This window comes from Vulpes lagopus, chromosome 12 (assembly GCF_018345385.1).
Source record: "Vulpes lagopus strain Blue_001 chromosome 12, ASM1834538v1, whole genome shotgun sequence".
NCBI lineage: Eukaryota > Metazoa > Chordata > Mammalia > Carnivora > Canidae > Vulpes > Vulpes lagopus.
Window position 1 is genome coordinate 35,559,945 of NC_054835.1, and position 71,018 is coordinate 35,630,962.

A 71,018-nucleotide genomic window follows, 5' to 3' on the forward strand; every position below is an offset into this window, starting at 1 on the left:
CCAATGAGTCCCCAGTGTCTGCTGGGTAACATTCACACTCCCCAGTCTGGCCTCATCTCTTCCTTCCCTGATTCCCCAGCAGCCTACTCAGGATCTCACTGAACTCAGCATTCTTCTCTGAGCTCCGTCAGCTCAGGTGTTCCAGACAGTGGTCAGGGAAAGCGGGACAGAGGTTCAATCCTGAGCCTCCCGCCGAGCCCCAGCCAGCCAAGTTACCCAACCAGTGGGTGCCGTCTCCGGGTGGCTGGCTCCAGAGTCCTCACCGACTCGAGAAACAAACTGTTCCGCAGACAGTGGGGTTTGGAGGCTCCACTCAGTAGACAAAGGACAGTGCATTATAATTATATTTTCAATTAGCTGTTCACTTTTCTCCCACACTCGCTAACCAAGATCCAGGAAGAAAAGACCGATTTACATCATGAGCTTCTCCTCTCCCACTAATGGGGTCAGACTCTGGGTATCTTTATACACATAAAGGGCTCTGGGAGAAGCAGACACTCAGAAGAGAGACTTCTCTCTGCCCAACCCCCTCCACAGTGAGGCAGGGGCAGGGGCTGAAGCCACATCCCCCAACAAGGGGGGTTTCCCATGCTTCCCTTGGTTCTCAGACCCAAAGTTTCTGAACCCTACCTTTAAGATCTGGCACACCAAACCTTGTCCAAGAGACCTGGCCACAAGGAACTCCCAGTGAGGCGGGAGAAGCCCAGTCCCCATCCTTATGAAATTCTCGATCTGATGGCCAAATATCAGGGAATGCCTTAAATGACTTTCCTTAATCCGGGCTTTCCCATAAAACATGGACAAGTGTTATTGCTTCATTACATTATATTATTAATGGCAATAATAACTGCCACCATTTATTAAAGGCTTACAATGAAAAAAAAAAATTAAAGGCTTACAATGTGCCAGGTGCTACATGAAGTTCTTTTATGCATTATCTCATTTAAACAGCTCAGCAGGGATCCCTGGGTGGCGCAGCGGTTTGGCGCCTGCCTTTGGCCCAGGGCACGATCCTGGAGACCCGGGATCGAATCCCACGTCGGGCTCCCGGTGCATGGAGCCTGCTTCTCCCTCTGGCTCTGTCTCTGCCTGTGTCTCTGGCTCTGTCTCTCCTTCTATCTCTCAAGAATAAATAAATAAAATCTTTTAAAAAAATTAAAAAAAAAATAAACAGCTCAGCAACCTTTTGAAGTGAATATATCATAATCCCCACCTTAGGGATAAGGTTAAGTGAAGTTCAGAAAGATTAAATAACGTGACGTCACACAGATGGTAAGTGATGGGTCAGAATTTGAACGCAGAGTCTCCTTCTTAACCACTTTGCTATGCTTTTGCTTCTACTATTGACTCAAATCCTTCTTGGGAACACATACCTCCCACGTATATTTTTCTTTCCTTACAGAGCCTAACTGCAAAAAAAAAAAAAAAAAAAAAAATGTGAGTAGGTGCCAGGGACCTAGGGAGGAAGGGGCCCCGTGGCCAGGATGCGCCTTCCATGGCAGGGAGGTGCCTGACCATAACGGTGAGGTCAGGGATTGCTCTGAATCATTCTCGGGACTCTGAGAATTTTTTTCTGAAACTGAGCGATAACTTTAGACCCTTCCCGAGATAGTCCAGGCATAACCGAGGTGCTAGATGTCAAAAACCAGGCAGGCTGGGGTGCAAATACCTGCCACGACCCCACCCAGAGATACCTGCCCGCGCAACTTCTGGACACAGAGGGTAACCGCTCTGTTTGCTTCATGTGCTCTCGGGATGTGGAGACCCACCTTTCCAAACCTAGTGTCCTGTCTAGGACAAGCGTCGGACATGAGCCTGGGCCGTAAGTGTCATTAGAGGGGGTCCAGGAATCTTGGTTTCTCCCCCAAATGCCCCTTCCATGGCACTTTCCACGCTGGGTTAAAATTGTTATAAATGGGGCAGCCCGGGTGGCTCAGCGGTTTAGCGCCGCCTTCAGCCCAGGGTGTGATCCTGGAGACCTGGGATCGAGTCCCGCGTCTGGCTCCCTGCATGGAGCCTGCTTCTCCCTCTGCCTGTCTCTGCCTCTCTCTCTGTTTCTCGAATAAATAAATAAAATCTTTAAAAATAAAATAAAATAATAAATTAAATAAAATTGTTATAAATGCTTGTCTGGTTCTTTCACCCCTGCTCTGGGGCAACTCTCATGTTGTCAGGTGCTCAGTAAGCCCAGAATCAATGAATGCAGGGGCGTAACCTCAAAGATGGGGGGGGGTGACCTTCTCAGAGCTTGCACCAATCACGCGCTCCCTGTCGTCCACTGCGCTCCCTTGGGAGGGCCAGGCTGCCGGCCCCCTCCTTTACCTCCTGTCCCCCTCTGCACAGGACAGACGGTGGGGACTTGGCCCAGCTCCTGCCTGGCTTGGATCCGCCAACTCCGAGACCTGGGAGGGGAGACCGGGCTCCACACGGGGGCGCTGAAAGGGCGCGGGAAAGTCTGAAGCAGGGTCTCTGCGGCGTCACCCGCGGTGCCGGAGCCGATCGTCCGCCCGGCTGCCGCCCCCTCCGCACAGGTGTCCCCACCGGGTGGCCGCCCCCCGCCCCGCCGCGGCCCGCCCCGCCGCCCCCGCCCGGCCGGCGTCCGCGTTCTCGGGCCAGGCGAGGGAGCGCGCGGCGCCAGGGCCCCAGGTTCGAATCCCGACGCCGCCACTCCCCCGCTGGGCGGCCTTACCGCGGCGCTCGGCCTCCCGGAGCGGCCGACTCGGTGCGCCCAGCCTCCTCCTGCTGGGGACCGAGTGGGCGCTCGGAAAACGTCAGCTTCCTGCCCGCTTCCCGCCCCCCTCTCGTGTTTCCCTCCTCGCTGTTCGCCCTCAGCTTTAAAAAAACCTCCCTCCCTCCCTCCCTCCCTCCCGCGCCCTTTCTCTTCTCGGCTCCGCGGTCTTCGCCAAACCGCAGCCTGTAGCAATGCTGCGCGCCCACCCGGCGCCCCGGGAGCCTCGCCGCGGCCGCGACTCGCCCCGCGGGCCACCCGGCCACCCGCGCCCGCCCCGGCCCCGCGCGCCCGACTCGCACCCGCCTCCACGCAGCCCTCCGGGGTCGCGCCCGGCTTGCGCCCCAGCCCTCCCGCCGCTGGAGCCGCGAGGACGCGGCGAGGCGGGGCGCGCGGGCCGGGGCCGTGGCGGGGTGGCCGAGGGCACCGGGCGGGGCGGCGGGCTCGGCCCCAGAGCAGCGAGCGCCAGCCCCGAGACCGCAGCCCGAAGGCAGCGCTGCAAATAGCCGCGGTTTCCAGCCGGTGCCCTGCCTTGCTCTCGGCCTTCCGGACCTTTGGGATTTTCTCTCCCCTGCTTCCCGCCGCCCTCTCCTCGGCCCGGTGGCCCCTGCCTCCTGCCCGCTGTGCACCCGCCACATCCTGTCCCACGCGGGGCGGCTTCTGCGCTGGCGGGGCCGGGAGTCCACGGAGGCCCAGGGTTCCAGAGGTCGAATGATCACGGAAAACAAGTGAGGATTCACTGAGGGCATACGATGCTCCAGGCACTGTGCTGAGCTCTTTAAAACTGGGGAAATCATCAAGTCTTTACCACCACCCAATGAGCAGCAACTCCGATTTGCAGATGGAGAAACTGAGGCTTGAGGATACTTCTTAAGTCCTAAAGTCACCCTGTTTCCACTTGCAAAATGGGAAGCCATCTCCCCCACCCAGCGACCCATGCTGTCACTCTGCCTCCAGCCCTGTATTGCTTGCTCTTAGAGGCTGAGGCCCTGGTGGGAGGTGAGAAGCAGCTGACCGGGGTCTGGGCTGCTAGTCTGCCACCAGTTCTTACTGTCACCTAGAGCAAGCCCAACCTGCCTCAGATACTACATCTGTAAATGAAGGAGATGAAAAGCGAAACTCTTCCCTGTAAGGAAGAGCTCATCAACAACAGTGGAAGACCCAAAGTGGAAGGCCACACCCTTGGGGAAGTTCAGTGGGAAGCTGAGTGACTGTCATCTGGAGTGTTGGGACAGACCAAGAGCCCAGGGCTGCTGGAGCCAGAATCAGGCTGAGCTGGGGGATCTGCATTTTAGCACATGCCTTAGTTCTCAAGCCATCAGTTTGGGATTCACCAAAGAGATTGCTGGAGGGGAGTGGAGGGGGTATGTTGGGGTGTCTGCCCCCAAACCTCCACTCCTGCCCTCATCCATCTCTGCTATCACTGGCCTGGACTCAGAGTGACAGCACATTTCTTAAGGACCCACTGTGGGCCAAGCACATTTATATCACAGCTGCACTCTCAGATAGCTCTTGGCGTAACACAGCCCACCAGCAGGGCTGCCCTCGCCCAGCCGTCCCCTCTGGGAGAAATGGAGCACAGACCTTCCTCCAGGGGAGCAAAGGCCTCACACCAGGCTGTGAGGCTCAGTGAACAAAGCAAGGGCTGGACTTCACATCCATTCTCCCTCTGGGTTGCCACTCCTGCACCACCCCTGCGCAGAGCCACAGGAGATGTAAGCGGGAGATACTGGGAAAGCCAAAGAAGAGGACCAATCAATTCTTGTTGGAGTCAGGAATAGACTCAGAAAAACTCTACTGTGGAGGTGACCATGAAGCAGGCCCTTTAAGAATGGGTGGGAATACACCAGGTGGAAAAGGAGGTGCAGGCGGAGGCAACAAGCCAAGGTCAAGGCGTGGGGCAGGGAGTCTCAGTCTCGTCTGGGAACAGATGGTGCAGTTTGTCTAGGACCAGGGAATGGCTTTGGGGCAGATGGGGAGGGGGCACGTCCTTCTCTAAGCCAGCACATACGAAGCTGAACATAGCTTTCCTGCCAACCATAGGTCTCTTCTGGACTATGAGATGTTGGAAGACAGGGTTGGCATCTTATTCATCCTCTGTAACCCCGTGCCTCACCCAGGCAGTAACAGTAACAGTAATGACAGTTAATGGTGTGAAATATTTTATTTACTTCCTTGCTCTGTGCTAAGGATGCATAACCTCATTTCTTCTTTTTAAAAAAAGATTTTATTTAAATATTTATTTGAGAGAGAGAAGACAGAGGGAGAGGGAGAAGTAGACTCCCCACTGAGCAGAGCCTGATGTGGGGCTCTGATCCCAAGACCCCGAGATCATGGCCTGAGCCAAAGGCAGATGCCTCAATGACTGAGCCACCCAGGCACCCCACATGGTCTCATTTCATTCTACAGCAACTTTGGAAATAAGTTATATTGGTAATCTCATTTTACAGATGAGGATTCTAAGGTTTAGAGGGGTTAAGTGATGAGTCAAGGTCACACAGCTATTTAGTGGTGCAGCTAGGGTTGGAATTCAGGTCTCTGACCACAGGGTCCTTGTTCCACACTGACAGATGGACAAAAAAATGGATGGATGGATGGGTGGATGGATGGATGGATGGTTGGAGGGATGGGTGGATGGAGGGATGGATGGTTGGATGAATGGATGGATGGATGGATGGATGGATGGATGGATGGATGGGAGACAGGGAGGAACTAAGTAGAGAAGGGCCTTGAAAGCCATGCTAGAAAGCCCGAACATTATGCCACGGGCCATGGGAGGACATTGGGAGGCTGTAAACAGGGAGACACATGTCAGGTTAGGGCTTTAGAAAGATCATTTTGACAGCAGTGGGAAGTAATTTAGAGCTGATGACACTTGAGCAGGAGGCCATTTTTCTAGCAAACCCCAGTTCTTCCTTATGAGGAGCTTTACTCCTTTAAGTGCTATGTTACTTCTCTTAGGGCAAGATGTCCATTTCTATACGCACATGGGAACCCCCGATGGAGGGGAACCTCAGGAAGGGGGTGCGCTGTGATGGGGAGACAAGTGGTAGAACATTGAGTTCTGGAGCCGAGGCCTCTCTTACAGGGGAGCAGAACACCAGGAAGGGAGGAGCCACACAGTCCTCCGCCCCATGCCCAGGATGACAAGGCCCCCTCGGGCTTCCAGCCAGGCCCCCACACAGTGCCCCATTGTGCACCTGCCACCAAGGGAATGCAGCCAAAGGTGAGGCCAGTGTTGCATCAGAGTGCTAAGCCCTGGGATCAAGTGCAGGGGTGGCAGTGAAAGAGGTCTGGTCCCTCCTCCTATCGTCGGCCTTTCCAGCCAGCCAGAGAAGGAGGGACGGGAGTCACAGGAAGTGGCCCCAGGGGCCAGATAAGCCCAAGGAAAAGCAGGATAGCTGGAAGGATAGAGAATAGGTGGTGCTTCCCCCCTCACACACGCCCCCAAACACACACTAAAGGAGCCAGAGAGAGGACGCAGGACTGTTGGCGGCAGCATCTTCAGGCCAAGAGGGGCTTCCAGAAGGTCCCAGGACAGAGCCGTACTCGCTATGCTGCTCTGCGTCCCCCTGCTTCTCCTGATGGGGCTGTCTGCATGCACTGGGACAGCTGCCGAGGACCTGGCAGTGGGAGCTGAAGCAGGGTCCTGGATAACCTTGACCCTGGAGGTACCTCGGGGCTGATCTGCTGTGGAGGGGGCGGGGTGGATCCCTTCCACGGCTGCGCATCGTTAGCCATGTTGCCTGGCCTGGCAGGGGCACATGTACATGGCAGCAGTGGTGTGTGAGGATGTATCTGAGTGTTTGTGTTTTATTTCACACATCCTATGTTCCTGGCACTGTTTTAAAGGCTTCCTAAGTATTAACCAGTTTAACCTCATATCAACCTTGTGGGGAAGGCACCGTTACTATCCTCATTTCACAGATAAGAAAACTGAGGCACAGAAAGGTCAAACAGTGTGTACAAGGTTATGCAGCTTCAAGAGCACGACTGCACGTTTGCCCAAGGTCAGATTCGGTGTGTCTGTCTATGCATCAGAGGACATTTTCCAGAATTTCCTTTCAAGGGGGTCAACTTGGGACAGGATCACTCTTTCATTTCACGTGTAGAAACTCTTATTTCCTGGTAAGTACTGTTTGATTGCCACTGTCTTCTACTAAACTGACCTGAATGCTGTCACTGGAGAGAAATCCCGAAATTCGGCACACGGCTTGTGTTGCACCCGTCTGAAGACAAAGATCCTGAACTTGGGCTGCTCACAAGCAGACAGAGGAGCGAGGCCAACAGACCAAATAGGATCAGTGCTCAGTGGGGGCTTTCAGGAGGGCAGATGGGGCGAACCTGAGCCTGGCTTTCCCAGTCCTGGGATGGTTAGGACCCTGGGGCCACTGCAAGAGCCATCGAAAGATTCAGGAAAGATTTTCCTGCCATTTGTGGTGAGTTTCCTTCCTGCTCTGTCTGAATGTGGAAATGTGTGTAGTAGAGAACACAGCAGGACCCACCTGGGTTCAAGTCCTAGCTTCTCTGCAGGCTCTGTGTGACCTTGGGAAGGTCGCTGATGCTCTCTGGCCATGAGTTTCCACACCTGTGAAATGGGAGGAGAGGGAAGTAGATCCCCAAGGGTCTTCTCAAGTTTTTTTTTTTTTTAAGATTTTATTTATTTATTCATGAGAGACACACAGAGAGAGACAGAGACATAGTCAGAAGGAGAAGTAGGCTCCTCGCAGGGAACCTGATGCAGGACTCGATCCCAGGACCCCAGGATCATGACCTGAGCCAAAGGCAGATGCTCAACCACTGAGCCACCCAGGTGCCCCATTCTCAAGCTTCGACATGCTTTGCAGAGTCTGAGTCAATCACCATAGGAGCTGGCCCAGGGAAGCTGAGTGGTGTGACAGGGAGCTCTCTACATCATCCACTTCACCTTGTGCTGCTGGGCTTTCCACCTGTGAGCACATCCCCCTGCAGCTGGGTCTCATGCCTCTTCTGTTTGCCAAGACATGAGAGTGGGAGTAGAGGAAACATTCACACAAGTGAGGCAATGGAAGGAAGGAACGAGACGGTGACAGGATGACCTGATCACCTTGCCAGCTCTAAGGGCTCCCTCACCTGCAGTTATCCCTGAGCTAGGGATTTGGGTTAAATGCATAAGGAAGCCTTCAGGTAGGGGAAGAATCTTTCCTGAAGGAAATGGAACCAGCATTCAGAAACCCAGGGAGGTGGGGAGAGAAGCTTAAGTCTTATTTAACTCATAAGTAGTTATCCTCTCCAGCTTGCATTTGAAGGCTGCCTTTTACCCAGGCAACGTGGTTTTCATGAGCTTTTCAGAAAGGAGTCCAAATCTCCAAAGAGACTTTCCCAGTTCCTGGCCAGGCTCGGCGACTCCTGCCCAAAACAAGCTGCCCCAGCCCTTGACATCCTGGGCTGCAGAGTGGAAGTGACTGAATCAGTCCAGGGCTCAGAGAACAGCCCACTCCTGGTCCTGAATGTCAGGACCAGGTCAGCCGTGAGAGGCAAAGGGGTTCCCACTACACCCCAGCCAGGTCCCTGTGGGTCTCAGGTGCTCTAGTGCCACCCCTGGGGAAGGTGGGGACTGAAGAATGCGCCCCTGAACCAAGCTCAGGTCCCATCCTCTTCGCAGGTGGTTTGGGATACTCTAGGGCTCTAGCTGTCTGTCTTCAGCCTTCCTGGAAAAGGAGACCCTGTCCTTCCCCCTCTTCTCAGACTGTCAGAGAGGGGGCCCCTCTTCAGCATTCTGTATCCTACACAGGCTGTGTTCTAGGCTTTGTGGCAGGTTCAGGGCACACAGAGATGTGAGGATGGTCTAATGACTGTCACCCACTGTCATCCTCTCCATTAGCATGCATTTCTCCCTTTCAGCATAGCTGAGCAAGCCCTTTGGGGGCTCAGCTTAAGACCAGAAATGGAGGTGACTTTTTGGCCAACATCACAAAGGCTGATGGAAAGAATGAGAACTTCAATTCAGAGCCCTTGGCCCAGAACTTTCACCCCATCAGCTCAAGGATGAAAATGTCTCTGCCCAGACGAGTGGCCTCCATCCCAGGCCCCATACCCTATTCCCTGTGGGAGGCCCAGGCTGTGGGCTAGGGTAAATCTGGGACAATGTGGAGAGTATGGGGGGAAGAGAAGATAGCAGCAGTGAGAGTGGGGGTACCAGGGACGCCACCCTGCCTACGGGGTACCCATCATGAGTTCATCAGCTGCCCCTACCTGTCTATGTTGGAGACATTTTCTAAGATGACGCAGAACCCATGCTCTGGAGTCAGACTCCTTGAGTTCAGACTCTGCCTCCACCACTTCCTGTGTGACCTTGGACACATCACTTACGTCTCAGTTTCCCCATCTGTAGAGTGGGGATAAATCATACTCACTATGTCATACAGTGGCTTCAAAGAGTAAGTGAGATTTTGACTGCACTGTTTGAGCCTTTGAGCCAGATGACTGGGACTCAAATCTGGCTCCGTCTCTCACATCCTAGCTGGTGAGCTCATCCAAACCAATGTCTCTGTGCCTCAGTGTTTTCATCTGTAAAATGGTGACCATACCAGTTCTTACTTGGCGTGGTTTCAGTGAGGATTAAATGAGTTAATACATGAAAGTGCTGAGACTGGTGCTAGGGATGTAGTAGGTGGAATGTTAACTATGAATTATTGTGCCTAGGTGCAGTATTGTGTCAAGAATGCACCAGAACCAGGTGCCAGCACAGAGCAAGTGGCATGACACTGCTGTCGCTCAGGTGGCCCTCCCTGTCCATCTCCAGCCCTAGCCTCCCCTTCCCCCGGCTCTAACGATGAACTCTCTGCTTCTCCAGGACGGTGGCATCCCGGGCATTCAGCTCCAGCTCCAGCTCCAGGAGGTGAAGAGGGGCAAAGCAAGCCAGTTCTTTGGGCTGATGGGGAAGCGGGTGGGAGGTGAGTGACAAAGGTGGGTGCTGCCCAGCAGGGAGTGATTCTGAGTGGATTCGGAGACACCAAGCAGAGGCCAGGCTTCAAGCCCAGGCCCCCAGGGGCCGGTAGGTGTCGCCCATGCAATAGTGTCCAAATGAATGATCAGCAAACCCTGCCGCTTTGGAGAGTTCATTATGGCAGGCTATAGTGATAAACCTGGGACAATCTCTGGCACGTCGGGGTGCAGTCACCTTAAGGGTGAGAGCAGTGCCTCCCACCCTGCTGCTGCCCTTGCATCCCTAGTCGACACTAGGGATGACTCTGGAGACAGGTGGTGAAGCTGGACATCAGTGTCTAGATGAGTGCACAGCCACCAGCCAAGCTCCAGTCAATTCTGTTTGACTCAGGGAAAAGTATTAAATTGAAACCATGTTCTCTAGGGCTCTCTCCATGTGGGAGTCATGTCCCAGGGGGACAAGGAGCAAATAGTCTGGACAGTTTTCTCTTTTTCATTGTCAATGTTTTATGTATATATATATACACACATATATACACAAACACACACACACACACACACATATATATATATATACACATAAAACATTGACAATGAAAAAGAGAAAACTGTATATATATATATATATACATAAAACATATGTGTATATATATATATATTATCTATATAATACATATACATGTCTGGTTGGGATTCCCTCTCCCTACCCTACACTCTCTCTCTCAAAAAATACATATTTTTAAAAAGATTTTTATTATTTGACAGAAAGTAAGAGAGAACACAAGCAGGGCGAGCAGCAGCAGAGGGAGAGGGAGAAGCAGGCTCCTGGCTGAGCAAGGAGCCCACCATGGGGCTCGATCTCAGGAATCTGAGATCATGGCCTGAGCTGAAGACAGACACCAAACCAACTGAGCCACCCAGGTGCCTCACAAATGAATCTTTAAAACAAACTATCAATAGGTGAATAGTCAAAATATATTAGGCACACCCATAGCTTTTGTGCCCATTAAAAAGGATGAGACAGATTTGTGGAAAGATGGAAAGATTGCCAAGATACCAGGTAAGCGGAAGAAGCAAGTTACATAATGATATGCATGCTAGGAGCCTACTTGTTTGTTCAATTGGTTTTCTTTACACTTCATATTTTGGGGTGCCTAGGTGGCTCAGTTGATTGAGCGTCCAACTCTTTGATTTCAGCTCAGGTCATGATCTCAGGGTCATGAGACTGAGCCCTGAGTCGGGCTCCATACTCAGTGATGAGTCTGCTTGAGATTCTCTCTCTGCCTCTCCCTCTGCCTCTTTCCTTGCTTGTACTCTCTCTCTAAAATAAATAAGTCTTTAAAACAATAAAAAAATAATATATTTACGCACACATACATGCAAATACATAGGCAAATTTCTAGGATAAATATCAAACCATCAACAGTGGCCACATCTAGGCTGGGAAGTGGAAGTAAGGGAGAGAGAGTGAAAGGGACCTTAATTTTTACTGTATTAACCTCTCATTACTTGATTGCTTTTACAGTGGGCATGTACTCAAAGACTGCTTTTGTAATTAAAAAATATGCACATAAAAACAGAGAAAACTGGCTGGTGACAAAATACTTCTGGCCTTAGTCTTCTCCTCCACACGATGTGTTCTGGCCTGGGCTGCTTCAGGATTCTCTTCCAAATCCAACACCCTGTGAGGAGCAGGGGATGGGGACAGAGGAGAGAGATATACTGAGCACCTAGTATGCTGACATGTGGTGACATCTCACAACAATGTCCCCGTTAGCACCAGTGGGAAAACTAAGATTTAGATAGGTTAAATACTCTTCCAAGGATGCCCAACAGCGGCCAGGCACCAGTGACTCCGAAGTCTCTGCACTTCCCGGTTCTCCCACTGTCTCCTGCCTGGAGCAGCCAAATGGCCCAGGCATACGAGGTCAGTGGGAAGTGACTGGAATTCCACTGACTACCCACCAAAGGCATCGAACCCCAAAGATCCAGGAGCCCTTCCTGCCTTACACCAAGCCCCCAGGGAAGCAGTGTGGCCCTCATTCCTTCTTTCTCTTTCCCCCAGGAATACCTCCTATCCAGCCAGAGAGAAGAACAGGTAAGTGTTGCCCAGACCTTTCTTCCCCCAGCACGTTCCCTAGGGAGGGCTGAGTTGGCCTGGCCACTAACAAGTCAGGGAGGTCAGGGAGATGCTCTGGCCAGGGGCACCCCAGGCTGGCATTGGAGGAGGTAAGGCCAGCATGGTTTGACCACTCGCTAGGCTTCCCAATTGTTTCCTTAGAAAGGGGGTCTGTGCATACAGGGGGAGGAGTTGCAGGGATAAGGAGGAGACAGGATGAATCTAGTTCTGCCAAAGGTTCAAAATCACTTTGGGTCTAAAGCCTAGAATTGGAAAAACGAACCAATCCCATTCCCCACACTGCACCTAGAAGGATCTGAAAAGTGCAAATCTGAGCAGCCAGTACGCCACTCAAAATCTTTGCTGTAAAGGGGGGAAAAAAAACAAAAGAAAACTAACCAACCCTTAGCCACCACACCCTCAGTGCTCTCTGAGGATCAAGTCCAATGCTCTGACGACTCACCACATCCTCCAAGCCCCACCTCTCCTTCCCCGACTGTGGGCTCTACCCGGATGGAGCTGGTCCCCACGGCCTGGGCACCATGCTGTCCTTGGCATGCTGTCCTGCACTACACTGCACGGTCATGTGGCTGGTGTCCCCAGAGCAGAACCCCTCCCACGGGCAGTAGCAGGACTGCCACTTCCTCTGTGCCTGTAACATAAGCAGTTGCTATTAGAGGTGCCCACTGGGTGTCTGTGCAAGGAAGGGCAAAGGGAGGGAGAATGAGGGAGAAAGAGGTGGGCTTCAATGAAGGAATCAGTCAACGAATGAACCAATCCACGGTTTTCCCGCCAACTCCCAGGATGCTTGAGGAAGGACTGCATTTATGAGGCCCCAACTCTGGTCCTGGCCCTGCCATGCCCTTCTTGGGTCCCAGGACGGCCTTACTCTGCTGCCCTCTTTCTTTTCTGTGTCTTCTAGCTCCACCACCAGGGCACCAGCAAAGGCGAACGGAGCAGGGCCTCCTGGGCAGGGTGGGGCCATCTCCGGAAGGTAGGTGAGAGCCTCTGGTGGATTGCAAGGGCCTCATGAGAAAGTGACCAGATGCCTTGCTGCCAGTTTCCATGGTGGGGGCCAGGCAGTCAGCCAGCCAGAGCAGGCTCCCCACAAGCCATTAGGCAGAGGTCCGGTAGAAGAGAGCAGTTGAGGCGCAGGGAGGTGGTCCCTTTGGTGATCCAGATTTGAGACTGCCAGAGTCCTGAAGCTGCACCCTCTCCACCCCCAACACACTCTGCTCCCCCTCTTGGACCAGCTGAAGCCACAGAGAATGATGTATGTTTTTTCAGACCCTGGAATATCCCCCTTATTCCCTCACTGATGAGTGATTGTAAGAAAGTCATGCCTTTAGTCTTAAGATATTTCCTGTCTTCAACAATTGTGTGGATCACTCTGGGAGGGGTCACACCCTAAGCAGTTATCAGCTAACACCTTCTGGCAGGGGCCACAATCCCAGTGGGTCCAAGGGTACATTCAATAAATGGATGAATAGGCCTGAAGGTAGGTAAGTGAACCAGGCGGGGGTGAAGCTCAAGGCAGCCGCCATGGGAGAGGCTCAGAGATAGTGAGCTCCAGTCTGCCCTCACTGATGCCTGACCCCTTCCCCTGGAATGCATCCTCTAGCGGGGTGCCTTTCTAGCTTCCCTGATAGAACACCTGCTCCTTCCAATATAGGCTCTTGAGAACAGAGATGGCAAGCCCTCTATTTCTCCCCCGAGATTCTCAATGTCTGTGCTGTTCTATTTTAAGGGCCAAGGAAGTCACCCCAGTACCAAAATAGAAATGAATGTCCCTCCATGCAGTTTGTGGGCAGGAATCCCCTTCTCAGGGAAGGAAAGTAGCTTGCCCGAAGTCACACAGTGAGCAGCTGGGCTTAAAGCTGGGTCTCCCATCACCTAGTCCACAGAGCCTTCCGCATCTCTAGGAGGGCCTTTGGACTTTCAAATACTGGATTACCACTTACCTCCTTTTAGAGAGAATAGCTGAAGGCTGGCTCATCTGTGCCCTGGAGCCGCTTGAGATTGAGAACTGGAAGATACGGCAGATGAATTTGTAATGGATTGCCTCAGATATCTACAGCCTGAGTTAGGGAGATGGAGGGAGGGCCCAGGGAGAAGTGACTAGGGAAGCCTTCCAAGGGTGGAGGACACAGACAAGGTTCCTGTAACCACTGTCATGTACGGAACTCTCCCCAGGCAGAGAGGATGAGGACCAGGGGCCAGAGTGAGAGCCCCCACCACACACTCTGCAGAGGACTAAACCCTGCTCCTGCCCTGGATGTTACAGCTGACAGCCAGCCACACCAACCTCTTCTCCATGTGTCTCCTGTGCCCGATAATGGTGTGTCCCACCCAGCCTCACTGAACTCACTGCGGTTCCTTCCCTGTCCTCAGTCCTAAGCAGCAGTGATGCACAAATGCACTGTTGCAGTTGCAAGCTGGAGTGACCCTGCCCTCCCTCAGTGCTCAGTCCCTATCTCACTGCTAAGCAGGGCCAAGTGTCACCCACTTCTATGTCTCCTGTCCTGCGACCTAGTAGGGGCTCAATAAATGGACAAACAGCGAGTAGTTTCTTCTCTGGTACAGAGCAGAGAGCAGGAATGGCCTGGACTCTACACTCTCCCAGTGATTTGGCAACGCAGGCCAGAGTCGGGCCTTTCCTGAACTGCAAAGGGCAATAGTCAACAGCCCTGGTTCCCACCTTTAGGTGGGAAAACAGGCTTGGGACACAGGTATGGAGGACAGTCTCCCGCCTGAAAGCAGACACCCTCTCCCTACTCATAGTCATCATCTCAATGCCCCAAATCCCTAGGTCTTCTGACCTGGAGAACTGGGTCCCAGATCCTTCATCAATTCTCGTGTATAACGTGGCTATTCAACTAAAGGCTTTCCTTTTGGAACATAGGCAGTTGGTCATGCTCTGAGCACTGGGAAGAGCTCCAGAGGAAGGAAACATTTCCTACCCTCAGGGAGTCCCCAGTCTGATGGGGAGACCACTGTCACTGCGCTATTCCTGTGGTTAATGGGGAGGACGCAGAGGACCCTAGGATGCTTAGAGAGAGACACATCAGCCAGAATGAAATTGTGGAGGGCAAGGCTGGTAATAAGCAGGGAGGGCTGTGTGAAGGAACAAGAGAGACGGTTTGTTGTGAGCCCTCAGGCCTCCCCAGTGTTCCTACTCCTACCTTACTCTCAGTGAGCTGTATAGGAGTGGGGCAGTGCACGCCCTTTCCAGACACCACAGCAGGATCCCCCAGGTAACACACTCTTTATCAGATCCACTCCCGAACTCCTTATTTTCAGTGCCTGGTGCACACCCACCAGCCCCCATCTCCCCACCCACCAGTGCTGGGAGCCCAAGAGGCAGTTCAGTCATAACCAAACTTGAAGGATCCTCAAAGATTAAAGATTTTATTTTTGAAGTTTGGGACGTTTAAAAGAAACTGGAGTCCCCAAACACGTTGTGAGTTTCCCTCTGTGCCAGCACTTTGCCAGGAACCCAGATGGGACCAGGAAGATGGAAGAAGTAGAAGACAAATCTGTCCTTGGAGACCTAACACCATCCAAGGGAGTTGAGATGTGCAAAGCCCATGCCTTGCTCTATTGGTCCTTTTCAAACCCACCTATGTTCCCTCAAGCTTCTGGTTTCTGCACATACCATTCTAGGGAGTTCTTACTCAGAGATCAATGTCTCTGTAAAGCCTTTCCAAGTTGGGAACCACCCATTCACCCCCTCCCCTGCGTTCCCAAAGTACCCTGCACATTCTTCCATGAGAACACTTAACGTATGATGTTCTAATTCTTGAGTACATGGACCACATCCGACTTATCTTTATCCCAGTGCCAGCACTAGCACTTGGCACACAGAGGTCCTTGGAAAGTTTTGTTGTTGTTGTTTTTTAAGATTTTATTTATTTATTGATGAGAGAGAGAGAGAGAGAGAGAGAAGCAGAGGGAGAAGCAGGCTCCATGCAGGGAGCCCAATGTGGGACTTGATCCTGGGACTCCAGGATCAGGCCCTGGGCTGAAGGCGGCACTAAACCGCTGAGCCATCCAGGCATCCCAGGAGAATATTTTGACAAAGGACTCACACTTCCTGTCCTCGCCAGGTCTGTCTCTAGAGAGCTATGAGGAAACCAAACTTAATGCAGGTACCTGAAATTAATAGCAGCTAAAACTTATTGCATATGCATCCTGTAGTTCTCAAACTAAGCATGTCCCAATGCTCAACTCTTCACCTACTGCCCCAACGCCAGTCCTCACTGTGGTGAGCATCTCCAGAAATGCTGCCTCTGTGTGCCCTGCTGCTCTATGAATGAGAAACCTGGGAGTTATCCTCCACTCCTCACTCCCAACATTTAAAATGTCCCCTAGCTCTTGGTTTCTCCAAAATCCATCTCAAATTCCTGCCCCCTCCACTACCATGGTTAATACAAACCAGTCTGTTCTTGCCTGGAGGGAAGCAGCCCTGAGAGACTTCCTTGCTTCCCATCTTACTGCCAGACCCACCTCCATCCACTTTCTACCTGGAGCATGGCCTTTTGAAATAAGAAATTGTGGGGGGGGAGGGTGGAACATCTGGGTGGTTCAGTCAATTAAGCACCTGCCTTTGGCTCAGGTCATGATCCTGTGCTGGGATAGGGCCCAGCATTGGGCTCTCTGCTCAGCTGAGAATCTGCTTCTCTTCTTTCTTCCTCTGCCTGCTGCTCCCCGTTTGTGTGTGGTCACAAATATTTTTAAAAATGAGAAATTGAAAAAAAAAAAATGAGAAATTGGGTCCTGCCATCCCCTGCTGACCACAGTTCAGCTCTTGGGATAAACCTGAGTTTATCTTGGGATAAACCTAAATCTCATTAAGGCCTCCAAGGCCCAGTGCTCACAGGTCATTCTTCACAAGCCTGGCTCTTCTCTCAGGCCCTTGAACACACCAAGGGCTTGCTTACAGTGGGATCTATACCTAAGTGCTCTCCACTGTCTGAACGCTGCCCCCATCCCTCCACTCTTCCTTGGACTATCTCCTCATTGTTCAGGTCCAGGATAAAGGCCCTTCCTCCAACAGGGTTTCCTCCATAACTGAGATCAACTACATCCCTCTAGTTCTACTCACACACCTTGTCCTTGTCCCTTCATGGCACTGATCACAATTAGAAATTCTATGTATTAATATGTCTCCTACAGACACTTCAAGGCCCATGTGTTTTGTACTAATCAGGCATGCTGCAAAAACAATTTCCATTCACAATTACTATCCTTACTCCGTAGATGAAAAGCCACGTGCTTTAAGTTACACAGAGAATGGCAGAGCCAGGATTTGAGCCAAGGTGCCTTCACTTCAAACACCCAACCCCTCCCTACCTTACTTGGTCTATGCCGTAATCATACAGACCATTCTCTGGCAGAATTAAGACTTCACAAGGAATTACTTTTTAGCGGGGCCATTTTGACTCTTAGGAAAGAAACTTCCAAATATCTGCCTCCAGCAAACCAGTCTCTAGGGAGGATCCTTCCAAAGCAGATCACTTTAGGGAATGTTACTGTGTCCTCTTCTAGGATAACCCCAAGGGAGGTTTTGAGAAGCTGTGATATTAAGAAACATACTGATACTTTTTAACTGTCTTCCAAGTATATGACTACAGTATCCTTTTTGCCCATACTACTGCATTCAATGGGCTTGGGAGGACTGTTGAAGTGGAAGATTTCCCAGTAAAAAGGGGGAAAGGGATAAAGACTAATCCAGTTGTACTTTGAGTTAGGTGTCAGAATGATGAAAGCTATGTAGGCTGTCAGCTTATGGAAAGCCTTGAAAGCGAGGCTCAGTGTGACCTTAATCCAATGAGGAAAGGGGAAGCCTGATGGATGAGCAGAGAAGTGACGAGCCACGTCTTGATAGGAGAACCTTCACTTTCCCAATCGTCTTCTGTAAGGAGGTAGCGAATATTCTCAGGCCAGGTAGGGAGGGGCCTCAGCCCCACCTTGACTGACAATACAAACAGGGATTGAACTGGCTCCCAGGGTGCCACTGGATGGAATAGGAATCACACCCCCTAGAGTTATACAGGGTGGTGTCCCTCTGCCCAACACATCTGATTCCCAATCACAGGCAACGGGTAGATGGGACCTCCAAGCCAAACTGAATTCTAGTCCTCTCATTTCCTGCACTTAACCCATTGCAGTGTATTGAACCATCCCAAAAACAATGGCTTATAAGCCTTTCTCACAATTCCCTTGGTTGGCAGGACTCAGCTGTGTTCCACTGGAGAGGTCTGGGATTCAGGTGCTACTGGCTACAGCTTCTTGGTCCTTGCATGCATGGTCTCTTACACAGTTCTGTTTACGTTAGCTCAGGCTTCTGGTGTGGAAACACTTCAGCTGGTTTTCGACAGCCAAGGTGGAAGCTGCCAGAGTATCATATCTGACACATCCAATTAGTCAAAACAAGTAAAAAGTCAGGTCCACTCAAGAAGTGAAAAAATTCTTATTGGAAGGAGCAGAACACATACCCAGAAATGGCAGAAATTGCTGGTGGCCAGCTCTAGAGATGACCTAGGTTTGTGTGTGTGTGTGTGTGTGTGTGTGTGTGTGTGTGTGTGACAAGAGTGTAGACTTCTAATACCATTGGAATACAGGCTGTTCCCAGAAACAAATACTCAGTTAAGAAAAGAGTAGCTTCTTGGAATGAATAGGACTTGTAACAGATAAAGGTGTTCTTAGAGAGCTGGGAGGAGGCATGGCCAATGTTGCCAAAGAAGCAGGTTATTTTCTCCACTCTTGGACACAAACACCCCAGCCCCCAAATGGTGACAGTATGACCTGCATGGACAACTACTGCACAAGACAGAAGAGACGAACCAGCACTAGAGATATTTGTCACCACTGGGCAGTCCTTTGTTTCCTTCTCAGTGACATTCACTGGCATTCTCTTAGAAGGTGCCACAAAGGGAGTGGGCAATTCTACTGACCCCAGGAAACAGTCTGGAAGAGGCAGCCATGCAAGTCTGTAGCAGAAAGTTCTAGGGCAAACTATGTGGATCTGGTACTTGAATTCAAGATCCTCACCAATAGTAAAGGGTAGTTTCCAGAATTCCTAGCACACACACGTATTTAGCAAGCAAAGGAGTTTTTGCTTTAATAACCAGAACCCTGGTCAGCATTTCGTACATACACGCACCTGCGAAGCATGGGAGGAAGTGGAGACACAAAGGGCTGGGCCTGATCCCTCGCTGGTCACTCTGCTTCACTCAGTGGTACCTGTCGGTTTGAGCCTGCACACTCACATCCCAGCTGAGGGTCTCAGAGTGAGTGAAGGCAAGGTTCACAACTGCTCACAGAAGCTTTCTTATACCAAAGTTTTCTTAACCCCAGTATGAGAATGGAATTCGAAAGCACCATTTCCTGAACTGTAGACAAATGTGCATTTTTGCATCACAGATCCAATGCTAGGATTTTTCTCAAAAGTTCTAAAGAGGAAAAAAAAAAAAAAGGTAAAGGAGCCCTGCTGAGATACACTGCTTGATCCTGGCACTACACACAAACTGCTGCTGGAGGGCCATTTGGTTTATCAATTGGCTCTTCAGGCGAAGGCAGGTTAAGAACTACCCTTGAAGTGACCTCTAAGATGCTTTCTGTTCTGTAATCCCAGAGTGTGTGCTGTAAGCAAGCTGTGGTCTTTTTCTAGCAGCCTTTGACATGAAGCCCCAACCCTGATCTAAACCAACTGTCCTCACATCAATTCCGCTGAGGTCATTCCTAACCCTAGGCAGGAAATCTGCCTAGAACTGCAGGGAAAAAACAAAATTAAGTCAAAAGCATCCTCTTGTTAAATAAAGGGTAAACCCAATGATTTGACTCACTATTCCCCCCTGTGAGAAATAGGGACAGGCAGAGGCATCAGAGGCCTCAAGATGGCATTAATGAATCTGGAATCTGAGAATCAGGGCTTGGTTCCCATAATCCAGCTGCAAGACCACTGAGCCTCCACCTTTGCCAAGAGAAGAACGTCCACCTTACAGAGGTGTGGTGAGGGACACCAGGGAAGAGCCAGTCCTTATTGAATAGTTTTCCTAAATCGGCAGCAGCGTCAGAATCTGGGGCTGGGGCTTCCTGGTTCAAGTCTTGGGCCCCCAATGGCTACTAATAGGATCAACTAAAATCCCTGCTTTCATCTGGAAATTTCCCATCACTTTTTCTTGCAATGGCACCCACCAGGAGCATGGAGGCCTATGGCTGAAGCAAGGAAATCTAAAAAGGCAAGGAGAATTCATTATTACTAATGAATGAATTCATGATTCATTCATTCTTCAATGAAGAATTATTACTAATGAACTAAAAAACAAAACAAAACAAAACAAAACAAAAAACAGAGAAAGCAAATGGTAGAGGGGAGGCCGAAGTTCTCAAGGTGGACAGGCCAAAATGAATTCTTTGTTGCTATCACCTTACGCTCCAGTGTCCTGCAAAACCAGAGTAAATTACTACTGCATGGGCTGACACTAGGGTGAGAGGAGATAGTAGGAAGGCTGCCAGCAGTGCCAAGCATATAGTAAGCAACTAGCACCTGCCAAGGCTCCCTTCTTCCACTGGATATAAGAGTAGGTGCTCTACTTAGAAGGTTTCAGGAGTCAGATCCAGGAGGTATTATGGACTTGCTGTGTGAAGGAGCCCAACAGTGGAGTTACTCTTATGCAGACAGTCAGAGGGGACAGTCTTACACAAAGTTACTAAGGAAGTGAACTGTTCCCATGCCTGCAAGAGATTTAAACCAGAGAAATCTTCCTTTAATTTTTTGGTAAGGAATGCTGGGTGGCAATCAGCACTCCTTGATGCAGGCTATCTATAGAGGGAGTGATTATTATGAACTTGTCTAGTTGGTAGGACAAATTCTGCCTCTCTTGGTTGTGACTAATAGATATGCATAACAATGACTAGTAAGTATTCCTTACCTTTTAAAACCTGTATGCCCAACATGGGGCTTAAAGTCACGACCCCAGGATCAAGAGTCACGTGCTCTTCCCACTGAGCTCAACCCCATGCCTCAGTGTTATTCATCCCTAACTTCATTTTCTTGTGATTTCAAGGGCAAAGATACCAGCAGAAAGGATCTGAAAGCCGTTGCATTAACCTATAACATTTACCCAGTGCAGGAAAAGGGAGGTTGACACTTTCCTGTATGGTGGAAATTGTATATGCACGGATGGTTTTGCTCACCATAAGCCAGTAGGATTGAAAACCTATCCCAATGGATAAACTAAAGGCTTTCCTTTGTAAGATTAGAGTCCCGTATGTCACTTTCTTGGGGTGGAGACTGGGTTGGAGAGAAGCTTGAGCCTAAAAAAAGACCCTTTCTACACTCTTAGAATGATGTATGCCTAAATCTCCCTGTCATATATGTATCTAAAGGAAATTCTGTTCCCTCACATTTCGAAAACCTGGGGGTGGATAATAGGAATCAGGAGACTGGAATGCTGAGAGATCAGGACACTTGAAGTCTGGTGTACAGTCAGTACCTTTGCCCTTGAAATCACAAGAAAACGAAGTTAGGGATGAATAACACTGAGGCATGGGGTTGAGCTCAGTGGGAAGAGCACGTGACTCTTGATCCTGGGGTCGTGACTTTAAGCCCCATGTTGGGCATACAGGTTTTAAAAGGTAAGGAATACTTACTAGTCATTGTTATGCATATCTATTAGTCACAACCAAGAGAGGCAGAATTTGTCCTACCAACTAGACAAGTTCATAATAATCACTCCCTCTATAGATAGCCTGCATCACAGAAAAAAAAAAACAAAAAACCTCCACAGCCACAAACCACATCCCTTAACAGCCAGCTCACTGCTGAGGAAAGTAAACCCCAGGTGTACTCACTATTAGTAGCAGGTCAGCTGCACCCTTTTCAGACACAAAGAAGAGCTCCTGAATGAAACAGGCTTGAGCAGAGAACATGCTTTATTGAGGAGTAGATATAGAACAGCACATTCTACCACATGTGGGAAGGGTTAGCTTCGGTAAAAGACCTTTACCCCTTAAGAAAACCCCCAGTGAAGTTGCTTTTGGATAAACTTTAACAGTGACACTGAAACTGGCAGGGAGCTGCCACTGAACATGCTTAAAATTAGCTCCCCCCAACCCACAGTGAGTATAAGTAGTGTAGAGAGATGACAAGAGAAAGGCACAAATGACCAGAGTCGGGATTGTGGGAAGGGCTCCACACGAAGACAGCAGTGTTGGAGGAGACCAAGTTGGGAAGGGTGGCATGTCATACATCAAAAGCTGCCCCAAGATAGCAGGTTATAAATGGGCTGGAGAGAAATTAGAGGGAGCATTTCTTCCTTTGCTTGAAACCAAAAATAGAGCAGAGAACAGGGGGAATGGTGGCAAATCCCAAAAAGGAAATGGAGGAGGAGTTCTTGGAAGGGCAGGAGCACTTCAGTTCAAGAGGGAGGGCGAGGCACTGTCAGAGAAGCAAACACTGGGAGGGGGTGGCACTCTGCCTTGCTGAGTCATGGGCTTAGAGGAGATCTGGAAGTCATGTGCACTCATTTCCTACTTCTTCAAGGAGGTTTAGGCAAAAAATCAATGCAAAATACAGGTGTGCCAGATGAGACCGGCAGGTACGGTGGGGGGCGGGGGGGTAGGTTTCTGCAGTCTGATGAACTGGTTAGCATGCAGCATGAAAGGGAGAACCAGACACTGCTTAGCCCCTGCCAATGTAAAAAGGAGCAAGGGCTTAAGAGAGGAAAACATTTAGGGCTGGGCACTTTCTGGTGAGGCAATGAGGACTGGTTTCCTTCCACTGACACACAATGCCCACAGGTGAACTCAAATCAAAGTACAGAATCACCACCTGTCAATTCTCTCCATTTCATTCTGATTAAGTTATGTGCAGTTACCAAGACGAATCCTTGGGAGAGTTTTAAAAAATATTGGTCTCTTGTCAGCTTGACACGGATCAAAAACCGGCCTTTCAATAAAAATGGCAGAAAAAATTTCAAGTGAGATAAAATCCAAAGGGAATGGACCCCTCCTAGTACACACACTCAGAAATGTTACCTCTTCCCTGCTCTTCCAAAAAAACCGCATGTAAGGAGCAATTGGAAAGGTCCTGGTGGTGGCAACCATGGTTTGAAGTCTGGTATCCGGGCAGCAAGAAGCACTAGTACAAAGTTTAGAAGACACAACACAACCTCATGGGGCTAGAGGACATGAGGAGAACCAGTGACTGGACAGGTACAGTACCAAACAGAACACCTTGGGTCAGTGCTACGAGGGATCTGCACTCAAGTCTAAACAGCGATCCCATCCAGGCAACCTCACTGAGGCCGAAACAACAGTTCCTCAGAACCAGCGTCTGCAGTGTACACGAGGGTCGGAGCCAGGACAGTCCTGAGGGGGATGGCCTTCCCAAAGGATACTGTACTTGCCAATCACAAGAGCAACAGAAATGACAGACAGATCCCTAGGGTACGGATTCCTACTGCTGGGGTTCGCTGGCTCAGAGTAACAGGTCACTTTAAGTGCCCTTGGGAGGGGTCCATTTTAAACAGCTTGGATCCATGGTTTTATTGGAGTTAGATCTTTTGGCCTCTTTGGCTATCCACTCATCAATCAGGTCCTGCGGGAGAACAACAGGATAAATGACTATACACATTCAATGAAAATACCTTTATATATGGATTCCAAAATGCTTGTTAGCGAAGAAGGAATCAAAGGTTTAATAATATACTACGGTGTGAAGCAGGTATTAAAACTTCTCTTTTGATTTAGAAAATGCTTTCCCCTACAATCCATTTCCTCTGTGTTCCTCAGAAAGTGAAAATCATTATTCACCTTCCCTTAAACATGAGTCCACTTAAACAAGTTGAAATTGGGCATTGGTTGAGATGGCATTTGTTAAAGGAATTTAAAACACCTCCACAAGGGGCACCTGGGCAGGTCTGTCGGTTGGGCACCTGACTCTTGGTTTCAGCTCAGGTGGTGACCTTAATATCTCATAAGACCAAGCCCTCAGTTAGGTTGAATGCTCAGTAAGGAGTCTGCAAGATTCTCTCACTACCTGCCCTGACCCCTGTTTGCCCTAAAGAAATATCTCTAAAAAAATAAATAAAATTTTTAAAATGTGCACTTCCACAAGCTCTGGAGTTAATGAGGACTCCTCTTTAACAGATGGGCAATTTGCTCCAATCTAAGAAAACCATAAATGACAGAAGTACTGTGTGACACAAAACTGCTTAACTGAGCTCCTTCACTTGTGCCATCCAAATTTGAGACAGCTTACTAAAAGCTTCTGATAAGATAGAAGATAAGCCTAACAGGCATTGATGCACAGCATACAAAAAAAAAAAAAAGAAAAAGAAAAAGGGAACGAGACCCAGTAAAAGGTACATGTAGGCAAACTCCCTTAAGGAGTAAAGGCTGTTGGGAAGCCCGGGTGGCTCAGCAGTTTAGCACTGCCTTCGGCCCAGGGTGTGATCCTGGAGACCCGGGATCAAGTTCCACATTGGGCTCCTTGCGTGGAGCCTGCTTCTCCCTCCGCTTGTTTTCTCTGCCCCTCCCCTCCGCCCCCTGTATGTCTCTCATAAATAAATAAAATCTTAAAAAAGGAGTGAAGGCTACACCTTTCAGGTGTTAAAGCCCCATTTACTCTGCTAAGCCTCAAAAGACATTCAGCACTGAGCCAGCAGCTGACCAAAACTTTACCTGTCTCTTTAGAACTAGATGTTTTCCTTTCCAGTACTTGAGCATCTGAAGGGCTTGCAGAGTACTGACAATGTCCACAGGATTCACAGCTGTCTCCTGGCTAATTTCTGAAATAGAAGCACTCCTAAGAACTGGGCCAAAGTGCAGACACCCACCCCCACCAGCCCCCTACCCTGCTTAAAGGAAACCCAGATGGTTGGGATTTCTGATACTCAACCCAACTTGTTCAGAAAGTTTACGAAGCATTTATTTGATCGGTCCTAATAACTATGAAAGAGAACTACTACAGGAAGAAATCACTCTGGCCCCTAGAAATCATGGTCAGAGACAGGACAGACCTGATTTCTTCTACCCTTCCATAAACATACAGATGTCTTACCAGCTCCTCTGTTAGCCAAGACTTAGAAAAAAAGGCAACATTTTTCTTTTATCTTGACTTTAATTCTTAACAAAAGTGTTAACTACCCCAGGTTTGTGAAACCAAAATCATATAGCCATTACCAAAGGGCCAAATGCTCTGGAATCCTTAGGCAACTTTCATGAGATCTCTGTAGTGGCCCACATCCAGGGGGCCTTCTCTTTGCAATGAAGAAACTGGAATGTTTCCTGGCATTAACTTCTTGGGTACCAATTATCCTAAAGAGCCAAAACCAACCTTTGATAGAAATCTCTTTGCCTTGGAAATTATGCAGGTAACGGAGAAGCACTTCTTTCCAGTAACTGCGATAGCTTATAAGCCCCAGGTCAGAGAGGGGACGCTCCGGGGAGCCAACTTTTTCTTCCACTTTGGAAAGCAAGTAACCTACAGGGGAACAAAATGCAGACGCTGTATTTCATTCTAATAACAAACACCACAGTGCCAACATGGAAGGCTTGAGAAGGACAGGCTGCTTCATGGTACCAATTATGCATCAGATATTCAATGAAATATGGGGTGGCTGCTGTATAGTGTGCTGCCTTGTGATAAACCACGGGGGAAGAATGGTGCGTTTGCATTTAGTTGTATTAGTCATTAAGAAAACTCTGCAAGGTTCCACAAGATAGAAACTTTAATAACAATGGTAATCTGTAGGTGCAAACTAGGAATAGAGATGGGAAGCCATTTCATTACATCGCTTTTTCTATTTGAGATTTTTCAGTTTTTATAGATTATTATCTCAATGCTGGATCTCACAAAGCCTCTAATATTTGAATGTTAAACATTATGGGGATGCAATCTGAAAAATCCACTCTGCAAAATGCTAGCAGAAAACTAACCTGCTTTCAATGAATAGGTTAGAATTACAAGAGTTGGAGTGAGAACTTTCAGATTATAAAAGTAATTTATAAGTCACAACTATCAATTCCAACGTGAATTCCATTTGGAATTAAGTAAGAATAATTGCATGTGGGGAGGCTTGGGTGGCTCAGCAGTTGAGTGTCTGCCTTTGGCTCAGGGCATGATCTCGGAGTCCCAGGATGGAGTCCCACATTAGGCTCCCTGCAGTCTGCTTCTCCCTCTGCCTATGTCTGCCTCCCTCTCTCTGTCCCTCATGAATAAATAAAATCTTAAAAATAATAATAATAATTGCATGTGTTTTCTTTAAAAGGAATAAAAATCACAAAATCAGAGAAATCTGAATACTGTAACTTAAAGTATTAAGGAATTTGGATTTTTTTTAAAGATTTTATTTATTTATTCATTAGAGACATACACAGAGAGAGAGAGAGAGAGAGAGAGAGAGAGAGAGGCAGAGACATAGGAAGAGGGAGAAGCAGGCTCCATGCAGCCTGACATGGGACTCAATCCTGGGTCTCTAGGATTCAGGCCCCTGGCTGAAGGCAGCACTAAACCACTGAGCCACCTGGGCTGCCCAATTTGGTTTTTTAAGACATGAAATAGAGCTTATCTTTTAGAGATGTCTAAGTAATTGAGCTTGAGAATAGAGGTGTAACAAGACTGGCCATGAGATGCTAATCACACTTACAGGGAGTTTTATTATCCAATTCTTCTTTAAGCTTCATTTTAGGGACATTTTCAAACATATGAGCCCAGGTGGCTCAGTGGTTTAGCGCCGCCTTCAGCCCAGGGCCTGATCCTGGAGACCCGGGATCGAGTCCCATGCCGGGCTCCCTTCTTGGAGCCTGCTTCTCACCCTGCCTGTGTCTCTGCTTCTCTGTGTGTCTCTCATGAATAAATAAAATCTTTTTAAAAATTAAAAAAAAACCTTCATTTTATGGACATTTTCAAACATTTATAAATGTTTGAACATTTATAACATTGAACATTGAACACTGTCCATGAAATGAAGTTTATAAAAAAAGTATTAACACCTATTCCAAAATACACAAGATATAGTTACCCATCCCCCCATGGATTATGCCATTTCCTGATTTCACCACTTCCCAGGGGGTATAAACATACAATTGGAAGGCTAACTCTAAGAATTGTAATTCTGACTAAAATGTTGTATGACAGTGAACAACGAATAAGATATAGTTTATTCTCATCATTTACAGTAGTTATGTTCTGCAAAGTCACTGCAAGCACTGAATTAGCAAACATGAACTACTGCTCCTAGTGGAAACAGGGTTAGGTTTCTCAAAGTCTCTGGTCATATTTACAACCCATCATTATGGCCATCTCATTTTATGTGTTTCTGTTTACTAATATGTTTAAAAAAATACATTGTTGACTCATTAGCATCAAACTCCAGCCCAATACCAATGCTTGAATGAACCCTATCTAATACCAGTGTTTTCTCTGTAAGGCACTCAACAACAGCCTTTGTAGATGGCTTTTCTCAGCCCTACACCTCGGGGCAATCTAAAATCTGCAACCAGGGGGTGCCTGGGCAGCTGAATGGTTGAGCATCTACCTTCAGCTCAGGGCGTGATCCGGGGATTGTGATCCGGGATTGATCAAGTTTCACATCAGGCTCCCTCCCTGCAGGAAGTCTGTTTCTTCCTCTGCCTATGGCCCCGCCCGTTTCCCAAGAATAAAATCTTGGGGGAAAAAAAAAAGTCAGCAACAAGGATGCTTCCGTGGCTCAGTCAGGCTAGGCATCTACCTTCAGCTCAGATCATGACCCCAAGGTCCTGGGATTGAGTCCCAGGGTCAGGCTTCCTACTCAGGAGCCTGCTTCTCCCTTTCCCTTTGCTCCCCTCCCCCTTGGACTCACACTCTTTGTATCTCTCTCAAATAAATAAAATCTTTTTATAAAAAATAAAATCAGCAATGATATGCACAAAAATATGAAAAGTATGGCAATAATAGACTGATTGACTGCAAAAGTGCCAAAGAATATTGATTTGGGGATTAAAAATAAATTTGAGGGGATCTCTGGGTGGCTCAGCAGTTTAGCGCCTGCCCTCAGCCCAGGGCATGATCCTGGAGTCCCGGGATCAAGTCCCACATCAGGCTCCCTGTGTGGAGCCTGCTTCTTCCTCTGTCTCCCCCCGCCCCCCTCAGTAAAAATTTTTTTAAAAAATAAAAATAAATTTGACTGAGTAGGCAAATTCCCAAACACAGAATACACTTAATGAGGCCAAAGCCTCTATCAGGTATACAGACTGCTACTAGGCAAGTCCTTATAAAACTGCAATCCTTAATCAAGAAACAGATTTGAAGTCTTATGCCTGTATGTGCTGTTCCCAAGTCTCAAATAGGGATAATCCTCAAGGGCTTCCTTTCCTACCCTTTATTTCCCCTACTGTCAGGTATCGACTGAGTCCCGAATTTACTTAAGGGTCAAGATATACCAGGGCTGACCCTATGATGGTCAGATTCTCTCCACATACTCATTCACTTACTGCATGCCTCGAACTACAGCACTCATGGGACAAATCCCAAACAGTTCAGGTAGTCCCTATACCTCTTGGAGCCCAGGTCTTAGCAGATCCACTTACTGAAATCGATGAGCATCTTGCCATAGCCCTGTCTCATGTACTGAGGCATGGTGAGGATACATGACACATTGTAGTTGAGGAATGAATTCTTTTCCTAAAATCAAGAGCAAAACAGATGAAAGCAGGTCACAAGTCTGGAAACCAAGGTGTCAGCAGTCCCACAAACCCAAAATAAGGCTGCTTGCAAAATATCTGGTTAACTGGTCCTGGGGAGTGGCTGTCAGGCTCACAGCTGTTTCATCCACACCCTTTACTGTGGCCAAAGCCATAAATGCCAGGCTTTCCCTTGCTCTGAGACTAGTCTCCACTGAGAGGAGCTGATGGAGTTCTTTCTAGTCACATAGCCAGGGCAAGTAGGTATCAACTGCTCAAGTCGCTCAGGGCAACCCATCTGTAAATGTTAATTTTTCAAAAGGGAGTTGCCTACTGGAAAAGAGAGGGATCCCCAACAGTAAACCCCCATTTTGAAAGGGAGTCAACAATCAAATCACAGCCTGTATGGTTTCTTTTAGGTAAAAAAATTCACGACAGGTAACTTACAGAGACAGAGGGCTGGCAGGGGTTGAGTGGAAACAGGGAGTGTTGCTTAGGGGTTGTTTTCCGGGGTAACCAAAACGGAGCGTAGGGCCTGTGTGACTACTGCACTACTCTGATGATACAAAAAACACTGACTGGACTGTGTGCTATGAGAATTAGATTTCAATAGTTTAAAAAATCATAAGCAAAATCTGACATTCAGCCTTCAAAAGCACAGTGGCAGTATCACAGAAGCCCAGCTAGAAAACCAGGCGAAAGGAACAGATTCCTGGTTTTAGGCTAATAACAGAGGGCCAAGCCAGGAGTGCTGGCTTGACTACAAAATGTGGGCTTCAGGGTTAGTAGGCAGGGCCTTGGCCAATAATTAAAAGGAAACTCCAACCCACAAGTCCAGAAATGAATAAACCAGAAGCTTTTAATAAAAAATCCTGTATTTTCATTAAATAATCTTTTATACATGGATTTCCGCAACCCTCCTCCCCAACCCTTAAGGGAAGGGATGTCACATCATTGCCCAGGATACTGCCTCTTCCTGTCAGTGATCTGGGTCCCCAAATGCCAACATCAATCACCCTGCTTGGGCCTGTAGCTTCTTAATCTCCAGATCCTGCTGACCTTGGAAAAATATCCAATCAAGTGACAGCCGGTATTGTCCGCTTCAGTCATAACGTAAAACAGGAAGGGTTCCACATCATAATATAATGTCTTGTGGTCCAGAAAAAGCTTGGCCAACAGGCACAGGTTTTGGCAGTAGATCTGGAAGCAGAAACAGAATTTATGTGTGGGCCAGGGATTTCGAAACTTATCAGATAAAGGCCTAAAATTAAGGATCGTAGCATCATTGTGGATAAAGCAGAAAGTGTGCTTGGTCAACAGCAGAGTCCTATCTTCTTTACAATGGGAGACAGAGATGGAACAAAGTGCTTCTGAAATCTGTGAATATACACGCGCCACCACACCTCCTTACCTTGTTTTTCTTGCCATCCACTTCAAACACGGAGATGGAGCCTTTGCGATAGATCTCATCACCAGGTGGGTGTTTCCACACACATTTAGCCTGCAAGAGAATGGAATTCATTATCAGGGAAACAAACCTTTCCCAATGAGACTGCTGCTCAAATGGAAAAATGAATCATAGGTCAATTTAGTTAGCAGAGATGACAGGCAGCTGGACACACTCGAGAACGTACAGCAAGAACTGTTTTTTTTTCTTTCCTTTTTATTTTTTTAGTAAAACAATTAAAGGCTTCTAAAATCCTAGTAATGTGTTTATAGTATTTTTATAGCAGTTTAGAACAAGATTTCTAGATCATATTCCGGCCCTGTTTCAATCCAGGAGATTAAAATCATCTACTATGTAAAAGCCAGATAAACAAAAAATACCCTCGATTATAAAATGCCCTGCACCAACAGGAAATTCTTAAGCAGCTTATTTCTAGCAGCTTAGAGTTGCTAAGTGAAGGCAGGAATACCTGACGTTCACTTTTACTGGTAAAGGTTGTTACTACCTAACCATTAGTCTTTCCTTTGGATTAGAAAAGAGGCCCCCTAACAATCAAGACTAACCTCCACCAAAGTGTTTCTTTTGTTATATAAGGAATAGCCTTAGCATGTCTTTCTGTAGCTTAAAAGAAAAAAAAAAAAGAAAAAGAAAAAGAAAAGGGCAAGGTAGCCTGGTTTAGCATCAAGAAACTCCGAGGGTGGGTGGGCATCTGGCAACAAGGTGGTACAAGGTGCCCCTTTCCTCACCCTCAGTTGCTAAGATTTAATGCAGCCAGTCAGCCACTGCTGTAAATAGGTGAATTCTTAACAGGTTTTATGTAAACACATTAAAAAGTATCATTCAGGAAACGTATGTATGTGGAACATTTTCTACTAAGTTTTATTGTGACTTGGTCAACTCAAGAATCATGCCCAATTTGTCACATATGAATCCAAATACTAACTGGAATTGCCTCAAGAAAGCTCTATCCCTAGCCTGTTCCTATATCCACCCATTTATTCAGTGGTTCTTTCCAACAATAACCCAACTAATTCAACAACTGTTTAGAAACAAAAGCCAAACCATTAGTAAAATGACCAAAGAAGGCTCATTTCAGCAATGGGAATCGGAAGAAGTATAGAAGAAAAAAAACACAGGTTTTCATTTCCTGAAATTTGATTTTTGTACCTCACGTAATCCAAATCCTCAACTATTCAAAATGTTTACATGACCCTCAATTTTTCCAAACCCTTTTTTACCTTCTGGTACTAGAGGTCTTGCCCTTTGGGGCTGTTTCATTGGTTAACGCCACTGAATAACCAGAAACAAAAAGGAATTAAAACCTACATGGTAAGCAGTTTACAACAGTAAGACTTACTTTCACATAGCAAAACCATGTTTTATTTTATCGTCATGGTCTACAACTGCAGCAGAGACCAGTCCTCTGGTACCATTATTCCCCACCAGTCCTAGCCCTGGCCCATCCCTCAGGCAGTCCTCCTCCACTCCACTCTGGTGTGCACACGTCTGCAGAGTTTAATTCATAGGGGCAGTTCTAGGCTGCAACACTCCAGACCATGTGTTCCAGAGATGGGAAAACAAAAAGTTATCCCCCAGCCCAACTGGAGAGAAGCGTGGGAGAGAAACTGTGGGAAAGCCTGGGCTGTAGATGCTCAACATGCAGAAATCCCAGAAATAAAGGTGGAAGGCGAGGGAAAGAGGGAAACCCTAAAAGATCTTAGAGCCAAATTACTCTGGGACTACAGAAACAGGAAAAGGAAAGTGCCCCGCCCAAGAAGGCTCCTTCCCCTTTTCCCATCCCAGTTCCCAGAAATTCCTTTAAGACAAGATTTTTTTACTCCACAACTAAGGAAAGGAAAATGGCTTAAGGCTACAAAATACCTAGTGAGCATTTTTATGAATAAAATGAGTATCATGTCTTTCTTCCTATTTTGACAATGTTAAGAACTGGACAGAACCAAAGGATCTGAAGATACCAAAGGATCCATTTTTTTCACTTCATAATTTGTCTCCTTTAAATAAGCATTCATTCAACACACATTTACTGGGCACTTACTGCCCACACTGGTTGCTATGGATACAAAGTGAGTCCCCTTGTCCTGTTCCTGTCTAATGAAGTCCATCTAATGAAATCTACTTGTTTTTACCTAGTTTGGGACACATAAAAACTGTGGGCAGAGGGAATTTATATCCCAAGGAGAAATGGTGAAGAGCAGGCAGCAAGAAAAAAGACAAGGAAATGTGTGTGACAGGATGTGATTAAGGGACATCAGCTGCTTGGAGTACCACTCAGCACCAGCCATGCCATACAGGGTGAACCCTCCCTATCCTGAAATGCGGCTTTCAATTTCCTACGCCTTTGACCCATTACTGTGGACCACTGAGAGATGCGGCGAGACAGAGGTTCACCCAGATAGATATCAGCACCTAGAACTCCTACAGGTCATGGCTATCACCATCACAGAATCCCAGAAAGCTTACCATGTGTCGGCGAAGTATCGTTTGGCTCTTCATGTATTTTAAACAGAATTCGCACATGTAGAGCCGTCCCAGTCGTGCATATTCTTCGGGATAAGGAGAATGGTACCAAGTGTCGAGCTCATAACGACCAAAAGCAATTGTTTTAATCATGTTGCTCCCCTCAGTGATTTGGCCTTGCAGCCTTAACTTCTCCTATTATAGATTTCAAAAAGCAGAAGGATTACAGGGTGCCTGTGTGGCTCAGTCAGTTAAGCATCTTCCTTTAGCTCAGGTCATGATCCTGGGGTTTCCTAGAATGAAGTCCCCCATGGGGCTCCCTCCTCAGTGGGGAGCCTGCTTCTTCCCCTTTCTCTCTGCCATTCCTCCTGCTTGTGTGTATGTGCCCACGCACGTTCTTGCTCACTCTCTCCCCCAAATAAATAAAATCTTAAAAAAAAAAGGTCGGAAGATTACAATTGATTATCTTTGTTTTTAAAAAGCTGGCAATACACTTGTTTGCATGTCACCATGCTAGGCTATGTGAAAAAATATGACAGAATTGGCTTCTAATTCAGGAGAAGCTTGCACTAAAGAGAGCTACCTACCTAGACCTAGTCAGGAAGGCTTCTAGAAAATTCACCATCTACATTGCCTACAAGTACAGACTGCAGCTTTTCTCTGCTCCCTATCCTGCTGAATGGGCCTCATCTCTAGAACCTCATAACAAGTACTTGGTAAAATTTTGTTTTTAATCAGGCTGTACCAAACAAACCGTTTTATAAAGGCAATCTCCCACGAATACAAACGCCCCACTTTTACAAAACATTCTAAAACGAAACAGAAAAGATTATCTAGGAATACTTCTGAAACATAGTGCTGTAACACTGGAATTTAAATTCTAGATAAAGTAGAAAATATCTGCATCTGTGAATATCAAGCTCTACTCAATGGCTAGGAGTGTACTCTAGGAATTTTTTAATCCTAACCAGGTGGCGAGCTGGGATAGGAAATGCTGTTCCAGAGCACGATAGAGAAAGCAGCCACCAAAGGCCGCTGCCTCCAAGTTTCCGAGTCTATTTGAGGATTTATAAATGAAGTATTTGATGCAATTAAAAAAAAAGGAAATAAGATATTCACTCTACAACCTAAGTATTCCTCAACACATTTAACCTGTTAAATCAGAGGTACCACAAATTTTTTTAAAACAAAATTGTTGGAAATTCTCCTAGGGTATGAAAACGAAGGGAAACTAACTGTAAAACTTGACCAGGTCATAGATTAATTTCCTAAAACACATAGCCAGCCTTTTCCATTATTCCTCTTCACTGTTCAATTCTTTTAGGGGATAGGCTGGACAGCTCAGGAAAACCTGCAAAGACAAGTTCCTGGAGGGGTGGGGTGGGGGGGTGAGAGTGTTAAGAGAACAGGAGAGGCTTAAGCATACAACCCAGAGGCTCTTAGAATTGCAAATTGCTCAACGGAGACACCAAGGGCCATCTATAGTCTCACCCAGCCTCAACACTACGACCAAACAGGTCCATCTGGGAGGTGAGGTGGAGAGGGAAAACCCATCAGGGAAAGAGAAGGGAGGGAATTAATTTTAAATATGAATGGGGTGAAGGACGATCAGATAAAAGGATACCTGGGGGGCGGGGGGAAAGAGATTCAAGCAGTAAAGGACATTTAATTCTTCATCAACTGATTGATCACTTTTCTTGGCAGTTCTACATGTCCTTCACAAGTGGTCCACAGCTTGAAGGTTTTAATACTCACCAAATCCTCTGAAGCCCGGGCTTGTGCTCTTCGGAAAAGATCCAAGTCATACTCGCTAGTCAGGTTTTCCAAGAGAGGTTCCCGAGTGTTCCCATAGGTCTGTCTGTGTTCCTAGGAAAATAATCAGAGTGTGATTCTCTTTGCTTCTAAGAACTTAATCTATTTCATTTCAATCAATGCCAACCAGAGGGCCAACCACAAATATAAGCTATTTGTTTAGTGCCTACTATATGCCAGGCATTACACTAGGCACCAAGAACTGAGCATAAGACACAGTTATCAGGTTAATGCCAAAAACAACCATTATCCACCTTAGTGAATTAGAAAGAAAATGCTCCTACACTTTCTAAACAGCTTCATTCTTCTCTAAATGAGCAAATTGAGGGTCAGAATTCTATGCCTCCACTTCTTCATCTGAAAATGTGGACAATACAGATAAATAAAATATAACAAACCCAAAGGCACTACAAATTCCTAGAATCTTGAAATCCGGAAGGAGCCTTGGTGTATACTCTCAGATTTAAGAATAAAACAAAAACAAAAAAACCCCACAAAATCTGAGACTTAGGGTCTGAGATTTTAGACTAAAAGGAAAAGCCGCAACAAGGAAGGGTATCTGCACTAAGTGGTCCTTGCTAAATTGTGTCTCTGTGGTCGCTGCATCCATGACCCTTTCCACCCGGGGCCTGAAGCTCCTGCCTGAGATCTTCAGCCCAGTGCATGGGAAATACAAGCTGGCCCCTTTAAAAAACATTGTACTAGATAAATATTAAGGAAGAAGAAAGAGGCAATATTCATAGAAAATCGGTAGCATAAAAACAAGCCAGTTCTCACTAAGCATCAAATCTCACCATGGTAGTCATGACAAGTATGCTGGCACCGGAAAGAAAGGCCACAAAGGAAACTTCTCTTTTAAACCTCTGATTCTAGCCCTTCCCACTCTGTCCTAACTCCACCTCTCACCCAGAGAATAGAAGACAATGGTTGTTAAGTGGAGTGGATGGCTCATCCCAGGGAGAACGTTATAGAGTTCACATGTATATTAGCATATGAAAAAAACATTCACCAGTACCTTGACCTCTAACACAATTTCTTCCGGTTCTTCTGGGCCCCTGTGACCTGTATCTTTTGTTGTTGTTTTTTAAATATTTTATTTATTTATTCATGAGAGACTTAGAGAGAGAGAGAGAGAGAGAGAGAGAGGCAGAAACAGGCGAGGGAGAAGCAAGCTCCATGTGGGGAGCCTGATGCAGGATGCGGGAACCGATCGGGGACTCCAGGATCACGCCAGGAGCCAAAGGCAGATGCTTAACTGCTAAGCCACCCAGGCGTCCTTTGAATTTGGAATGCCATCTAAGATTCAGGCTCTAAATATTTCTTCTAGTTTAATCAAAAAATTTTTAAGTTTAACAAATCCTATCCAGCAGTTTTAAACAGGATGGTTGGATCCAAATAACCTAGCTCAAATTATTGGAAAGTAGATGTTTGTAAATTTTAGGAGCTTTTACTTCAGAAACTCTATTTCCATATGATTTCTGGGCAAATTATCTCTCTAAACCTCCGTTTTCAATAAATAAATAAATAAATAAATAAATCAACCAACCAACCAACCAACCAACCTCCGTTTTCTTATCTATGTAATAGTTTAAGACACCATCCATCAAAAAGGATTTCATAGATGATGGGAACAACATAACCACAGTGCCTAACCACTCAATAAATGCTATTATCACGTTACTTATTCCATGTCTACCCTATTTGTAGATAAAAACACTGAATTAGGCAGAGGGAAACATACAACTTTGCACCTGACAACGCACTACGGGAACCCTCCCCCTCTACAAACCCAGCAGTCTAGCGTAGGCGGTTAGCTACAAATTCACCCACCACCCATTTCCTGCTGGTCCATTTCCATTTCCTTCATAAGATTATCATTTTCAAGGCAGTGGGGATGACCAAAAAAGTAAACACATGGCTTGGCATATTTTTGCTTTAGTGAGGCTGTGCTAAGTATTCACAAACCATACATTAAATAATCTGGTGCCTAAATAAGCCAATATTCCAACTCCATGAAAAAATAAAAATACACACCAGAAAAAGACAGAAGATCAAATAGCAAAACACATGGGGGGGGTGTCCTATCTCAGAGGGTGATTTTTATTGGAATTTTTCTTCTCTAATATTTTTGGTATTTTCACTAGGAAGCACATTTGTTACCACATTTATAAATATCATTCACATATATTTATAAATTATGTTTACCATAAATCTTTATACTTAAGTTAAATTTTAAGCAAAAATTTTTTGAAAAAAATTTTTTTTTAAATTTTTATTTATTTATGATAGTCACACACAGAGAGAGAGAGAGAGAGAGAGAGAGAGAGGCAGAGACACAGGCAGAGGGAGAAGAAGGCTCCATGCACAGGGAGCCCGATGTGGGATTCGATCCTGGGTCTCCAGGATCGCGCCCTGGGCCAAAGGCAGGCGCCAAACCGCTGCGCCACCCAGGGATCCCCTGAAAAATTTTTTATGAAATGAGGAAAATATAGTTTAAGTTATTTAGGTGAAAACAGAGAATCCAAAGCTGTACTTACAGTAAAATCCAAATTACATAAACAAGGCATTATGTAAAAGGTTAGGAAAATATCTCCTCAAATGCTAACCATGGTTACTTTTTAGGGTATAGGATTGATGTTTATTTATGTATACTTTTCTTATGTGTTCTGTACTCCCCCCCCCCTTTTTTTAAGATTTTATTTATTTATTCGTGAGAGAGAGAGAGAGAGAGAGAGAGGAGAGAGGCAGAGACAGAGGCAGAGGGAGAAGCAGGCTCCCTGCAGGGAGCCCTATGCAGGACCGGTTCCTAGGACTCAGGGATCATGACCTGAACCAAAGGCAGATGCTCAACTGCTGAGCCACCCAGGTGTCCTGTGTTCTGTGTTTCCTATTACAAATATGCATTACTTTTAGGGCACCTGGGTGGCTCAGTTAGTTAAGCATCCGACTTCGGCTCTGTCATAATTTCAGGGTCCTGGGATCCAGCCCTGAATCCTTGGGCTCCCTGCTCAGCAGGGAGTCTGCTTCTCCCTCTCCCTTTTCCCCTCCCCCTGCTCAAGCTCTCTCTCTTAAATAAATAAATAAAATCTTTTAAAAAAACCCATAAGCCCAAATGTGCATTATTTTTAAAACTAGGAAGAAAGCTAAAATACTACACAAAAAATCTTGTTACAGACTGTATCACCCAATTAATTTTTATCATGCAGGAATTCTGTTTTCCCATTAAGATACTTTCCTATATACAGACATCTCCAACATCCTGGTATTTGTTCAATGGCTAAATTTAACCCTTTACAACTAAAGAGAGGTTTACAAACAACTACAGGATTGAATTTCTGTTTATCTAAATTGTAAGGCCATTTTGTTTTTCAAAGACCTCCTGTTTCTACTCTTAACCCAGTTTGAGGGAGGATTATGGTAAACTCTAAGGGCCAGAGGTGGGCCCTTCTACTGGAGAAAACCAAATGGCAGATCTGAAAAGCAGAGTTTAGAAACCAAAAACAATCAAATGCGATTGGCAAGAGTTCATGCTGTTTAACTTTTTCTCACCATATATTTCTCTTTCTGCTCTTTGCTCAGCCCAGAATTCCTTTTCTTCCTGAGTTCAGCCACCTTTTCCTTATACCGCAGCTGCCTCTCTGTTGGTGCCTAAAAGGCAATAAGAGGACACTGAGAAGCTAGCTAGAAAATGCATTATGTCAGTAAATTTCAAAATGAAAGTAACAACACAAAACCCAACACAATATGGGCAGGGAAAAAAATGCCACATGTGTTACAGTCACTCTGTAAATACTATGATGATTTTAAAATTTGAAATTGGGTTCCAGACCACCATAGTTACTGTCAGTTTAATATGGGTTCAGGAATATACTTATTTTAGTAGTAAACCAAACAAAACATAAATTAAGGAGGGAAGCCTCCACCAAAGCAACAGGAATAAAATAAAGATCATTTCAATTCAAAAGCATTTCTTGAATGTTTGCTGTTTTCCAAGACACTGATACAAAAATGAATAAAACTTTTAAACTGAGTAACACGAGAACCCCAGACAGACAAAAAAAAGAATCGTAGCTACCACTCATGGGAGTGCTTATTACCTGCCAAGTACTGGGGATAGGTATTTGTTAGATGACTACCCTACCAGGTAGGTAGTATTCACTCCTTGCTATTAACAAGGAAATACTATTTAGGGAGATTAGCTGACCTACCCGAGATCACACAGCTAGCATAACAGAATCACAGTATTCAAATCCAGATTTGTTTGGCTCCAAACCCAAACTTCTCCCTCCTCACCAGGCTTCCTCTGCTATCCACCTATAATCTAACCACAAAAACAGACATCCATATGATGAGCTATGTATATACAATATGTGACAAGTGCTAAGCCAGCACCCTGAGAACCTTAAAATGGAATACATAAGGAAAAAGTCCCCGGTGGCAGGAGATCTTGGAAATTCCTACAACAGCTGAGAGATGCTCAAGGCCTTGAAGGATAAACACAATCTCTTCTTGGCACAGAGTTAGGCAGAAAGACAGCAAGAGCAAAGACCAAAGGCATTCATGAAGGAACAAGGAATTAAGCATAATCAATAAGCAGGATGTTCAGAGAAGCAGAAAGATTAGGGCAAAGCAGCATCTTGGAATCCAAGGCAAGAGAGAAGTAGAAGAAAAATGAGACCATCAACAAGAGTCAAATGCTAATAAGCACAAGTCACTGGTGACCTCGGAAACATGCCAGCACAGTGAGGGAGTTTGAAAGTAACAAACGGTTAAAAAGGAGATGCAACATGAGGACATGGAGCAGCAAGTGTAATCTCTAAAATAATCAGGACTATCTGCAATTACTATTATTTTCATAAACAACATGAGCCCTTCATTTATGAAGCAAAAGTGTTTGTCTCATGAAATTTTACTATCTGGAAAGCAAATATGCTTCTGAACGTACAACTGAGTATGAGTCACTTAGAACTACCATGGGGAACAAGAGGCATGGTTAGACCTAATGCCCGTTCCCAGGCAGAGGAGATCCAAGACTTGGCTCTCAGACTGTGAGCGGCCAGAGCTTTAACAAGGCCCATACCTGGTGCCTGGTTGCATGCCTGTTGTTGTCATCTTGCCTGTGGGACAGCATCCTTTCTTCTATCTGCTTATCCCGGCTCTGTGCTCTCACCTGCAACCATCAACAATGTCAATAAATCCACCTGCTTCTAAGACTAAGTTTACTTAAAAGCATAAGAATACAATGGTAATCCCTTGAATTTATGTTGTGCTTCTACTTTCAAAGGGTCTTTGAGTTTATCACCATCTCTACAAAAATAGGTTAAGCAGGCTTCATGGTCTGCTTTCTCAGCCATTAACTGAGAATTAGAGAAGTGAAATCATCACAGCTACACGGTGGTAAGGCGAAGATTTTAATGAAGTCTGATTACTGAGCCCGGACCCTTCCACCACACAATGGAGAAGAAACAAGAAACCTAAGGAAGCGCAAGAAGAGGTGCAAAGAAAAGGTTGGAAAGCTGGGGGTCAAGGCCATGGGGAAACTCAACTCTGCAGTTCTGTGATCTTAACACCAATCACAGTTGTCCAACAGCTTCCACTTCACCTTCCAGAAATGAGGGCTCACATCCAACCAGCTGTTGCACTTCACACAAAAACTTAGCACAGTCAAACCACCACCACTGGCGTTTTCCCACAAATCTGCTCCTTCCAAATATTCCCTCTATCGACAGATAGCAACACTTTTTAAACCACCATCGAGTCAAAAACTTAAAGATCAACCTTCCTGCTGCTTCTCCCCCCATCAAATCCATCAGCAAGTCTATCAGGCTGGCCCCCTCCAAAACATATCCTAAATCCGATCAATTCTTACTATTTCCAATGATACAGCACCTAGTCCCGGCCACCAGCTACTGCCTGAGCTTCAGAGCAGCCTTCTAATAAGTCGACTGCGTCCACTCCTACCCTCTCCAGTCCATTTTCCACAGGCAAACAAGCTGTGATTTTAAAAAGCATTTATGAAATGATATTACATCTTTGCTAAAGCCCTCCAAGTGCTTCCCACAGCCATCACAATAAAGACATACTCCTCGTGTCAAGGCCTAAAGGTCCTTCAGGATCTGGATCCTGCTTCTTCATTTCTGATCATGCTCCAGCCACACTGGCCTACTCCTACTTGTGGCCCCTCAAACTCCACATAGGGTTGATCCCCACCTCACAGCCTTTGTGCTTGCTCGTCCTTCCACCTACATCTCACCTCCTTGATCTTCACACAACAGTCTCTTTTCCATCAGCCATGACTCAGGTCCAATGCCAACTCCTCTGCAAGGTTCTTCCTTAACAACCTGAACAAAAGCAGTGCCGTACTCCCGTCACTCCCAAAACAGCCGTATCTCTATATCTTTAGTATTTTGTTCCTCACACATTTATCACTACATGAAATTCTTCTTTATTCATTTGTATGTGTTTTGCCTCCCCCAATGAGAAAGTTAGCTCATTGAACACAGTCTTTTCTCAGTCAGAAAATCCTCAGATACCTGGCACAAGTGTGCAGTCACGGCAATCTGTAACTGAATAAAAATGGTAATGCTCTTGATTGCAATCGTTTACCGGGAAACTCAAGGGTAATCAAGTATATGCAAGTACTTTAAAACTACAAAGCTTTCAATAAATGCAAGGAATTAGTCTAATTTTTCCATTTGGAATTCTAAACATAATAAAAATATGTATCTTTCAGAAATTCCATGGATCCTCCAAGTTCCAGTAGTAGAGATGGATTATGCAGAGCCTGATTTCTCTTGCGAGGAAGAAAAAAACTGAGGAAAAATTCAAGAAATGCTTTCCTTCTTTTTCCAGAATTTTCTTTCTCAAACTGAAATTTTTATTTTTCTTTTTAAAAAATAAATTGCTTAAAGTAACTTGTTCACATTGCCGCAAGCCAACAATTTAAAAAGTTGTACCTTAGGAAAACTTCTATGTGAAACCATCCACAGTATCAGATCAGGATATTTAAAGACAAGAGGCAGAGGATAGCTCTCAAAAAAGAGACCACAGTTCTTTTCAGAGAAAGACCTAGTGCTTTGCTGGCTTCTGATGCAGATGTTTTGGTCTCAAGCTAATGGGAAGACCTACCACTTGCTCTTACACAGAGCAGAAGAAATAATGACTCTCCTTACATAAGAGATTTGGACTGAAGAAAAATAAGAGTGTCTTCAACCTTATAATCCATGTAAGAATTCAAAGTATACGTACTTTGTTAAAAGACTATAGAAGACATAAAGTTATTTCCCATCGTGTGGTCTAGCTATTGAATAAGAGAACTAATTCCTGAATCAGAAAGAACTAATATTAGCTAGGGATTCTAATTTTTCTTAGGATAAAACTGGCTCAGACAGGAATAAATCTGTGACCTTGGCGTTGTCAGAAAATAACAGCCACAAGAACAACAGTTAATACTTTGATGTAATGAGCTTGGATAACCTGTCCAAATACTACCCACGCAATCCATTTAATTAAGAACGTTTTCAACTCTTGCTTCTCCATTATTAGTTCCATTCCTGGTAGCTGCAACCCACACAGAACATATAAAACAGGATCTCAGACTCTCCTAAATCTATTACCCTCAAATCCCAAAGGTTATTTAGGACTATATTTCTCAAGACTTAAAACAAGAACTAGCCAAGAGTAGATGTGATTGAGGGTAACAAAAAGGAAAAGTATTCTGTAGAAACAGAGAGAAAGGAAAATAATTATGAAAAAATTTAAAGAGCAAAATGTCTTCACAGATTCATGAGAAGAGAATCTAATGCATAAATATTGAGATCACATATTTACGCAAATTATTTCCTAATGGAATAGGTCTCTGGCTGTCATCGAAGTCAACTTTCAATGGAAAATATCAATGCACTACAAGATGATATTCCAAGTATTCCATATATAATCTCCCTATTTCCTTCAAGCATTCATTACATACTATAATTCTTTTATCTGTTTGACTGTTTTTTAAAAAAACAACTGTACTTTTGTTTCCTCCACTAGAATGTAAGAAAAAGGACCCTGCCTATTTTGTTCACATTGGATCCCCAGTGTTTAGTAGAGTACCTGACAAACCTTAAGTAAGCACTCACTGGATAACTATATGTCAAGTAATGAATACAATTACCTTGCATTCATCAGCTGAGAGGTTATGATAGAGCGGACATCCTGAGATGGAGAAATGTCTCTCATGCTTTCCTGTAAGATGTCCTGTTAAAAGAAGGGAAAACTTAATCTCAAGATAAAAGATGTAAGCTCATAAAGTGATAGTTCTCTGTACGCCAATTGTGTTACCTTCCAAATATATTATTTTTATCCAATATATGGCTGATCATAGATTGAATCTACCAAAAGTAAGTGAAGTCAGGGCCATAACTTGCAACCACAATAAATTCTTTTCTTCCGGGCAGCCCCAGTGGCTCAGCAGTTTAGCGCTGCCTTCAGCCCAGGGCCTGATCCTGGAGACCCGAGATTGAGTCCCATGTCAGACTCCTTGCATGGAGCCTGCTTCTCCCTCTGCCTGTGACTCTGCCTCTCTCTCTCTCTCCCCCTCTGCCTGTGTCTCTGCCTCTATCTTTCATTAATAAATAAATAAAATCCTAAAAAAAAGTTATTTTCTTCCACAGAATGGATCTGGCAATCTTTGAATATACTTGTAATATGTTCAATATACTAGTAGTAGTTCCTTCTGTTCTTCTGATAATGTATTTCTCAAATTCCAAAAAATTGTAAAGCCATACATTTATTAAAAAAGGAGCAAAAACATTTTCTTTTGGTGATATTTAACTTTTCTATGCTAAATTATCAAGTTACATTGATATTAAGTGTTGCTTCCTTTCTATTATGCAATGATATCAAACCTGAATTGAGCATTTTGCAATAATCCAAAAGAAACTTATGGAAAATGAAGAAGAAAATGGACTCTTCTATTATGGAAATAAACATATTTTGGCAATTTGACCTAGATTAAATATATTCATTTTTTTGGAAGGGGGCTGATTCTGTTTTAAAGACTTAGGCTTCCAAAACAATAAATAAATAAATAAAAGACTGAGGCTTCTTCTTCTGTAATCAGATTTTAAAACAGGCAGTTAGTCTTTACAATAGCCAAACTACAAAAGTAATTCAAGTGTCCATCCATAGATAAATGGATAAAGAAGACGTGTTCTACATATATATGTATATATGTATACACAGACACACACAGACACACACAGACACACACAGACACACACAGACACACACACACACAGGAACATTACTCAGCCATAAAAAAGAATGAGATCTTGCCATTTATGATATGGACAGACCTAGAGGGTATTATGCTAAGTGAAATATGTTAGAGAAAGACAAATACCATAGGAGTTCATCCATATGGGGAATATAAGAAACAAAACAAAGGAATAAACCAGACTCTTAAATACAGAGAACTGGTGGCTGCCAAAGGGGTTAGGGGGTGAGGGGGTGGGGCGGCGGGAAGAGGTAAAATAGATTTAAAGGGGCTCAAGAGTACACTTATCTTGATAAGCTCTGGGTAATATATAGAATTGCTGAATCATTATATTGTACACCTAAAACTAAACACTGAAATAAATAGGAAGTTACCACAAGGTACTCTTATGAGAGGACATTAATAGTAATAATATAGAAAGCTCATTTTATCTAAGGGATATACCTCTTCACTTTTCTATTTTTCATGTGGTTTTGGGAAACACAGAGGGAACTGAACATTATTTCCTTTTTATAAGTCTCTTTAACCAGAGGGTTTACAAAACCTCTGGGTAATGAAGACAGCGGGATTTAAAAAATCATACGGGATTTTAAAAATCATACATGATTTAGAGTAAGCTTTATTTTTATTTTTATTTTTTTTTATTTATGACAGTCACACAGAGAGAGAGAGAGAGAGGCAGAGACACAGGCAGAGGGAGAAGCAGGCTCCATGCACCGGGAGCCCGATGTGGGATTCGATCCCGGGTCTCCAGGATCGCACCCTGGGCCAAAGGCAGGCGCCAAACCGCTGCGCCACCCAGGGATCCCTAGAGTAAGCTTTAAATAATGAAAATAATTCACATATTGGGGGAGAAAGGAATCAATACATGATATGTAGATTGCCATTTCTCCAGGACTATATTATTAAAAATGTGATTTTTGGAGATCCATTCAATTTATCTTGCAAAGAAAAAACTACCCTCAGTGATCCAACATCATGTATAAAATGTAAAGTGTCAATGTTATAGAAACCCTTCTTTCTATAGATATTTCTTAGACATACTTCCATAGATATTTCTAAAATATTATGTATCTATAACTTCTGGGTAAATTATTCAAGTCACGTCTTATTTTAGAATATATGAACTAAAACCAATTTAATGTGTCTATATTAAAAGTGTTAAAAAGGGACAGTTAATTTATTGATCTAGCAATTCTACTGCTATAAATTTATTCCTACAGGTTTTCTAGCAAGATACTAAAATACATACATATAATGCTTCCATTACAGTATTACTCAAAATAGATAAAATGAGAAATAATCTAAATGTCAATCCATACTGGACAATTTAAAAAATTTATAAACTATGGGATGCTTGGGTGGCTCAGTGGTTTAGTGCCTGCTTCCGGCCCAGGGCGTGATCCTGGAGACCCAGGATCTAGTCCCACATCGGGTTTTCTGCATGGAGCCTGCTTCTCCCTCTGCCTGGGTCTCTACCTTTCTCTCTCTCTCTCTCTCTCTCTTGTTCTCTCTCTCTCTCTCTCTCTCATGAATAAATAAAATCTTTATTAAAAAATAAAAATAAAAAATTTATAAACTATCAATGTAATGAATTCTCTGTATTCTTTAAACAGATGGAACCCTAAGTAAAGTATCTTTTTTTTTTTTTTAAGATTTTATTTATTCATGAGAGACAAAGAGAAAGAGAGAGAGAGAGAGAGAGAGAGAGAGAGAGGTGGAGACACAGGTAGAGGGAGAAGCAAGCTCCATGCAAGGAGCCTGATGTCAGACTCAATCCCGGGACTCTGGATTACGCCCTGAGCTGAAGGCAGACGCTCAACTGCTGAGCCACTCAGGCATCCCAGTAAAGTAAAATATCTAAGATGCGAAACCAACCATTATATTTTCCCTTTAGTGATAACACAAAAGAAATATATATATATATGTGTGTGTGTATAAATGTGTTACACACACATGCACACTTGCTAGAACCATTCATAAAAAACCCCCAAAAATAGTTTTATATCTGGCGATATGAATAAAGGAAAACTTTTACTTATGCACTTCAAGGCTCCCTGTAGGGTTTTCAGTTTTCACAGGCACAGAATACTTTTACACCAAAATTATTTTAAAAAATTAATGACATTATTTTGCTGAACATAAAGAGTGGAACAGGATCAAAGACAATTTCAGCAATGTATTTTTTTTTAAATTCAGTAATCTCTATGCCCAACAACATGGGGCTTGAATTCATGATCCTAAGATTGAGTTGCATGCTCCAAGCCAGCCAGGCACCCATTATCAAAAAATAATTTTGGAAGTTCAGGTTCATATGTTTCAAACTTTGCCAGTATATTAATACGAGAAGTCAAAGTAAGCTTTCCTCTGATGCAACAGATTTATATTTATCCTTTCATCTACTCCACCAAGGAGGTTAAGGACTGAGCATAAATAACATACTGTCAGGTCCAACACAGACCTCATCTCCTCCTATCCATTCTGGTTGCTCTGTCCTAGCCGTATTGGCCCGTAAGTGTGCTTCAAACTGCTTAAGCATTCTCGTGTCCCATACCCTTACCACCTGTTTGTGTGTGTATGGTTTGTATATATGCACAATACCTTACCCTCTGAGCACTCCCTTGTTTTTTTTCAAGGAAATATCTCTAGCTGACGTATTATGTATCTACCTGTCTTGCCTTTCCCAATTAGACTATAAGCTCCATGACAGTAGGAACTTTGTTTGACATGTTCACAGCTACACCCCCAGAAACTAAAACGGGTCTGGTATGTGGCAAACAGAGTACATAAAAGTAACAATTTAGGGAAGCATGGATAGTGACTAGCAGAGCTTGAGTCTCTTTCCTTGCCATATGAAAAGTAGATCCCCTTACCATCTTAAAGTACATTACCTAGCTCTTAAATACTAATGTTTATATGATGATGTCTATTCTTAGTTTTTCATCATTTATCCAAGGATACTGATTTAGGCCTGAAACAATTATTTTCTTTGAGTGATGACTGGTGTGATGGTTTAGGGGAACTTATTATACTCTATGCATTCTTAGGAGTTGAAATTATCTGAGAAAGTGGTGCGAAGACCAGGAAAAGATCCAGATAAATTAAATGCTAGAGAAAACATACTGTGGGCCTGCAAAGCAACAGCTTACTCTGCTCTTTTTTCTGAACCTGATGGCCAGGTTGAAAAGTTCACAGATTTGAGAAGCAGACTCAGTGGAGAAAAGCCTATAATGTCAATCAGTGCCTTCCAACTCTAGACAAAAACTTAAGCCCAACACTTGGAATGAAGCTCACTTAAGGAGCGTTAATAAGGTTTAAACCATCATAAGAATCTGTCAGTAAAAGGTAAAGGTCATTAAAAAAGACACTGAGATACTCATTTATCTGAGAAGAGATACTTGTCTGGTTTATATTTATCAAATATAGAAGACCTACAACCACCAAAGTCACAAAAGACCAGGGTCTCATCTGTGCCCTTTTAGTTTCATGGCTGTGCAAGAAGAAATCTGTTTTTCTCATTTCCTTATCAGCTCTAACCATACAACCAATATTCTGCATTAGCTTATACTCCTCATTAATCTCAAACTATGTACCACACAACAAGCCATTTTGAAGATAACTGGTCTTCGGTTTTATTTTTGCAGGAAAGAGGAGGAAATTTTCACAGGGAGCTTTCAATAAACTGGTGGGTGCATCCCACTTAATGTCCTTGCAACCAGATCTATTCTTATTGACAACAGACCAAGAAGCAAAAATACTTCTTGTTTGAGTGGGCAACCCAGTGATATTCTGAGCACCACTGAAGAACCTAAAGAGCTAGATCACAAGAGAAGACGAAACATTTCTTCATGATCCTAATTTCAGAGGGCAAAAACCATAGAACACAGGTGTCAGAAAGCTGGTCACACTCACCTAGGGAGTTACAGCCTGGAGTAGGACACTTCATATTGAAATTGTAGCTTTCATGGAAGCGACGGCGCTTGGGACGATGAGAGAGATCACTGCCCGAGTCCTTCAGGGACATGTCCTTGGCAATGCTCTCATCATGAGACACGTTGGGGCTGGAGATGTCTATGTCAGACTCAGAAGAAGGGGCATTTCCAGTTGGAGTTCGAGGTGGAGACTCATCATGATCAGCTGTATTTTTAGTTTCTAAAGCAAAGCAATTGGGAGAGCTCATAAATGGGGTTCATTTAGAGGTTTACTATTCAGAAGAGTTTATGGCTATCATTTAACCAGTGACTTTTAACCACTTATCTGCTATAAAGCTACTAGGAAAATGAAACTAACATCATTCCTTTGTGCTACTTTACATCCTAAGTAAAATCCAGTTTTGGGGGTTTATCTAATATATTTCACTTATCTGTGCTTCTCATAAGCCCCCCATCACAGGTAATCAAAACTGGATGGAAGTAAATTTTTCTTTAAAATGACTATCCAACTATCCTTCCAGGAGACACACAGGATGGAAGAGAAATGAAAACAGGTATCTTCCTTGATGAGTGACTTGGTGTGAGTGTGAACGAACCTGACTCTCGAGCTAGCGTGTCAGTAATCTAACAATTCGGATTGTAAATCATGGGTTGTAAAACAAATGCCTACACATGCTGGGCAAGGCCAAATAGAGAACCGACTGTCCACCTTAAGGAGACAACTACTTTTCCACTCCAGTAATCAATGCTGTGAATGGCCACCACACGTTCCCAGAGTTTCCAGTTTTTAAAAGAAACTAGTAACCCAGGTTTTTATGTTTTGATGTGAAATTCCCTATTTTCAAATGTTGGCAACAAACTTCTAAAAATGTAAACACTGAAGCACCTAATTGGCACAGTGGCTTAAGCGTCCAACTCTTGGTTTTGGCTCAAGTCATGATCTTGGGAGTCCTGAGATCAAGCCCCACCTTGGGCTCCGTTCAACATGAATCTGTGGGTACCTCTCCCTCTCCTTCTGCCCCCCACCATCTGTCTCTAAAATAAATAAATAAATCTTAAAAAAAAAAAAAAGGTAAACGTTGTGCAAGCAAACCAACAGAGCATATTGGCAGGCTAGATGCTCCTCAGTCTGTAATTGCTGCTCTAAGGCCTAATTTGGGCTGGTCAATCACAATCTCAACAGCTCACCATCCCCCATTACCAAAGATCACTCCTCCTCAAAAAACAGAGATAAGTGGACTGACAAGCATGATTTTAAGAAAATCTGGTTCAAACTTTCTTCATCTATAGGTAAGAGGGCTCCAGTTCCTTTTGCCTATTATGGGTCCAATCTAATAATTTAATTACTCTAGTCTTCAAGAGTACTCTAATACAAAACTATCCTCAGTGAGATATTCAAGAAAGCAATCAGGTAAACAGCATTTACCTAGCTAATTTGGTCAGTATAAAGCATCTATCTGCAGCGGCCCCAAGCCTTCCTTAAGAGAAAATTGACCAGATCTCTGTAATTGACCAAATCATCCCATACTCACTCACCTCTATCTGAAAAGTCAACCACTTGCTCTGTTTCTGAGCCAGACGAACGAGTCTGACGAAGGGGGTATTTTTTCGGAGTCACTGGGGTAGGCTGTTGCTGACTACGGGTCACTCTTCTGGTAGAATAAGCAGGCTCCTCAGTGCCAAAAGATTGCAAATTTCGAACAGGACTGGAATCTGATCCCCAATTTTAAGAGATAATAAAACAATTAGAGAAGAAGGAAATTTGGGTTTTATTATCCATATGATTTATTAGCATGTATACCCTCCTCTTTATGCTTCAGAAAATCTGACAAATAGGTAAAATACCTATTTTATTAAATAAAATATAAGCTAAAGAGCCAAGATCAGGTATAGAGATACAAAACAGTATAGAATAGGGACGCCTGGGTGGCTCAGTGGTTGAGCGTCTGCCTTTGGCTCAGGGCGTGATCCCAGAATCTGTTATGGAGTTCCACATTGAGCTCCTTGCAGGGAGCCTGCTTCTCCCTCTGCCTGTGTTTCTGCCCCCTTCTCTCTCTTTCTGCGTCTCTCATGAATAAATAAAAATTATTTTTTAAAAAATATATAGTATAGAATAGTTTGGCTTCTGGAATCAAGACTGACTCTCATTCAATTCCACTCCACCATACCAACTAGCTATAGCATTTTGGGCAAGTTCATCTCTTCAAGCCTTTGTCCTGATCTATAAAAAAGGCAAAATACTAGTTGCACATTCCTCACACATTTACCATGAGAAGTGAGATATTTCATACATATAAAGCATTTAACGGGACTTCTGGTACCTAGATCTAGCGCTTTCTAAATATTAGCTGTATCCTCTCTTCCCTTATTCCAATCCACTAAAACAGATATTCTACTACTAAAGATATAACAATATGCAAATATTTCCTTTTCTTAGGGATCGCTTAGGTTGTTTTCTTCCTGATTACCCTCTTGGATACTCTGAAGCAAAGTCATAATAGATTTATGAAGAGTGAGGCAAGAACATAGCTTTTGGGATTCTTTGAGATAACAAAACCTATTCTGAAGCATCCAGCATCCTTTTTACATCTCTAATTTGATGACACTTAAAAAAGAACTAGAAAAAGATTCAAAGCTGAAATTAAAGCATATTTTAAATGACAAAAGATCTTAAAGTGATAGGTAAATTTTACAGTTCTCCAAAGAAGAAAACTGAAATTTTCAAACTTTTGGGTTAAAAAAAAGTTACTACACAGCTAGGTTAGGCTCAATTCATAAGAATCTACATTTTGCTTTTGAGAAGGCCACCTTACATAGACTACATTGTGAACAATATCCCTAGAAGTTGTGCAACTCCACAGTTATGAAGTACAACTAGGAAGAGACCCAGGACCCAGGTATTTCCTAGCTGTTTTTAATATTTACAACTTTCAGATGCCCAGGGATGATCAATTATGCTTTGTAAGAATATTATGTCTCTTCCCTTGCATAAACTGCTCCCTCTGCCTACAATAACATTTTCCCATCTTTCAACTGTGAGTTCCTACTAGATTCTTTAGGATTTCCGGGCAGCCCTGGTGGCTCAGCGGTTTAGCGCCACCTTCAGCCAAAGATCCCGGAGACCTGGGATCGAGTCCTGCGTCAGGCTCCCTGCAAGGAGCCTGCTTCTCCCTCTGCCTCTCTGTCTCTCTGTCTCTCTGTCTCTCTGTCTCTCCCTCTCTCTCCGTCTCTATGAATTTTTTTAAAAAAATATTTAAATTCTTTAGGATTTCCACCTTGGACATCTGCCCCAAGTTGTCTGCTTCTTGGAGGCAGTTGTTGAGCTTCCTAGATACTCTATGCAAACCTCTCAGAGCTCTTACCACAATGCATGACCACGATCAGCTGAAACATCTAAATCTTGCACTGAACTGTATGTGAGCACCTTAAGGGCAAGAATTATGATTTTTTTCTATCATGGCATTCCAGTACAGCATCATATCTGAATTACAGCAGTCATGTATCAAAATTCTCACTATGCTAAAAAAAAAATAAAAACTTTCAAACTGAGAATCCAGAGACGACAGCTACATTTCAGCTGAAATGTTAAACTCAAAAATAAAGTTAAGAACAGTTGTTGAGAATATTCCCATTTTCTTGCTTAAAAAACTGTTTTTCTCTCCTTTTGCAATGTGTTCATAAAGCAATAACCAAATTGGCACTACTTATGTGCTTGAAGCATATTACAAATTTTCCCCCTTAATTTGTTATCACCTATTGATCATCAGCTTTGTGTATTAACTACAACCTTCCTTCCACCATAGGGAATCCCAGAGCAGAACCAGGAGGGATCAGGGGTACCCTCCAAATCTAAGCCCAGATGGCTAATTGCACTAGAGAACCTTCAAACTACCTTTCAACACAGAGATTCTCCATTCTTTACTACCAAAGCAAAATTCTAGGTATTTGCAACTGATAGTTTGGTATAACTAGTTATATCTACTAATTGTGTCTGGCTACATTACAGAAATAAATAAAGTTTTGGAAGTCTGAGAAGTATTGAACATCCTCCCAAAACAAGTTCAAGATACTATTTTAAATCCCTAAGTCTAAGCCATTCTAATAAAGAGATGGCATTCCCATTTTCATGCTGATGGAAAAGCTGTAGGGAAAAGTTAAACGACTTAAGACATACATGTGTCACACACCATTATATTATACATAGTTCCTTTGGATCTACAAATTGGACAATACCCCAAACAGAAACATTTTTAAAGACCTGATACTTCTGCAGTCATACACTCTGCATTTTACCAGATTCTGTCACCTACACCAAGCCAAGAGACCAGACCAGTTTCCATATTAACACAATAGTATAATGACCAGTGAGTTGGCTATGAGGCATGGTCAGGAAGAATGAATTCTTATACCTTGGGAACTCTGGCTCAGCCGGGCTGAGGAGCGGGTAACTCGGGCAGATCGCCGGGATGTGCCATCACTCTCTGAACTGTCTGTGTGCTCGAGATCTGTAGAAAAATCGGAATCTTCGGTTCCATCTGAACTACTGCCTGCATTCCTCTGTAACACCATAGATCCAGACATTAGCACAGAAGCATTTACTCTGTGGGTTTGTGTTAACACTGGAAATAAAATGAACCATGATACTGAAAATACTAAGGAAGGATTCAACTGCCAAACTCTCTTCTTAAGGCATTTAAAATGGAACAACCTACAAATAAAGCACCTTTATTAAATGAACGAAAGAGAATTAATTCTTACTTTATTAACACTAATTCTGTAATAAGTCCATTTATCAGTCAGTACTACAAACTGGAAATAAAAGTACCCGATTCAAAATGGTCTGGCTGACATAACTATGCACTTAAAGTCCATGGTGGTGAGAAATCAATGCTAGAGTCCTTTTAACTTTAGAGCAGCTTTGTTCAAAGTCTCCACAAACAGCCATCACATTATTTTAAACATCTACTAATTCAAAATATCATGGTCCACAACTCTGATACCAAGAGAACTTAAAGACTAAAATCCTTCTTCCTTATGTGGTCTAACTATGAAGTTTCTCCACATGAATACCAAAGTGCTTAAAAAAAAAAAAAAAAAAGGCAGCTTGCACATGAAGACTTGTAGATACTCAAAAACAGAGATATCATCTCTTTACTTAATAATTATTTGTCTATTATTAGCTTCCTGAACCATGATTAGCCATACAGTAACTTTTAACAGTTGAACATTAACACTATACCCTTTACCAAGCCAAAAAGGATAGAGAATTTGCTTAGAAAACCATACAAAACTTCAAACTACAAGCCCCTTATTTTCTATTCAAAACGCTTCGGGCCAGTTGTGTTTGAAATTCATAACTTTTTGGCTTTTTGGAAGAGAGATATTTTGCATATATCCCGCAAGTAACACCCCATCATCAAACACATTAGTATTTCTACAGCAGGACATATAAACAATCACACCCAATGAGACACACAAAAACTCTAAGTAGCCTCAGGATAGTTCAGGACAGATTCAGCCAACCAAGTAAGTTACTAAAAACACTTACATTTTCAAAAGCTCTTTGTGTTTGGAAACTGCAGAAAGGGGACTGTGGACCTATTCCAAGGCACCAATACTATTCCAGCATTTGGTGAGCCTTAACATAAATACCGTCTACCAATGTAGACCATTTAAGAAGATAAAAGGTACAAATACTTTATTTGAAAACCTCTGTGAAAAGAAATATTTCTGCAGAAATGAGCAAGAACACCACACAACTTTCCAAATATATCAAGGGTAACCTGCCCAGAAAGGAGCAGAGGCTCCAGAGTCACAGAAAATCCCTAGGATGAAGGGAGGAGTCTTAAAGGTCATCTAGTCCAATTACCTAGATACTTCGATCCCTGACCATCCCCTCCTGGTTTGACCCTGGAATTCAGCTCTTCTCTCTGGCTTCCACCATCTACTTCCCATCTTACTCCAAAGCATACTTAATTGCTCCCTCACTTCCCTCCCACAATACTTAGTATATACCCCCAAGTAGAGAATTTACTAGCTCCTTCTACAGTTTTTTATGTCCGTTTTCCCCATCAGACTGTGATCTCCTTAAGCCAGGGATCATGTCTAATTAATTCGTGAATCCCCAGCAACTAGCACAGTAGCAAGTAGTCAATAAACATGTGTTGAACTGAATTAGATTTGTTCTGTAGTCCTGGCTCCGTCGGCTACTGCCTAATGGGAGTGGCTTGGGGCACTCCCATCAGGCCTGTTTGTACAGCTGCAAAGAAAAGGGATGGGGGTGTCCCTAGGTGACCTCAGAAATCCCATCTAACTCGAGAAAGTTTTTGCTTTACAAACGGCATTTTCTGGCTGCTATCCAATTGGGCCAATAGGGAAAAATTACGGGCTCAGACGCAACAGGCCTGAGTGTGATCCCCCGGGAGTGGGCGCTGGTTCCCTACCACCCAGTCCTCTGCTTTGTTGTGCCCCCCGCCTGGAAAGGAAGGATGCTCCAAAACGCCGCCTATGCACCTATCAGCATCAGCGGCCGGAAGGGCGGGGATTCGCGCCACCCAATGGCGCTACTGCTACACCGCGCCCCCACGGGACAGACTGCCAAGCCAAGCCAATCAAGAGAGGAGGGATCGTTCTCCACAACCAGTGGGAGCGCGGCAGGGCCGGGCCCCGACACCGCCCCCGCACGCGGGGAGGTGACCGTTGGACCCAAATGGGCGGTGCCACCAGCCAATCAATATGCTTCTAGGCGTTTCAGCGACCAATTACCGAGAAGAACGCCTCCGAGCCAGGCAAGCAGAGGGCGGGAATAGTTGCAAGCACAGGCCGAGGCCAGGATCGGGCCCACATTTTTCTGTTGGGTATGGACAGGAGGGAGGCTTGCTGAGCTAGGTTCGGGGAAGCGGGAAGTTGGAACCCAACCACTGCGAGGCGTGGCTAACTGCGTCACGTTGCTCAATCGACTATCCTCAGACACCCGCCATCCCTTCTGTCCTGTTCCCCTCACCTTCCTTCGCGGCATTGCCGGCGGCTGCGGCCCGACAGTTCCGATTCGGGCAGCGGCGGCAGCAGCAGCAGGAACGGTGGCTCCGGCGGGCTCCGTGGCGGCCTCTGTAGCAGTCCCAATCCTGCGGACGATCCCAAGTGCCTCCTGCTTCACAGCGTCTAGACCCTTCTGCGCAGGCGCCGCGGGCTGAGGCGCTTTTTCCTTCACTTCCGGCTGGGGCTCGCGTCACCTGACGCTGCGGGCCGGAGGGGGTGCTGGGAGGTTCGCTCCTCTTGCTGAGGCTAGTGAGCGCCATTTTGGAATTGGGCAGAAAGTAGCCCAGTGGTAGAAATCCAGGCCAGCCATTTTTAGTTAGGGGGTTGGCACATTTTGCGGACGTGGGCAGCCATTCTTGTTTGGGGCTGAAGCCTGACGGTAGACGCTAACGGTTCTCATCTTTACCTTGGGCAAAATTTCCCTTCCCGGTCGTTTTAATTTCTGAAGTCGAGGAAGGAAACCCCCAGAATCCATCAGGTGGCTGAAGTTTAACCCCTTCGTTGCCTAATTGGCTAAAGGGCATTCCTGTTTATCGTGTAAACTCAAAGTTGGGAAGGGATATTTTGCCCAAGAAATTCTATTTCAAAAGCCATCCTGTGTCTCAACGTGATGGGAATGGGGGCGTGTAAAAGGAACTAAAAAGGGTAGCGTCCATCCTCAGGAAGTTTGTTGTCTGGTAGAGGAGACATTGTCCTTGCCCGTAGAGAGCAGCAAGTCCTTCACGTCGCGGAAGAAGGCAAAACCATTCTCCAGCAGCGGTAGCTCCAAAGAGTTCCCAGTTTCGCTCTAGGGTGAGCGCCCACCTCCTTCCCCGGTTCTGTGCGGGTTTGAGAGCCGTGGGTGGGGGGTGGGGGCAGGGGCGGGGCGGGGGCCGGTGAGGTAACAGAGTCAGAGGAGCGGTGAACCCCGTTTAGCCCAAGTGACCCCTGGAGATCTGGGTGCTTGCGCCAAGAGTTGAGGGAGGGAAGAAGAGGAAGGAATATTTTTAGTGAAGCTAGAGTTTAAAAAAAAAAAAAAAGCATGGCTATTTAAGTAGTAATAATGCTGATAATCAAAGGGTCAGTTTTGAAAGGGGGGAAAAGTTGGTCAGGGATAGAAGGCAAGAAGAGCCATTTTAATAAGCTGGGAAGTGGTGAGCAGACGTTGAGGATTTCACCTCGCGGCTTAAAATGCTTTGAGAGGAGCAAAGCCTGCGGAAAGCAACCGGGTGGAAGCCAGGCATGCTCAGTCATTTGTTAGAATCCTGGACCCCAGTTTCACCTGAGATCCTGCCCCCCCCCCCCCCCCAGCTAGATAACAAAGCAGCAGAAGGTAAACCATCTAACTGATGAGAAAAACAGAGGATTCTGAAGAGTTCAATGCCAGCACTGTCGTCGGGGATATTCTGGGCCGGTGGTAACACGGGCAGCAGCTTTCAGCATTTAGGATTTAGCTTTTGGTGTTTGGTATAAATACTTCTGAATAACCTACATAAGAACATGTTGGAAAAGGGCTCACGTTTCTTCCTCTCCTATCCCTTCTGCATTTAATTTCCCACTATTACTGTTACTTTGCACTTCCTCGTGTGCTCTTGAGGTCCGTCTTGGATGCTCTGGTGCTAAGAGCATATCTCGGTTTGGGGGTATTGTCCTTAATAGTGTGCCCAGACCGCACTCTACCCACGGTAAATGCTTGCTAGTCAATCAGAACGTTTACTGCCCTCACAAGTCTCTTAATGGATAGCACTCAAAGTCGGTGAGATATCCCTCCCTGGAAATTAGTATTTTAGAATAAGATCTTATCCTGACTTAACCGTTCATCATACGAATACCAACATTACAAATGTTCAACGTTAATAGCTTACACTGGATTCTCAAACACTGCAGCTGACACTAAATAATTTATAGTTTCATTTAGATGTGGTTCTTGTCCTTGGAAACTGTGCACTCTGGAAGAAAGATGAAAAAAAAAACTAACATCAATAGGATAGAAAGATGATCATAAGGGAAATGTGTACTTAAGATGAAAGTGGAACAGCTAGGTGTATTTAGAATGAGTAAGAGGCAACCCTAAAAGCTTTTTTTTTCCCTTCCTTTCTTTTTCTGATTCAAATATAATCTTTATTTTGAGGGTCATTTTAAAACATCATGGTACAATTAACTCTTGAAGCAAGAACTGATGTTGGCTTCAGAGTTTCTTGACTAGTTGCCCCTAGCCCATCCTCATCCACCAGACTTAACACAGGCAGCTCCGCTGTTTCTTATGCCTTTACACTTTCACAAAGGCTTTTGTGAAGTCTCCTGCTTGGAGATTTGGGCACCTGGGTGGTTCAGACAGTTAAGCATCCAACTCTTTGTTTCAGCTCAGGTCGTGATCTCATGGGTCATGGGATAGAGCCTACCTCAATCTCCAAGCTCATCAGGGAGTCGGAAGATTCTCCCCCTCTGCCCCTCTCCACCACCACCCCTATCTGAAATAGATAGGTAATAGGTAAATCTGAAAAGAAAGAAAGGAAGGGAGGAAGGGAGGAAAAAGAAGAAAGAAAAGAAAGAAAGAAAGAAAGAAAGAAAGAAAGAAAGAAAGAAAGAAAGGAAGGAAGGAAGAATTTGGTCGATGTTCTGTTCCCCTTTTTCCTTTCCAAACAGGTAATAGGAACTCCTGTTTATTTTATTCATAGCTTTACCAGTACCCAAGTACAGGGCCCCAATGTCAGATTTGGAACAGCTCTACTACTTCTTCCTGTCTGCATTGATCTTAGACAGGTTTTTTAATTTGTGCCTCAGTTTTCCTATCTGTGAAATGGAAACACACTACTAGGCACCCCACAAAGTTGTTGTCAGGATCAAAGGAGACAATTGTCGTAAAGTGCTAGCACAGTTCCTGCCGCAGTAAGTGCTCAGTAATTGGCTGCTGTTAATGATATTTATAATTCCCGTCATCCTAGTCATGGCTAACATGCCAATGTTTGTGAATATATCTTTACAAGGTCTAATGATTGTTTGCTTTTATCCCTTTAACCCTCAAGTCAGGTCAAGAAACACAGAGTGATTACCCAGGAATTCTGTCCCAGGTTTTGAGTCACACCAATATGGGCAAAACACCATGTTTCCCCAAGCCAGTAATCTCCTGGTCCCCAAACACTGTAGAGTATTAATGGAAAAATAGAAGGATGAGCAAGGGTCAGAAGTGGTACAGAGGAGGAAGTAGAGCGTTTTGTCTGGAGGGTAAAGGAAAGGATTTCTAGAATAGGTGAAATAAGAGTGGAGTTTTATGGGACAGATACATTTGCCAGCAGACAAGGAGAAGAGGGGCAAAGGGAGCAGCATGTACAAAGGCACAGAAGTATGGAACAGCGTCATCCATGGAGGTTTTGAACTGCATGGTGAAGAGGCAAGAGTAGTTTTGGCAACACCCTGATGAGGATCCTGGACTGGAGGTGATGGGGAATCTCTGAAGGACTTTAAGCAGAGGAGTCCCATGATCACACTTGCTCCTTAGAGATCTCTTTCTGGAAGCCAGAACAGAGACTAATCAGAGTGGCAGGAAGACCAGTGAGAATCCTGCTATAACAAAATAAACTTACCCAGAGTCGAAGAGGAACTGAACAGGGCAGGGGTTGTGGGGCCTATCATTTTCTTTCTTGGATCTGTATCTTGTCTGCTCAGTCTTGCTTGTAAGCTCCCTAAAAGATTCCTCAATTTCCTTTCAAATGCTCCCATTGCCAGTGAAATGATAGGTGCCATATTTCAAATGCAAAGTGTAGTTGTTCGCTGTTTGCCTCAAAGGTCTGGGAGCTCCTGGAGGTTGGGAGCCCTGCCTGGCTGGCTACACTGCCTCCAGCTTCTTTCTTACTGCCTGACATCTCAAAGGGCTCAGTAAATGCAGTGGCTACTGCCAAGTATTGGCTCAGTTAGGAAAGACTTGCTCAGAACCAGCCACCCTCTTTCCACTAAGCCTGTTTTTGACTAGGGATGTGCCTAGGAGGGATTAGAGACAGTGGTTCCTCTGTGTGCAGACAACTATCCTATAAGATGGAGAAGCATGCCTTGACCCTTTGAGTGGCTAGTGTAGCCAGGCCAATCTCATGACTTTATAGTAGAAGTGTTGGCCTCATTTCTGTCTCTTTGGGAGAACCTCAGAGGTTGCCAGTGTGACCATAATTCATATTAAAAATCTTTTCATTCACAGCTGTCTCAAACATGAAATCACTAAGGGCCACTTCTTTCAAATTCTAGGGTTAGAGGTGGCCCGGAACTTCTCTTACCTTCTTGGCCACTTGTGAATTTGGTTCTTGTATCACCCTTATCTACCACCCACCCCCATCCCCACCGTGGGGGAACATTTTGGACAGATCCCAGCAGGCTCAGGCACAGCTCCCCGCCTCTGCAGCTGGGGTTATAAATAACCACCAAAACTAAACAGTCAAATAACCACATTTTAAAAATTGCTAAAAAAAAAAAAAAAAAAACCCACCCTAATCCTAATTTAATAGCAATTCTCCCACTCTTGCACTTTTCTCCCTCCTTCCTCCACTTATCTACCTCCCTTCCCTCATCTAAGCTCCCCAGGGAAGTCAATCTGCGCACAAAGGCTGCATGTGATGAAGACATCCTTTTCCATATTTGACAGGGCCAAAGCCCTCCAGGGCTGTAGTTATAGTTACACAGTGTTGTTATGGCAGCAGAGGCCTCAGGGCAACATATGTTCCTGGGTGGTAATTGGGTTTGCTTTAACAGACTGTCTCTCCCTGGGTTCTCCAAGACCAAATTCACTTATCAAGAAGACCAGGGAATTGTCATTATGGATGGGCCTACTTTTTTTTTTTTTAATTTTAAGTAAGCTTTATACCCAACGAGGGTCTTGAACCCATGACTCCGAGATCAAGAGGTGCTTACTCTGCTGACTGAGCCAGGCAGCCGCCCTGCCTTCCTTCTTTAATATGAGCAAAACCAAATTCTTCTTCATTCCCCAAGATGGAACGTGCCCAGTGATCCTGGGTTGAGACTTTTGGATGGTAGGCATTTTCATGTATTTGTTCAACAAATATTTACTGAGCATCTGATAAGTGCTAGGATGGGGCTGGGAGCTGAGTGTACACAGTGGATAAGCAGACCTGGTCCTTCCCCTCCTAGAGCAGAGGATGTAGAGGGAGCTGGAAGAGTATGACTTTTACCTGTCCCAATCCCTTCTACCTTTTCAAACATTATTCACCCAGCAGAATTACACTAAATAAGGTGGGTTTTTTTTTTAAGATTTTATTTATTTTTCAGTGTGGGGAAAGAGCATGAGAGGAGGGAGGGGCAGAGGGAGAGGAAAAAGCAGACCTGCCACTGAGCAGGGAGCCCAACAGATGAGGGGCTAGATCCTAGGACCCTGAGCTGAAGGCAGACACCCAACTGACTGAGCCACCCAGGCACCCCAATGCTAAATAAGTTTTGAGAAAATAAGGCATCCTTAATCTCACTGCTGACACAAAGCTACTTTTTTTTTTTTGCCAAATACCTTCCAATTTTTTACCACATGAACACTTTTATTACTGTGTGTGTTTTTGTATAGATGCACCTATTGTTTACATAAAATTCCATACTTTTTACATATTCTCAACATGTGCCGTGTTTCTCTATGGTCTTCACAATTGTAATTATAATCATTATGTGACATTGCCTTGTGGTACCATGACATAATGTGCTCATTCTCTATGTGGGATTGTTGGGGGTCTTTTTTTTTTTAATATTTTATTTATTCATGAGAGACAGAGAGAGAGAGAGAGAGAGGGCAGAGATACAGGCAGAGGGGGAAGCAGGCTCCATCCAGGAAACCTGACGTGGGACTCAATCCTGGGTCTCCAGGATCAGGCCCTGGGCTGAAGGCGACACTAAACCGCTGAGCCACCCAGGCTGCCCCTATTGAGGGTCTTTTATGTGAGGTAACACTGCAGAGAGCGTCTGCATGCCTCTATAGGTCTCTTCTATTTTTATGTATCCCCCTTCTGTATCGCTCTTTTTCTGTCCCCAAAGACTTGCCCAAATGTAAAGCATTACCATCACCATGTAAGGGTGCCAATTTTAAGACACTGTTCCCAGAAGTGAGTGTTACTGCTTAATAAGATCTTGCAGTTTGGGGTGCCTGGCTGGCTCAGTCCCTAGAGCATGCAACTCTGATCTTGCAGTTGTGAGGTAGAGCCCCACCTTGGGTGTAGAGATTACTTAAAAATCTTGGGATGCTGGGTGGCTCAGTGGTTGAACATCCACCTTCAGCTCAGGTCATGATCCCTGGGTCCCTGGATGAGTCCTGCATCAGGCTCCCCGCAGGGAGCCTGCTTCTCCTCCTTCTTCCTATGTCTCTGCCTCTCTCTGTGTGTCTCTCATGAGTAAATAAATAAAACATTTTAAAAAAATAAAAATCTTAAAAATGATCTTGCAATTTTAGTCAAAATTAAAACTGTGCCTCCAGTGTGCTTTGGATTTGATTTCTGGTTAGGACTTACTTCAGTCTGCCATGTGTTTCTTTACTAGTTCTGTTTCCTCTTCCATAAAATCCTACTTGTTATTCATTTCTCTACTGGGGTCCTGATGATTTTCTTTTTGAGTCTGAATAAGGGATAGATGATGATGATTGATAGATAGATAGATAGATAGATAGGGCGAGCCATATTCAGTTATGGAGTCATTGTTATTAAGAAAAGAGAACATTTGCTTCATAATTCTTGCCCTACTATTTCTCCTCAGTGTTTTGCTCTGGCTTCCCAGTGACCTCTAGGGGGTAAACTCCTAGTCAAGCATGCACGCTATTGAGAGAGAATACCCCATGAGCAGACCATAGAGGTGACAGGCATGAAAGCAGTGATGAGGTAGGCTCTGTTTTACCTCAACAAGAGGAGAGGGGCCACTTTAAAAACTGTGGTCACTCTTGCCTACTACAGAAACCTTGAAGATGGTTCTCTCTGTAGACAGTACTTTCCCAGTGACCTAGGAGAAACCAAGTCCCAAGGAAAAAAAAATTCCCAAACCAGTTAAACTTTAGGACGATGAAAAAATGACCCTGAATTTTGCCATTTGTAAACTGTGGGTCATTTTATTTTGTTGGGAGATGCTTTCCCAGGAATGGGGGCTAGAAATGGGTCCCTGTGAGTCATTTACACATGCTTACCCAGCCTCCCTAGTGACTAACTGTACCCAAATGTGAATCAACTGGCCAAAGTTAGGGATGCAAGCTGCAACCAGAGAAAACATTTCTCTATTTAAGGCTAACCAGCACCGACGTGGTCCAAACCCACAACCATGGGCTTCTTAGTCTTGCTGTAACCAATATCAGGGGCTTAGGATGATTTTTTTACTAGTCTAGAAATTACTTGAGGATAAGTGGGCATCTGGTCATTTGCTTACCTGCCTCGCTTTGCCAGTAGATGTCACTACACCAAACCACATTCTCCAAATATAGGACAAGAAAGAAGGAGAGGCCTTGAGAAAGGCTAAGTCCAACCATTGTGTCTTCTCCCATGACTTCCAGTAATGAGAGTGGAAAACTATCAAGGATATGTAAATATATGTGATTCCAAACAGTAATGAGGCGTGAACAAGCAGGTCAAAACCCCAGGTTCTAGGCAATCAAGGGTTCTTACCCAGAAGACTTCCCCAGATTGGGTGGGGAGACCAGCTGTATACAGGAAGGGTGGCAGGGTGAGCAGGCCATTTAAATGGGAGGCATACATGATAGAGTTATCTAGAAACAAGAGCCATAGTCTTGGGGGTGTTCCAAATGTCACTGCGGAGCTGATACCTCAGGCAAAACACTCCACCCAACCTCTACCCCTGCTCCTCTGTCCACATTAGCAGAGGCCATCCCCTGCCTGATGGCTGCCAGGCTGGGGCTGGCTTATCAGTCCTGGGACTCCCCAGTGCCAGGCAAATATGGCCACACCATGCCAGGACAGTGGGAAAGTTGCTAGCAGTTCAGGCCATCATTACTGTTCTCCTTTAAGACAAGTATAAGTGGCATTAGTAATCTGAGAAAAAGAGCCATTGTTAACTCTTCTGTAGATTTTTGTTTCATGTGCTTCAGGAAAATAAAGACTGGAATCCTTACCTGACCTCTAGTATCCTGCATGGCCTGTCTTCTGTTTAATATTCCAGCCCATCCCACACAACCTCATTCTCTGTGTTGTAACCTCATTGGCCTCCCTACAATTCTTCTGGAGTGCACTGGTTCCTTCTGCCTCAGGACCTTTGCACTTTACTCTGCCTACAGGGTTCTTCCTCATACCCTTCTTCACCTCTTTCCATGAATCCCTTAGATCTCAGGTCAAATGTCACTTCATCATGGAACTCTCTCCTAAAGCTTCCAGACTAGATCCAGGCCTCCATTTCTATACCCTTAAGCATCCTGTATGTTCTTCATAGCTCTCGTCTCAGTTTGTAGTTATATATTTATTTGTGTGACATTTAGATTCTTTATCTTCCATCCTCTAACACATACCCCAGACCACAGGTTCCATGAGGGCAGGTTCCATTTCACTTTGCTATTGCATCCCCAGTACCTAGCATAGTGCATGGTGCCCAGGAGGCACTCAGTGACTATTGGACATTTGAAAGCTGGCCAACAGATAATGAAGAAAACATAGTGTTACCCTTTTTTATTTTTATTTTTTTAAAGATTTTATTTATTCATGAGGGACACAGAGAGAGAGGCGGTGACACAGACAAAGGAAGAAGCAGGCTCCCGCAGGGAGCCCGATGTAGGACTCTATCCCCAGTCCCCAGGATCACGCCTTGAGCCAAAGGCAGACACTCAACCGCTAAGCCACCAGGCGTCCTGTAGTACACACACGCATATAACATTCATATACAAAATATAGTGCCTAATTCCAGTCACTCAGCTCCCCAGGGAAAACCTATCAGAGTCCAGAGAAAGTCATGTAAATTATTAACCAAAGGAAAAGTGGGGCTTACCACTTGAAAAGACTGTGGAAAGATGGTAGCTGAGGATCTGAGCCCCGCATATGACAATGTAAAGGGGTTACATGCCCATTTGATGACCATTTGATGACCAAATCCCAAAGCACAAAGGAAAATCTTTTGAAACCCAGACCATGGGCTCTGCAGAGAAGTGACCTGCATGTGTTATTCGGCTCTATATCCCTAGTACCTAGTGTAATGCCTGGCACGTGGTAGGAGCTCAAGAAATGCATGGGGAACTCTTTTGTTGTTAAAGCTTAGGTATCGACTTGGGTCTGGGGATAAGGTTGTGTGCAGTTACTCGCTTGGGAAACCACAGAGGCCAGAAAAAAGAGAAAAATACGAAGAGGGTCAAGCAGGGTTCTTTTACATGTATAGACAATAGCCATACAATAGACTGTTTCAGGGACATTAGGGCTATTCAAGGCTCATCCCTTGACCTTTTGAGATCACACTTATGAAGGGCAATTACCCGGCATTCTCATGAAATGCATCTTCTTCCCACCAGCCAGGACCAAACTGTAAACTATATAAAGCCCCGGTCTCACCCTACCTCACGTTGTTACCTCCGACAATGCCCCCCAGACTGTTGGGCACATGGCCTATTGATCCCAGGGGCATATTCTACTCTGGTTTTTCACCAGAGAAGGGAAAATCCCAGAAGGTGGTGCCCTCCAATCAGAAGTAAAAATGGCTGCATCTCTCAGGGCAACCAAAGCCTAGGCCTGGTATTCCTGAGCCCACAGCAGGGAGGCCATTAGCCCCTATCCCAAGAATCCCTGCAACCAGCATCTCTGGCTTTTAGCCTTCCATCCCTGGCACTTAACCCCCTGGCCCCTTAAGCAGGGACATTTCAAATAGTTTTTCTTGGAGCCATGGAGGGTTCAAAAGAATTCTTGTACATTAAAAAAATAAATCCTCCCAAAACAGCTATTGAGCTGCTCGACCTCACTGATTTCTTCCCTGGCCAGACAGCATAAGGCTTACAGAAAAGGCTGCAGATTTGGATGTATGTCCATTAGTCTCATTCCAGCCAGTTCCACGGGTCTCGTCTTAGATGGTACCCGAGTCTTGGGCCCCAGGAGGGGTGAGGCCTGTATCTTGAAACTGAAGGCACAGGCATCAAGAAAATACTTTGACTCTTGTCAGTGGTGTTCTGATGCGTCATGGAAACTAGTCCCAGGGGCTTCCCCTCTCTGGCTTCCCCCCTCCGCTTCCAGCAGGCTATAAATCACGGGAGTATTAAATACTGTCTGGAGGACCCTTTTTTCCTACCCATCTCCGGGGCTCCCTGCGAGGCAGATTTTTGCAGCACACTCAGAGAGAGAAAAGAGAATGGTCAACTGGGGTGCTCATTATTTATCAGCCAAACACAGTGGTCGGGCACTCTTCCCTGCCGTGTGCTGGGCAAGAGGCGCAGCCAGTGTTTTCTGGCCATGGAGAGCACAGTTCAGCAAGACTGTACCTAATTTGGCTGCCCTGCCCCAGAAGTGGGGAGATAGAGTCAAGGGGTTAGTCCTTTTGTGATTACCGTGGTTTCAGAATTAAAATACACTTTCAGTCCTGGATCAATTCTTACCTCCTCCTCTGCCAAGTCTTCCCTAGGGACTCCTCTTGTCACCTTTCTTTTGATTCCACGAAGAGCTTTCTCACTTTACCTGCCACAATACAGAAATTTCTTCTTGAGTCTCGGCTCCAGAGCTCTGGCGGCCTTGCTTAGAGAACAGCACCACCCTTCTACCTCCTTTCATTTTTTCTCATTTCTCCCAGTGGAAATCCCCCAGCTTCCCAATTTTACTCTCCTCCCCCAAGCTGGAAAGCTTGGAGGGAGCAAATGGATTTGATCCTAGGCTAGTCCATTGAAGGAAAGATATGCCTTTGCTGAGGAGAAGTTCCAGAAAATGTTCAACTCCCACACCAGGAACAGCTGGAACCTGCCAGACTCACCTCCATAATTTCTGAGCACTGCTTCCTGCAATATAAACAAAGTCAGAATTCTAGAGAGTTTAGGGCTGGGGAGGTGGCAGGGAGGCAGGGGAGTGGGTAGTCTGATGAGTGGCATGAGTGATCTGGTCTGTATTTCTAATTCTAACCTTAGACCTCTGGATAAGGGGTAGTAACCGCCCCCCAATGGTGGTTATACACATGGTGTATAGGTGGACCTCTCACTTCTAGCTCTATAATCTTCAACTCATTTCCTGACTTCTCTGATCCTCAGTTTTCTCACCTGTGAAATGGGAATAATTATATGTACTATATAGGATATAATAATTATGAGGATTAAATGAGATTATGTGTGCAAACACTGCACAGCCTATAGTAAGCATCAGTAAATGGATGTTTTCTCCTAATGCTGTGTAGAAGGAGCACATGGCCTTTAGCATCCTGATTATATTACTTCCTTCCTGAGGTCCACATGTTACTGCCTCCCTAGGTAATGCAGACTTCTTGGGCATTTTGAGGAATGCAGGCCCACTACTAGTTCAAGGGTCCCAGAATTTCTGATCTGTCTTGGGAAGAACTCAGAGATGAGTGGATAGATGAGTGGATGAATTGACAGGGCTTTTGTCTAAACCCTCAGTTGACGTTCTGGGCAAACACCCAGGAGGTCAAAGAATTGGATAGAGCTTCCGTATGGGACTTCTAAGGAAGGTGCCAACTTGTGTGATATTATCAGAATGGCATGGAAGAAGCAAGGCCAAACTGCTTCCTACCCCAGCAGAATACAGGCTACTACTTTGTAGACTACCAGGCCTTTGCCCAAGTTGATTGGAAGCAGGGGTCACAAAGGCCACTGGTGGAATGTACTGGAACATTCCAGGCCTTTCCGCCGTACAACCACACAACTCCTCAAGTCTTTGAGCCATCGGGGGCTTTCAGAATTGAGCACAAGCTCCTCACCCTCCATGATGCACAGCAGGAGCAACCACCTGCTCCAAAAGGAGAATGGTTGTCAGTGCCATGAAGTTACTAAATGGGAGGAATGTCATTCCAGCCCTATGGGAATTTCTCATTAGATAGACTTAGTTGCCAAAGCCATTTTGTTGAGCCAGAGCCATCTTGTGGAATAGATGTGTTGGGTACAGGATATCCACAGGAAAAACCAGGAATAGACACCTAATTCAGTCAGGGCTGAAGAGTTGGACAGGATATAACTGGACTTCGTTGTTTCAGTCAGAAACAGGCTTACTGTGAAGCAAATGAAACTTTAAGAGACTGAGCCCTTCACTTGCACAGAACCCTTCAGGGCCTTGTACCTAATTCTATCTTTTCTCTACTCTTTAACTTAAAGAGGAACCCCTAAGTGATAAGCATTAGGCTTCACAAAATCTGGAACCTCCCCTCTTTTCAGTCTGCAGGACTTTTACCCTCAACTTCCAAGAGTGATCAGAAACATTCAAGAGTGGTCAGCTGGGGAACCAGTCAATAACTTAAATAACCAGCACCTACTCACCCCTGCCTGAGGCAGTGGCTCACATTAGTGCAGGCAAGAAATAGAGAGCAAGAGGCTCCTGGGTGGCTCAGTCGGTTAAGTGACCGACTCTTGGTTCTGGCTCAGGTCATGATCTCACGGTTGTGGATCAAGCCCCACATTGGGCTTTGCACTCAGCATGGAGTCTGCTTCAGGTTTTCTCTCCTGCCCCCTCCTACTCTTTCTCTTTCTCAAATGAATGAATTTAAAACACACACACACACACACACACACACACACACACACACAAAAGGAGAGCAAATGGTTCCCTTTGCTCAGAGGAGAAGGGACAAACATACATAAAATGACTTAGGAAGAGTACCTGGGTGGCTCATGACATCTGCCTTTGGCTCAGGGCATAATCCCGGGGTCCTGGGATCAAGTCCCTGCAGGTAGCCTGCTTCTCCCTCTGCCTATGTCTCCACCTCTCTCTGTGTCTCTCATGAATAAATAAAATCTTTTTAAAAATGACTTAGGAGAAGTGAGAAAGCTATCCATAAGCTAGCACAAAGTAATGAGCTGCAGGGCAGCCCCAGTGGTGCAGCGGTTTAGCGCCGCCTGCAGCCCAGGGCGTGATCCTGGAGACCCAGGATCGAGTCCCACATCGGGCTCCCTGCATGGTGCCTGCTTCTCCCTCTGCCTGTCTCTGCCTCTCTCTCTCTAGCTGTGTCTCTATGAATAAATAAATTAAAAAAAAAAAAACTTAAAAAAAAACCAAAGTAATGAGCTGCAAGCCAAACACCTAAGTCCTGAAGGAATCAGTAGTGCCTGACCAGGACAATTGAGGAATGTTTGGAGGAAGTGAGGTCTCACTGGAAGTTGAAGCAGATGGTGAAGAAGAGGGAGTCGATGAGGGGAGAGTGGAGGCAGGGCACAGATCTCATATACCAAGGCCCAGAGAACAAAAGTGAGGAAGAATCTGTGGTGATATTTTGTGGTTATCTATTACAAAAGCTCTTTTGAGATAGTAGTTTGAGCTCTGAAAATAAGCTCTGGAGCCCATGCCCTGGGTCTAAAGGAAATCAGACTACAGACTAACTTTCCAATCACCCCTTCCTTCTGTTACATTTAGAATCTCTTTGCATTGGATCTCATGATAAGTGATGCCTGACTAGGTGCCTGGTGTGAGGGGAAGGGAGAGGGATTGGATGTAGAATTAGAGGGAGAATATTTAGGATGTTGTAGCTTATTTGCTCCCAGGTAATTGTATTTTTGAGGCCAATTTAAAGAAGGTAAACAGGAAGGGAAGTGGGAAGTCAAGAAGGCTCAGGGGTGCCCGGCTGGCTCAGTAGGTGGAAGATGTGATTCTTAATCTCAGAGCTGTGACTTTGAGCCTTGCACCGGATATAGAGGCAAAATTTAAAAATACAGATCTTTAAATACATAAATATTTATTTTAGAGAGAGGGAGAGAGAGCTCAAGCGGGAGTAAGGAGCAAAGAGGGCATGAAAGGGAGAATCTCCAGCACACTCTACACTGAGTGTGGAGCCTGATGTGAGGCTCGATCTCCTGACCCTGAGACCATGACCGGAGCCAAATCCAAGAGTCAGATGCTCAACTGATTAAGCCGCCCAGGCAGCCCCCCTCAAATACAAATATTTAAAAAAATATAGGGAGCTGAGACTCTGTAGTCTGGGAGTGTGCATAACCTAACCTGTGTTCTCTGAAGACTGATCTTTGAGAAGGCCTGGGTGTGGGGAGATGCAAACTGTTCCCACCAAAGCACTGCTCTAGAAACCTAATGGTACCCCAAGGCCCCCGTGACCACATGGCAGAAGTAGAGTTCATTTTTGTGAGGCACTGCCTGGGTGCTGGTCACAGCGCTCCGTGTAGTAATGAGAGTGATGACCGAGACACACCTGTTCTCCTTAGGCAACTTCTCTCTTTTAGAAAGGAGGACTTCTGTAACAAATGAAAAATGCCAGCCTGGGTATTCCAGAGGCCAAAGAGCCAAATCTTTTGTCTCTCACAGTGACCTTTTAGGGAGATAGGGGTAGCTCTATTTGTTTCCAGAGACATTCCCTTAAAAGATTAGAAGGGCTTGCCCCACATCCGAGATCCCTTGTTCATAAACATACCTAATTCCTTTTTAGGGGAAACAGCTTGATTGAAGTATAAATTATCACGAAATTCACTTATAACACGTGTATAGTTGTGTGATTTTTCATAAATTTCTAGAGTTGTGCAACCATCACCACATTCCAGTTGTAGGTCATTTCTGTCACCCCACACAGTTTTACTGTGCCTATTTTCAGATAATCCTTCCCAGCCCTAGGCAACCACTGATCTGCTGTCTCTATGAATTTGCCTTTACTGGACATTTCATATAAACGGAATCCTGTAATATGTGGTCTTTTGCATCTGGCTCCTTTCACTTAGCATCATGTATTTGAGGTCCATGCATGCTATGGCACATAGCAATAGTTGTTCCTTTTTCATCGCTGAATAGTATCCATCTACATTATTTTGGAAGTTATTTATGTTTTGAGGCAACACTGAACAGAATGCAGGAGCCCTGGACTCCTATCCTATCTCTGATTTTCTGAGTGGCCTCTGATCAACCTTTCCCTTGTTTGGGCATCTATTTCCCGATCTCTAAAATCAGAGGGCTGATCAGGTGGATTCTCTAACATCTCTCTCAATTTTTTTTTAAAGATTTTATTTATTTGAGAGAGAGAGCGAGAGAGTGTGCGCACATAAGGAGGGAGGGGAAGGGCAGAGGGAGATGGAGAAGCAGACTCCTTGCTGAGCAAGGAGCTGGATTTGGGGCTTGATCCCAGGACCCCGAGATCACAACCCCAGCCAAAGCCAGACACTTAACTGACTGAGCCACCCACATATCTTCTCAATTCTTAAAACAAAACAAAACAAAACAAAAAAAAACCCTGCTTTTTTTTTCTTTCACTGTGCCACCAGAACTGGTATTCCGAAATTTTGATGCCTCTGTTTCTACATTTACCCTTCACCTGTTTTAAAATTTCTGCCATATCCTCTATTGTTAAGGACAAGGAATCGTCATTTTAAAAGGGCTGCAAGGAAAAAAAAAAAAAATAAATAAATAAATAAAAGGGCTGCAAGGGATCCCTGGGTGGCGCAGCGGTTTGGCGCCTGCCTTTGGCCCAGGGCGCGATCCTGGAGACCTGAGATTGAATCCCACGTCGGGGTCCCGGTGCATGGAGCCTGCTTCTCCCTCTGCCTATGTCTCTGCCTCTCTCTCTCTCTGTGTGACTATCATAAATAAATAGAATTTTTTTTAAAAAAGGGCTGCAATTTCACAGCAAAGTTTGATTCCCACTGAGAGGAAACGAAGAGTGAAGGAGTGAACATCATCCGGTCTGAAAGAAGGAAAAGGAGCCCGTGACACAAGTAAGCCAGAAGACAGGAAGCGGTGGGCTGCAGCAAGGGATGAAATGTGTCAGATGCAGCACCGAAGGTCGAAATCCAGGCCATCTAGTTACCTTGGGAGTCAGAGGGAAAGGATGGAGAGAGAGAGAGGCCACCAGAATGGGAGAAGTGTTGAGGGCGGGGACCCCTCCCTACTCTGTTCCCATAACCTCATTCATTCCTTCAACCCTCCTTCCCAATCCCTCTCCGGCTGCTCTGCTCCCTTCAGTTCTGACCCCATTTCCTCAGGATCTCATTCCCTGAGGAGCCAGGCCTGACATTTCAGACAGAGGCTGAGGAAAGGAGGTAGGTCGAAAAGAGACACTGTGTGTGTCTGCGTCATCTTATTTTCTCTTTTATTATTTTGAACCAGAGGGCCAAAGACATGAGCACTTGGAAATTCACCTGGAAGTTCAGAGGTAGTCTGCCAGGTACCAAGGAATATCAAGAGCTCTCCATGCTCTTAATAATTGTGACTGAGTATCAGGGTTTGGAGGGTAAAAATGGTGATCTGGAATTCCCATGCTTGTTGATAATTGTGGCAGAAGTGCATAGGGTGAGGGTCAAGGTGCCCTGAAAGTAGGACCAGACAGCACCTTCAGAGCTAGAATGCTTCTCTTGGCCATGAGGACCCTAGCCTTCTCCTGATTCAGTAGCCAGCAGGGTTAGACTTCCCTGTTGATCCTCTGACCTGCCAGATTGCCCTGTAGCCTTTCGTTGGCAGTACTTCCTCAGACTCTTGCAACTTTTAAGACCCCAGACCTTAGAGGGACTGCGTGGGGAGTGGCTGTACCTCCGACTCACTCCTGTAGGA

General features: G+C 45.0%; 2 protein-coding genes and 1 long non-coding RNA gene across 7 annotated transcripts; 1 reads left to right on the top strand and 2 right to left on the bottom strand.

The window, feature by feature from the left end:
- The first annotated feature begins 6,138 nt into the window (after positions 1 to 6,138).
- On the top strand, positions 6,139 to 14,171 carry TAC4 (tachykinin precursor 4). Of its 4 annotated transcripts, none has more exons than XM_041725845.1 (5): positions 6,139 to 6,399; positions 9,564 to 9,608; positions 11,721 to 11,753; positions 12,697 to 12,768; positions 13,968 to 14,171. In XM_041725845.1, the coding sequence occupies exons 1-5, from the start codon at positions 6,283 to 6,285 to the stop codon at positions 14,169 to 14,171; spliced, it is 471 nt and encodes a 156-aa protein (XP_041581779.1). In that variant the 5' UTR covers positions 6,139 to 6,282. The 4 variants fall into 4 exon arrangements, with proteins under 4 accessions (XP_041581779.1, XP_041581780.1, XP_041581781.1 ...); XM_041725846.1 differs by having other exon boundaries at positions 9,564 to 9,663; positions 13,968 to 14,077; XM_041725847.1 differs by having other exon boundaries at positions 9,564 to 9,663; positions 12,697 to 12,772; positions 13,968 to 14,056.
- On the bottom strand, positions 11,013 to 20,538 carry LOC121473453. The gene is made up of 4 exons (XR_005983155.1): positions 18,940 to 20,538; positions 13,736 to 13,800; positions 12,238 to 12,426; positions 11,013 to 11,337 (listed from the first exon to the last, which is right to left on the bottom strand). It is a non-coding gene; the product is annotated as an uncharacterized LOC121473453 (long non-coding RNA).
- Positions 20,539 to 21,695: 1,157 nt separating this feature from the next.
- On the bottom strand, positions 21,696 to 54,591 carry KAT7 (lysine acetyltransferase 7). Of its 2 annotated transcripts, XM_041725842.1 has the most exons (15): positions 54,380 to 54,591; positions 51,786 to 51,933; positions 48,913 to 49,089; positions 47,357 to 47,596; positions 42,341 to 42,423; positions 39,263 to 39,352; positions 37,732 to 37,830; positions 34,126 to 34,236; positions 32,374 to 32,565; positions 29,857 to 29,946; positions 29,505 to 29,645; positions 28,353 to 28,446; positions 25,120 to 25,266; positions 24,465 to 24,571; positions 21,696 to 23,379 (listed from the first exon to the last, which is right to left on the bottom strand). In XM_041725842.1, exons 1-15 carry the CDS (start codon positions 54,392 to 54,394, stop codon positions 23,278 to 23,280), a joined length of 1,836 nt encoding a protein of 611 aa, XP_041581776.1. In that variant the 5' UTR covers positions 54,395 to 54,591; the 3' UTR covers positions 21,696 to 23,277. The 2 variants fall into 2 exon arrangements, with proteins under 2 accessions (XP_041581776.1, XP_041581777.1); XM_041725843.1 differs by lacking the exon at positions 39,263 to 39,352.
- Between the last annotated feature and the right edge of the window lie 16,427 nt (positions 54,592 to 71,018).

Excerpts from the sequence above, each read along its gene's own strand:
- TAC4 (XM_041725845.1), top strand. The coding sequence starts at position 6,283 with ATGCTGCTCTGCGTCCCCCTGCTTCTCCTGATGGGGCTGTCTGCATGC. Across the intron at positions 9,609-11,720 it reads TCCAGCTCCAGCTCCAGGAG|GAATACCTCCTATCCAGCCA; the intron begins GTGAAGAGGGGC and ends TCTTTCCCCCAG. Across the intron at positions 11,754-12,696 it reads CCAGCCAGAGAGAAGAACAG|CTCCACCACCAGGGCACCAG; the intron begins GTAAGTGTTGCC and ends TGTGTCTTCTAG.
- KAT7 (XM_041725842.1), bottom strand. Across the intron at positions 42,424-47,356 it reads TCCAGGCTGTAACTCCCTAG|GACATCTTACAGGAAAGCAT; the intron begins GTGAGTGTGACC and ends TTCTTTTAACAG. Across the intron at positions 37,831-39,262 it reads GGCATGCAACCAGGCACCAG|GCACCAACAGAGAGGCAGCT; the intron begins GTATGGGCCTTG and ends ATTGCCTTTTAG.